Genomic DNA, 68,920 nt, shown 5'->3' with positions numbered 1-68,920 from the left:
CCCAGAGTCTACACCAATCAGTCCCTAGGAAGCCTCAGCAGGGATGCTGGGAGGACAGGCCATCTGTGTCCAGCTGATTCGAGCTCCCAGGCTTTCTGGACACGTGGCCCTGGGGATCAGGAGTGAGCTCGAGACTGCAGACAGCTGTGCCCTCAGAGCCGTGCAGGCCTGTCACACCCTGCCTGGACTGGGCCAGGAGGGCCACACAGGCATCTGCCTGAATCGCTCCCCACCCCACACCTACCCTGTAGGGCACATCCTTTGCCAGCTTGCCCAGTCCACCACCCCCCCTCCAGTGAGGCCAGGAGCTGCCTCACCTCCCACTCCACCCCCAACCTGGGGCTCGGCCTCCACCACCAGCATGCTGGTCATGAGGGCCCTGCCCTACTGTGTGACCTCGGCCCAGCCCCTTGGCCTCTCTGAGCTTGGCACAGCATGTGGACGAGGCAGACGCTAATGCCTCTGGGCCTGGTCAGCTGATCACCCTCCCTCCTTTGTTCATCCCTCCTGTCCCCTGAGAGGATCATGCAGGGTTTTCACTCAAAACTCCAGGCCTGCCCATAGAAGCCAGCTTGAGGTGAGGGGACCTTTCGCGGTGGCCTGTCTTGGGCTGACAGGGACACGGTTCACCCTCCTTGGAAGGTCACTGCTTCCCAGGGCTTCGGGAGGCTCATCTCCCGCCTGGAGAGACAGGCGTGCCACGGCTTTGCTTGGCATGCCTGTGTGGCACTCATGGACATCCAGGCCCTCGATGCCTCCTGGGGAGGGATGGGGCAGCAAGGAAACTGAGTCTTTGCTCCACACATTCTGGGCCACTCCAGGCCAAAGCAAGGAGAGACCGGGAAGGAAGCTCGAAGGTCATGCGGAAAGCGCATGCCTGCTGCCCAAGTGTGTCAGTGTGACCGACCCTTCCCTGCACTCTGAGTGGGCGGCTGGGGATGTGGTCCCGGTGCCAGGGAGCTGGGGGGCGCCAGCCTGCCATCTGCTCTCACCACGGAGGGCGGCTGCATGCCCAAGGCCTGAGAGGACTCTGTGCCAGGCCTGCTGAGTGAGTCATCCCATTCAGTCCTGCAGTGTAGACACTACTACCACCACCCATTTTCCAGACGGGAGAAGGAGGTCTGGGGAGCTCAGGTGGACCCACATCTTGGCAGCCCCTCTCTGCCCTCTCTTTGTCCACAGACTCTGCCTCCTCCAGAAGCCTTTCACCATCCCCCATCCCTGGGGCTGCAGAGGGTGTCCTGGCCTTCCCCCATCAGCTCTGCACCCTGAGGACTCCCGTCCCTAGGAGTCCCTCTGCCCAACTTTTGTGCCTATTAAGCCATAATTAATCTGCTTCCTCATCTCTTATTCATCAAAGCCACATGCAGCAGCAAAGGGGGCTGGTACAAGGAAGGGACCGACAGCCAAACCCCGGCAGGGGCCCCAAGAGTCCCACTGGGCCTGCCCATCTCCGAATGCCTCTGACTTCTGTACTAGCAAGGGCCTCCTCCCACAGAATGGCATCCTGGATTGTGGTCAGGCCCCCCGACGGGCCATGCGCACCTCTCACCACCCGGAGGCTGCTGGTGACCGTCAATGGGACGTGTGCATTGCACAGTGATGGCCCTTACTTCTGCCTCCCCCAGCTCTGGACTGGATCCGTTGTGGCCCATCTCCAGGATGGGAGCCTGAAAGGAGATGAAAGGACACTTGGTCAAGTGGGACACTTGTCCAGGGCTGGCACCTGGACCCCTGGTCTGCCACTCTTCCTGGTGCCCAGAGGAAGGGGTGAGTGAGTCCCCAGGGCTCCTGGACCTTGAGATGAGCTCAGGTCACTTGTGTTCACCAGCAGATGGGCTCAGGGTCTTCTCTCAGTGGGCACAACCGAGTTGGTGGCCTCTCTCTGGGGAGGCCGGCTGGGTGGGGCTGGGGAGTAGGAAGCTTCTGGTCCCTGAAGGCCCAAATCTGGTGCAGGGGCAGAGCTCTGGAAGGTGGGGGTCCCTGGGCTGTGCCCAAGGCATCCGCTGTGGCTTCACGCCCCTCCCCCGCCCCTGCAGGGAGTGCAGATCCTTCTAGAGCCACCCACCTGGCAGTGACAGCTAAATTGGGAGCCACTGTTCACATCAGGAGCCCAGCAGGCAGTCAAAACCGGGTCGGGGGGAGGGGTACCTGTTGAAAACACCCACAAACTCCCACGAACAGAGAGAGGAGGCGGCACCCACTGGGGCTCCAGCAACCATCCCGGCTACCCCCGCCCTGGCCCGCCAGGAGAGGAGGGAAGCCTTGAAGTGCCAGGCCTTTGAATCGCCCATCTCCATGGCAACGCGTGGGCACAAAGGGCCGGGCCGGCGAGCAGGCGGCGGCTGCTGCGAAAGCTGGAAGGAGGAATCTTTTATTTATGGGGAGGGAGAGTCGGGGAGCCAGGCTGCGCCCACGCTCAGGGCCAGGCCGCAGTCTTGAGGCTGGGCCCCCTGCCCCATAGCCAGGGCTTCTGAGCAGCACCCACCCACACACCCCTGACCCTCCAGGCCTGGCTGGGTGGACGGAGCATGGGCAAATGGAGGGCAGAATGGAGTGAGTGTCCAGCATGCACCCAACCTGGAGAGTGGCCCCAGAGGGTCCCTGGGAGCCTGCCATCCTCCATACCCCAGTCTCTGTGACGCAGGCACCCAGGCAGATACCATGCTGAGAGCCAGCTGGGCCTGCAGTGAGGAAATGTGGCCCAAAGTAGACTCCGCAGAGCTGGAACTCAGGTGGCGCTGCTTCTACAGGCTCTGAAGGCCTCACGGGACAGGAGGCCGGGAGGGGCCCCCAGTGCCAAGGCCCTGAGGCAAGCTGGAGCTGGGAGCATCTGAGGATGGGCATTAGCACAGGGCTCCAGGGTACAGCTGGTCCACTATAGGTAGCCTGGCCTCCCCAGAGACCCAGCTCCTCACCTTGGACCGGGGTCCTGGGCCTTGGGCATCAAGGGACCCGCCTGCCGTGGTGGAGGCTGCCACACCAGGATGCCGGCCCACAGCCTCCAGCTGCCCACCCCCACCTTCCCAAGCCCCTCCCCTCATGGCTCACACCCTGTTCCCTGAGCCCCCAAACACGGGAAATGGCACCTATTGTGCCCCAGCGGGGGAATTCTGACCCCAGACCCTGGGGGCAGTGCAGAAACCACCACTGAATCCGATTTTATTTCATCTAAAAAATATCTGAGCCAGACTGAAAGGAGCGGGAAAAGGGTCCCAAGGCTGCTTCCCCCAGCCCCACCTCCCACAGGCCCTGGTCCCTCCCAGCCCCCATTTCCTTTCCTTGAGAGTGTCTAACGTGGGGCAATATTTTGTGAAATTGGAGGCACCGCGTTGGAAATTCCAAACCCGCGTCTACGATGAGCTGCACACGCGTTTCAAACCTGCCCTGGTTTTGAGCTGAGGGAAGCGGAGGTTGCAGGAGTTGCCCACTCCAGAGGCCCTGGGTGTGTGTGAGGAGCCCTGAGGCTGGGCAGAGCCGCTTGTGGGAAGCACTGTGCCCCCTCCACCCGAGATCAGGGCCTGGGTGCCCAGGACACTACAGACCTTTTGGGGAGCCTGGGGGTTGGGAAGCCTAGAGCTGGGACCTACAGGCCAGAGTCTGAGCTTTCATCTCCCCACCAAAGACGCTCCCCCAGCCACTGCCTGCGCATCGGGGGAGACAAACTCCCTCCACGCCCACCTTGCCTCCAGCAGGGCTGTTCCTCCCCTCATCTGCTGGAATCAGTTTTTTCTTTAATTCAGCCCCACAGTGGGGAAGGGAGAGCTCCAGGGGACCATGCAGCAGAGAGGGGAGGGGAGAAGCCACCAAACATGCCGGGGGGTTGGGGGCCATGCACTCAGCACAGAGCCGCACACAGCAGGAGGGGCCTGGGCAGCCGGCTTAGAGCCCATTCTCTCGGCCCCTCCGTTCCAAAGACGGGACCCTCCAGCCCAGGGACCCCAGATAATGGCCCCCAAACCACCTCTTCCCAGACCTCGTCAATGGCAATGAATGGTGCATCCTGGCTGCGGCCGCCGCCCCTCACTGCGGGACTTCAGCCCAGATGAGCGCCCAGCCCCTTCTGGGGTCTCAGATACTCAGAATGAAAGGCTTACAGCTGCCATGCACTTCCACGGGACTCTGTGGGTCCTGTTCCACCCCTGGTGAGGCTTTCATCCCTCCCCAACTCCATTCCAGAGGCCAGAAAGCCACGACGTCTGGGGTCAAAGAGCTGGGAGAGGCAGTTGGAACTCAGGCCAGGCCCATCTGACCGGACGGTGCTGAGACTGGGACCCTGCTCCCCTACACGTGCTGTCAGGGCACCCTCGATGCTCCCCAGAGCCTGCTGTGCCCCAATAGCCCCTGCATGCCCAGTGTCCCTGGCACAGGATACCCTGGGGTGCCATATCTGCAAGAGCTCACACCCTTCTCTCCCCAGCCGCTGCTAACTGCTGCCAGGGGTAGGTGTGTGGAGGGCTCGGGTCCTCTTCTCCACCCTCCCTGCACCAACTCAGCTCCAGAACATTCCCAGCAGTGAGGAGAGGGTGGCCACTGTGCTGCAGCCTTGAGGGATGGGCAAGGCCATGCCAGCTGGAGTCATCCATGTCCCCTCGGTGGCCTCATTCAGAGGGCGCCATGGAGGAGGGTGCAGTGAGGGCGGCTACCAGGGACAGTGGAGATGAGGCGGTCAGGAAGCCCAGTGATGGGCCTGGAGGGGAAACACGGCCAGCCTGGGACAGGGCACGAGGCCTTTGTTCTGTGTGCTGTGGCATAGTGTGCTGGCTCTGGCCCATCTTTTGTTAGTGGTAGGTAGGTTCAGCTCTGTTCCTTGGGGCTCCCTCAGCCCAGGGGCCCACCTCCCCTCTGGGCAGCCCCGATCAGCGCGTTCTGCTTCAGCCACCTGCAGCTCCTCCCTCATTGCCCCACCCTGGAGCATCACGGCCCCGGGGCAGGCTGCGGAGACCTGGCTAGCCCGTGGTCTGCTCATTCCTCACCCGCTGTTGTGGCAGAAACAAGTCTGCGCCGCTGAGCCGAGCCGACCCGGCTGCAGCCCTCACCTCGGGAGAGGGTCCGGCCCAGCCAGGCCTGGTGAGCGGGTGCGGGGACGGGTGCTCACGTGCGGGAGGGTTCTCAGGAGTGGTGGAAGGAGGCCGGACAATGAGGGCCCAGCGGATAGGGCGGGGAGGCAGGAAGCGGGGACAGAGAAGGGACCAGTGAAGGAGAGTGGAGGGTGCCGCCCCCGTGGGGCAGGACGGGTGGGGCTGGTGTTAGCTGGGTGTGTGGGTCTGGCAGGGAGCTGGGCCTGGGAGTGGGTCCCGAGGAGTGCTAGGTTGGAGCCAGGACCACGGGCCTCACCATAGAGGCCTCACCCCGGGACAGAGGGGGCTGACCGACTGGGCTGACGGGAAGGGGGCTTCCTGTCACCAGAGGACACAAAGGGACCACTAGTGGCCCGGGCCATGAGGCTCTGTGGCCCTCAAGGTGCTGGGCTCGAGGTGGGCCCAGCCTATGGCTGCGTTTGTGGGGACCCCCCAGGGAGAGGCCGGCCCCTGAGGATGCTCAGGCCTGGTTCATCGTGGCCAGGGCCTGGCCCAGCCCAAGGTCAGCTACCCCGGGGGCTGAGTCTCTGTCTCGCCCTGTGACATGGTGCCCACACTATGGGCCAGTGTCAACCCTTTGCCCACACCCCGGGAGGCTTGTGTGTCCATACTCGTGGTTGAAGGCCTGCGGTGGGGGTCTCTGCGTTGGGGGAGGTGGGTCCAGGGTGCGTGGCCCTGGGATTGTTCATCGTGAGTGCCACCTGGAAGGTGCTGGAGCCTCACCCTGTCCTCCAGGGCCCAGAATGTTTTGGGGAGATCTGGTGCTGGCATCTTGGCTGGGCCAGGATGGTGTCTAGGAGGGACCCATGGGAGGGAAGCAGGGGCATCAGGGGCCCGGTGCTGGGGTGGATGGCAGGAGAGGCCTGGAGGGCGGTGGCTCAGGCCAGTGGCTGGACAGGTGTCAGGAGAGAGGGGGGTGAGGCCTGGCCTCCCTGCCGCAGCCGAGCCAGGGCCTGGGGTGTCCTGGGGTGTCCTGGGGGTGGGACAAGGCCCAGGGCAGAGGCAGAGCCAGAGCTGCTCGCATGCAGGGTGGCCACATCCCCGCCTGATGAGTGCCGGCCGCTCAGTTCTGTGGCGCTCTGCTGCCCTCTGCCGGCCGCCTCTGTCCCTGCAGGCCCAGCCATCTACCTGCAGGTCTGGACAGACCCTCAGAGGCCAGGCTGGGAGGTCTCAGGAGCCAAGACAAGGTGGAATCCCATTTGAGGGCATCTGAAGGAGTGAGAGCCTATGTCAACCCCCTGCCCAGCCTTGCCTTGGCCAGCGGCTCCCAGGGGACTCTGGTGGGCCGTGGCTAAAGACGACAGAAGGGCTCAGAGAGCTGCTGTGTGAGGTCGCACAGTGAGCAGGGGCGGAGTGGCCTTGGGAGAGGCAGCAGCAGGAGGGTCCTCGGCATGGCCACAGCCCGGGGACAGGAAACCCCTGCTGGGTCCCCCACCAAGTAGCTTCCGTTCCCAGCCCTTAGGGCATCTCAGGAGAGGCTCCAGGGAGGGTCCCACCTGCCTCCTGCCTTCTCCTCCAACCCCATCCTAAATGGGTCCCTGCTCCCCAGTCGCTCCCACCAAGAGCTCACCCGCCAGGGCTCAGGGAGAGGTCCCTCAGGACGGCTGTTTGTCCACGTGCTGCCGTCCTCTGGACACTGAAAACCAATCCCATCCGTCTCAGTGGCATTTAATATGCACAGTGAAAGTCGGCAGCCACAGCCATGGGAGTGTGCTCAGAGCAAGGTTTACACGCGGATGATACCAGGCTTAGCCCACGAGTGGCCTCCTGGGTCCCAGGAGATATGTGGGGTGGGGATGCAGCTGGGTGAGCCGTGGTAGCAGAGACCTGGGGAGGGGATATGGGAGGTAGGAACTGGGCTAGGCAGGGATTCAGGGGAGGCTGAGGCCTGGAACAGGGAGACTGAGACCTCAAGGAGGCTGGGACTTTGGGAGTCAAGACTTGGAGAAGCTGGGACATGGGCAGGCCGAGACTCAGGGGTTTAAGAATGAGGGACTGGTGCAGACCTGAATTGGAGCCCAGCCGCTGCTGGCCCCACGTGGCTGGAGAGTGTGCTGACCCCATATGACTGGAGAATGTGCTGTTGATATGGAAGGGAAGTGCTGGGAAGGGAAAAGTGTGGTCCATTTAAATGACACAGAAGGAGGGGAAGGGAAGTGCTAGGTAGAGGAGGGAGTGGTCCCTGACTAGGGCTCCAACTCCATGGACATAGGTGAGAACAGGCATTTCCTGCCCAAATGTCGCATTTCTCACGACCACCCTGACCTGCCACGCCCCCCATCCTGTGCTTATAAAACCCCCCCGAGACCTTAGCAGGCAGACACAGGCAGCTGGACGTGGAGAGGAGCACGTCACAGAGGCACACACGGGCGGCTGGACGTCGAGATGAACACACTGATAGGCACCGGCATGCTGGCAGGCCACCGACTGGCAGAACCACGCGGAGTTTGGCTGGGCAGCCGGAGGACAGCCTGGGCGCTCAGTGGCCCCACTCCAGGGAAAACCTTCCCACTCCACCCCCTTCTGGCTTCCACTCAATACAACCTTGCACTCATTCTGCAAGTCCACATGTGACCCGAGTCTTCCGGTGCACCAAGGCAAGAAACCCAGGATACAGAAAGCCCTGTGACTAACACAAGTCGCCCTGTAGACGGCAAACTAAAAGAGCCCCCGTAACACACGCCCACTGGGGCTTCAGCTGTAAACATTGACCCCTAGAGACTGCTGTGGGGTCGGAGCCCCAGCCTGCGCATCTGTCAGCTCCCCTAGAGGTTTGGGCAGCGGAGCACTGAAGAAGCGAGCCACGCCCCTTGTCGCACACCCTGCAAGGGCAACAGGGGAACTTTTTCCATTTCACTGGCCCACGGTGGCTGGACAGTGTGCTGGCCCCACGGTAGCTGGAGAGTGCTCCGTGCTCCCTGGCTTTCCTCCTGATGTATCAAATGGGTCAGCGGGTCCTGGGGGCTGTTCCCACAGCGACGTGGTGGAGGCTGACCCTGACAGCCACCCCTGCTGAGCACTCGGTGAATGGTGGTCACTGTCAGGAAGCGCCATTGCTGTCCTCCATCAGTGTCTGTGGGGCTGGGTGACTCTTGGAGGATGCCTCCAGCAACATGGCACTGCCAGGACAGGGGCCGTCCACCTGACTGGGCTTCCTGGTGTGAACAGATGGATGGACAGGTGGGCCTGCTGCATGCAGGGAGCTAAGGCTGGATCTTCACCTATGGGCAGGAGGCTATGCAGGGCTCAGGGAGGGACAGCACTGTGGCTGGGACAGAGCCTGTGTGATGAGAAGCCCTTGGTGCCCTGGGCCTCCCTCCTTGCTCCTGTCCCTCCAGAACATCACCCAGAGCCCCCCACCCTGCTCTTTTGGGGAGATGTCTGGGTGTCTGCAGTTGCCGCCACTCTTGATCCCACCCACCTCTGCAGGTTGCTGGTGGGACAAGTGCAGGAGGCATCTCATGGCTTTCCCTGGGGTCTCTGAATCCGCCGAGAGCCGGGAGCCACACACAGCCTGCCAGTGTCCTGGGAACTCACCCTGTTGCTGCCACTTGTCCTGGGCAATCCTGGGGCTCACTCCTTGCCATTCAGACCCCTGTGAGGAGAGCACTGGCTGTGAGTTGCTCTGTGGCTAGTGATGGCGAGGCAGGGCCTGGAGTAGATCCATCACGAATAATTCTTTTCTTTTTTTGAGATGGAGTCTCGCTCTGTCACCAGGCTGGAGTGCGTGATCTCTGCTCACTGCAACCTCTGACTCCCTGGTTCAAGCAATTATCCTGCCTTAGCCTCCTGAGTAGCTGTGATTACAGGCACAGGCCCCCACGCCTGGCTAATTTTTGTATTTTTAGTAGAGACGGGGTTTCACCATGTTGGCCAGGATGGTCTCGATTTCCTGACCTCATGATCCACCGGCCTTGGCCTCCCAAAGTGCTGGAATTACAGGTGTGAGCCACTGCGCCTGGCCGAGAATTCTTAATGAAATGGGAACGTGTCTCCCAGGAAATGCACAGGGGCCTGGAGTGATAGAGTGGCCTCAGATGTGTGCACAGGTGTGAACATGCCTTCCACAAAGGGCAGTGGATGTGCACATGCCTCACACACACTGCGGGGCAGAGCAAATGTCCCACACGTGTTCGTGCCTGTGCACACATGGGTGGGCTGCATCTGCACGTGTCCACATGATGTGTGTGTGCACACCTGTGTCACGCTTGCAGAGAAGACAAAGGAGAGAAATACACCCAAATCTCCCCTCTGGGTCCCTGCCCTGGGTGCTGGGATGTCAGAACAGGTTGATGTCCTTTTTATCCTTCCCCATATCCACCACACTGTCTACCAAAGCACGCCTTAGTTTTATTTATTTATTTGTTTATTTATTTATTGAGATGGAGTCTCGCTCTGTCACCCAGGCTGGAGTGCAGTGGCGTGATCTCAGCTCACTGCAAGCTCCGCCTCCCGGGTTCATGCCATTCTCCTGCCTCAGCCTCCCTAGTAGCTGGGACTACAGGCGCCCGCCGCCACACCCAGCTAATTTTTTTGTATTTTTAGTAGAGATTGGGTTTCACTGTGTTAGCCAGGATGATCTCAATCTCCTGACCTCATGATCCACCCACCTTGGCCTCCCAAAGTGCTGAGATTACAGGTGTGAGCCACCGTGCCCAGCCCAGCACACCTCAGTTTTATAATCAGAAATGAAATGCATGGTTTCAAGAAAGCCATGGGCCAGCTCCTCTGTGCCCTGGTTTGGCGGGGCCAGAGGGGCGGGATGTGTAGGGGGAGATTAGCTTCATGCGGCCATGGGGCCAGGGAGGCCAAGGTCAGCTTGCTCAGCACCTGGAGGTACAGCGAGTACCAACAACACAGCCTAACTTGACCGCAGAAGGAAAATCAATGCTGGGCACAAGGACCGACCACCGACGTCAGTGGTCACTGGGAACACTGTCCACTGACGTCAGAGCTGCTCACAGGGCACCCGGGAGCTTGCCAGGGAGCCCAGCTGTCTATGTTTGGAACAACCTGATAGGCAAGCACAGGCCCCTCACCTGACTCCACTCGGAGCCCTTTCCAGAGGGGAGACAAAGGCCTTGAACAGCTCTGGAGGTGCTCCCTGACAGTGCACCCCAGCCTTGGCTAAAGAAATCTCAAATTCCCCAAAGCGCCAGTGGCCCCTGCTGCGGGTCAGCCTCAGGGCGATGCTCGTCTCCAGTTGGTCCTGACTTATCCACATTACAAGATAAACTGTGGCGTTATCTCACGGCGTTATTACTTTGCGAGAAATGATGGTGAGTCTTTATACAAGAGTGGTCGATACAAAGACATTACCACATAAGATGGGAGTCCTCTGAGTTCTGTCTTCCTCCGTTCCGTGTCCTAGCCCCCCATCCACGTGTGGCCTGCGTGGACAGACAGCTTCGTACACTCAGACTCTTCCCTCCCCGTGCATCAGGGATGTGTGTCCCTGTTACTGACATGCAGGGAGGGCTCATCATCTTGGGCACACCCCATGGTGCTCTGTGCCCGTCATCACCTATGGTGGACATTGAAGGAATCCCCAGGTTTTCCTTCTCAGGAGCCATGGCTCGGGCCAGTGCCTAGGAGGTCAGAGGTTGGGGGCTTAGGGAGGGGTCACTGCCCAACGGTGCCACCTTGGACTCAGAGTGCCAGCCCAGGGAACCAGGTAGGCCCGGCTCTGACCGTGCTGCTGGGCAACCACTGGCTGAGACCTGGGGATAAAATGCCTCCCACACCAGCCAAGGAGACAGGCTCTGCATGAGGCCTGAAGCCCATGAAGGGCTCTGAAACAGGAGGAGAGGCGGAGCCTTCAGCTGTGATGTGTACAGCACTGTCTGTCCCTGTCCTCCACCCAAGGGAACTCACCTTGGCAACTCTGCTGGAAGGCACAGGTTGCTGACAGTCTGACACCTGGGAGGGGGCCGGTGGGAGCCCCCGATATCCCCCCATGCCCGGGCCTCCAGCAGAGCCTGCAGTCTGAGACCTGTGGTTCAGGAGCTGGGACCGATGGGGCCCTTGGGGATTCCCGTGCTGCTGGAGGAAGACGGGGGCATGGGGGTGTCCATGGCAAAGAAGCGAGAAGTGGAGGCTGCCAGCCCCCGGCCCCGACCCTGCCCTGGCTAGAGTGGGGCAGGCTTGGGGGTGAGTCCGGGGTGCTGATTTCACCCTCCTGGGCCAACGTCTCCCTGTGACTTTATGGACTGTCCTTCTGTCCCCCTGAGACCCTGGTTCTCCCTCACCAGCCTGGGTCCTCCTCATCTCAGCTCAGTTGTCACCACCTCTGGGAAGTCCCCAAGCCCTCGAGTGGGTGCCCAGGAGGCATGGTCAGTGCTGAGGCTACAAGCCCTGCTGGCACCTGGCAGGGCACACAAGGCCAGGTCAGTCTCTGGGGACAGTAGACAAGCTTATCCCTGCACACTGGGGACTGCCCACCTGGGGAAGAGAGCTAGGTTGGGCTGGAGGGACCTCAGGGGATGGCCAGGCACCCCTCCCTGAGGAGAGCTCCACCTGAACGAGGGTGTCACCGGGTCCACTCCAGACGCATGTCCTGCCTTGGACGGGCTGGAGAGAGGATGTGGCCAGGCCATGGGGTGAACCATCCTGGGTGGTTGGTTGGCCTGGCATCACCAGACATGTGGCTCCATTAAGCATCTTGATTCCACAGGAGCCCATGTGGCATGTCCTCTGACCTCCCGTCCACCTCTGAAAGGGGCAGCCCTCTGAGATTCTGTCTGGAACCTGTCAGCCCTCCTGACGAGGTCCCTGGTGCCGGCTATCACAGGCACCTAGCCACCCTACAGAAAGGCTCTGGGAGGCTCAGCCTTGTCTGGGGCGCCAAGACTGATGCCAGCTGGGGCATCTCACAGGGAGCACCCCTACCTGTAAACCGCCCAGCTCAAGCTCCACCTCGACCTCTCCAAGTCAGCAGCCGACCTTCCCCAGGGTCCCTCCCAGCCTGCAGGGAGTCTGAGGCTCTGAGGCTTTTCTGCAGCCTCTCAGTCCCCCACCCCACTACCTGCTCAGGCAGAGAGATCATGGCTCTGCGTTATCGTGTGCTTAGTGGGGGCTGGAGCTTGTGCTAAACAACTCGGGAGCCCCCTGAATCTTGACAGTAACCTGAGGGGGCATTATTACCATTCTCACTTCCGCAAGGAAGAAGTCCCAAACCCCATCTGGCACAAAGCCAGCGCCTGGAGTCTCCCTCTGCAGTCCACGTGCTCCCACGTGGGTCACGCCTGGGACGTCACAACATCTGGGGTCAGTGCTGCTGCTGCTGTCACCGTGGCATTCAGCTTTCCCAAGGCTCACACCTGCTCCATNCCCCTACCTGTAAACCGCCCAGCTCAAGCTCCACCTCAACCTCTCCAAGTCAGCAGCCGACCTTCCCCAGGGTCCCTCCCAGCCTGCAGGGAGTCTGAGGCTCTGAGGCTTTTCTGCAGCCTCTCAGTCCCCCACCCCACTACCTGCTCAGGCAGAGAGATCACGGCTCTGCGTTATCGTGTGCTTAGTGGGGGCTGGAGCTTGTGCTAAACAACTCGGGAGCCCCCTGAATCTTGACAGTAACCTGAGGGGGCATTATTACCATTCTCACTTCCGCAAGGAAGAAGTCCCAAACCCCATCTGGCACAAAGCCAGCGCCTGGAGTCTCCCTCTGCAGTCCCACGTGGGGCACGCCTGGGACATCACAACATCTGGGGTCAGTGCTGCTGCTGCTGTCACCGTGGCATTCAGCTTTCCCAAGGCTCACACCTGCTCCATCCAGCAAAGGGGTCGTGCACCCCAAGCCTGCCTCATCCTTCACACACACAATCCCACTTCATCAACCACAAAGATGCACGTGTTTACCCGGCCTCAACCCCATCGGCACCTCCCCTTCCAGTTGCTGGAGGGCTCAGGTCCCTTCAGCTGGGCTCCCACTTTTGTGGTCCCTGGCCCGCAGGCCCTCAGGACAATGCCAGCCCGGGCTCACCTGGTGCCAGTCACCTGCATCTCCCCGGGGTGGGGGTGGGGGGCAGCAGGCTCCATGGACCTAGCACATCTGACTCTTGGAAAAAGGAAATGTCTCTGAGGACAGAGACCTCAGCTTCAAATATTGCTGTGGGCTCTTGGGCAAGTCCCTCCTCCTCCTGAGCTTCAGTCTCCCCTGCATAGAATGGAGCAGTGATCGTAGCTCCTGCATGGGAAGGTTGTGAACACCATGCTCGTCAGCAGAATATACCCTAAATTTGCAAGGAAACTGTTGGAAACAGGCCCCCCAAAATCTGGCCATAAAGTGGCCCCCAAACTGGCCATAAACAAAATATCTGCAGCACTGTGACATGTTCCTGATGGCCATGACGCCCACGCTGGAAGGTTGTGGGTTTATGGAACGAGGGCAAGGAACACCTGGCCCACCCAGGGCGGAAAACCTCTTAAAGGCGTTCTTAAGCCACAAACGATAGCATGAGCGATCTGTGCCTTAAGGACATGCTCCTGCTGCAGATAACTAGCCCAACTCATCCCTTTATTTTGACCCTCCCTTCTTTTCCCATAAGGAATACTTTTAGTTAATCTATAATCTATAGAAACAATGCTTATCACTGGCTTGCTGTCAATAAATGCGTGGGTAAATCTCTGTTCGAGGCTTTCAGCTCTGAAGGCTGTGAGACCCCTGATTTCTCACTTCACACCTCTATATTTCTGTGTGTGTGTCTTTAATTCCTCTAGTGCCACTGGGTTAGGGTCTCCCCCACTGAGCTGGTCTCGGCAAGCGGTGCCCATACATGGGGGCTCGAATCCAGGTTGAAGAGTTGCTGGAGCAACGGTTGGAGAAAGTGGAACTAAGCTGGAGGACACCCAAGTACTCTTAAAGCAATCCCCATGGTGAGTAAGAAAGGGAGCTCGGAAGCATCAGGGTAACAATGAGACAAGCGTGGGCTCTGGTTCCTTCCACCTTGGAACCTTTTCACACTAGTGATGAGGAGGAAGGAGAGTATAACGAAGTAACAGAAGAGGTTACAGAGCAGGTTTGTTTGCCAGCTAAAGCTAAAGTGGCAAAGGAGGGAGAAGTTCATCCCTACCCTTCGGCATCCCCTCATTATTATTTTGAAGAAAAAGAGTGGCCTGCCCCTCCAGATCTTTCTTTTCCGGAGGACACTGGGTGAAAAGTACTTGCCCCAGTGACTGTTCGAGCAGCGCCTCAAGCAACCACTCTCAGTTCTATTCAGGCAGGAATTCAGCAAGCTAGACGAGAGGGTGATATAGAGGCTTGGCAGTTCCCTGTTAGAATACACCCCCAAGATCAACAGGGAAATAGTATAGCTACATTTGAGTCTTTTCCTTTTAAATTTGGGAAAGCATATTTAGTTGATTATATCAAGGCCTATGATGGTATCGGAGGTAATTTGCATAAAGCTACTTTGTTGGCACAGGCAATGGCAGGACTAAGAGTGGATAAAGGAAATACTGTTTCCTGGAGCTTGTTTTAACTGTGGGAAGCATGGTCATACTAAAAAAGAATGTAGAAAAAATCAGCAAGTCAGGCCGCCAGATAGGGGAAAAAAGAAAACTGCTGAGTCTGAAATATGTCCAAAATGTAGAAAAGGAAAACATTGGGCTAATCAGTGTCAATCTAAGTTTGATAAAGATGGGAACCTGATTTCGGGAAATGCCATGAGGGGCCCATTCCAAACCGCGGCATTTCTGGCTCAGGCCATTCCCTCGCCCCCGTGCAGTGTCTGTCCCCCGCCACTGCCAGTAGTGCCGCAGTAGATTTACGCTGCACAAAAGCTGTGAGCCTTCTGCTTGCAGAACCCCTGCAAAACGTCCCAACAGGAGTCTGTGGACCCTTGCCAGCGGGGACGATAGGATTACTTCTAGGAAAGTCTAGTTTAAATTTAAAAGGGGTACAAATACAGCTGGGCATGGTGGCTCACGCCTGTAATCCCAGCACTTTGGGAGGCTGAGGCGGGCGGATCACAAGGTCAGCAGATTGAGACCATCCTGGCTAACAAGGTGAAACCCCGTCTCTACTAAAAATACAAAAAAAATTAGCCGGGTATGGTGGCAGGCGCCTATAGTCCCAGCTACTCAGGAGGCTGAGGCAGGAGAATGGCATGAACCCAGGAGGCAGAGCTTGCAGTGAGCCGAGATCACACCACTGCACTCCAGCCTGGGTGACAGAGAAAGACTCCGTCTCAAAAAAATAATAAATAAATAAATAAATAAATAAATAAATAAATAAAAGGGGTACAAATACATACAGGAGTCACTGATTCGGATTACAATGGGGAAATTGAAATTGTTATATCTACTTCTGTTTCCTGGAAAGCAGAGCCAGGAGAGTGCATAGCACAGCTCCTGATCGTGATGTATGTGGGAGTTGGGAAAAGTGAAATTAAACCAATAGAAGGAGGATTTGGAAGCACAAATAAACAAGGCAAAGCAGCTTATTAGGTGAATCAAATTACTGATAAACATCCTACCTGTGAAATAACTATTCAGGGAAACAAATGTAAAGGTTTGGTAGATACAGGAGCAGACATTTCAATCATTTCTCTACAGCACTGGCCATCCGTGTGGCCAATTCAACTCACTCAATTTAACATAGTTGGAGTTGGTAAAGCCCCTGAAGTGTATCAAAGTAGTCATATTTTGCATTGTGAGGGGCCCAATGGATAACCTGGGACTATTTAACCAATTATAACTTCTGTACCTATAAATTTATGGCGGAGAGATTTATTACAACAATGGGGAGCAAAGTTCTAATTCCAGAACAATTATATAGCTCTCAAAGTCAACATATGATGCATGAAATGGGGTATGTCCCTGATATGGGACTAGAAAAAAATTTGCAAGATTTGAAAGAACTGCTTCGGCCAGGCGCAGTGGCTCACGCTTGTAATCCCAGCACTTTGGGAGGCCGAGGGGGGGCAGATCACGAGGTCAAGAGATCGAGACCATCCTGGCTAACACGGTGAAACCCCATCTCTACTAAAAATACAAAAAATTAGCTGGGCGTGGTGGCGGGCACGTGTAGTCCCAGCTACTCGGGAGGCTGAGGCAGGAAAATGGCATGAACCTGGGAGGTGGAGCTGGCAGTGAGCCCAGATTGTGCCACCACACTCTAACCTGGGCGACAGAGTGAGACTCTGTCTCAAAAAAAAAAAAGAAAAGAAAAGAAAAGAAAGAAAAAACCGCTTCAAGTGGAGAGTTAAAGGTCCTGCGAAAGATTAGGATATCATTTTTGATGGTGGCCGTTGTTAAGCCTCCAGAACCTGTGCCTTTAAAATGGTTAACAGATAAGCCAATTTGGATAGAACAATGGCCACTAAGTAAAGAGAAACTGGAGGCTTTAGAGGAATTAGTTACTGAACAATTAGAAAATGGGCACATAGCTCCAACATTTTCCCCTTGGAATTCTCCAGTTTTCATAATTAAGAAAAAGTCAGGTAAATGGAGAGTGTTAACTGACTTAAGAGCCATCAATTCACTTATACAACCTATGGGAGCATTACAGCCAGGGTTGCCTTTTCCTGCTATAATTCCAAAAAATTGGCCTTTAATAGTCATAGACTTAAAAGACTGTTTCTTTACTATTCCCTTAGCTGAGCAAGACTGTGAACGGTTTGCATTTACAATTCCTGCGGTAAACAACCTGCAGCCTACTAAGCGTTTTCATTGTTTCACAGATGGGTCTAGTAATGGTAAAGCTTCTTATTCTGGCTCAAAAAGTAAAGTTTTCCAGATGCCCTATACTTCAGCTCAAAAAGCGGAGCTCTAACTGAGGTGTTGACTGCTTTTAATATGCCTATTAATGTGATTCTGATTCTTCATACGTGGTTCATTCCACACAGTTAATTAAAAATGCTCAGTTAGGCCGGGCGCGGTGGCTCAAGCCTGTAATCCCAGCACTTTGGGAGGCCGAGACGGGCGGATCACGAGGTCAGGAGATCGAGACCATCCTGGCGAACACGGTGAAACCCCGTCTCTACTAAAAAATACAAAAAACTAGCCGGGCGAGGTGGCGGGCGCCTGTAGTCCCAGCTACTCAGGAGGCTGAGGCAGGAGAATAGCATAAACCCAGGAGGCGGAGCTTGCAGTGAGCTGAGATCCAGCCACTGTACTCCAGCCTGGGCGACAGAGCGAGACTCCGTCTCAAAAAAATAAAATAAAATAAAATAAAATAAAAATGCTCAGTTACTATTTTGTACAGATAAACAACTGATGACAAAAACAAAAAATGGGGAGAAATAGGGATTACAGGACAGCCCATACACAATTGAATCTAGCATCATTAACTGTAAATTTTTTGAGCCTGCCCAAAGGCCAGATGTTATCAGCAGCTCAACAGCATCTACAGAAACCACCTGCAGAGAGAGAAGCAGAACAACTGGTTTGGTGGAGAGATCTGATAACAGAAAGTTGGGAAATAGGTTTGAGGTAGAGGTTATGCTTGTGTTTCTCCAGGACCAAATCAACACCTGATTTGGATACCATCAAGACACCTGAAACCTTATCATGAGCCAGATCCTGAGGAAGAGATTCCGGGAAGATCCTGAGGACCCCCCCAGTTGCAGCCATGTGGAGACTGACGCTGAGGAGGACCCCAACTGTCACGAACAACACCCGTTGAACACAGGCACCCACCTGGGGACAGATCAAGCAGCTGTCACAGATGGCAGAAGAAAACCTGAGGAAAGCAGGACGACCAGTCACAATGAGTAATTTAATGGTAGCTATGATAGCGGTGACCACCACTGCCGTGAGTATTCCTTCAACAAGGGCTGACACAGAGAACAATTACACTTATTGGGCATATTTATCAATCTTGGCCGGCAATAATGCCTGATGTAATCACTCTATGACACAGTTACACATACTTTCTCATCTCAGTGTTTACCATAATGAATCTGCTCCTATAATTGAGGCATATCGCCCTTAAAAACCTCTTTGTAAACAAAACAGAACCTGGCCACAAGTAATGAATGTACTTGTCTGGGAAGATTGCATTGCAGAACAGGCAGCGGTGCTTCGCAACGATTCCTATGGAATCATTATTGATTGGTCCCCTAAGGGGACGTTTAGCTTAAATTGCACCTCTCAGTCTGTGTGCCACGGCCACACTATGTTCAGCTGGTCTGAACAAAATGGTCAGATGGCAGAAATGGCAAGAAGTGTGGCAAGAGTTCCCGTTATCTGGAACCATGGTGGTACAGTGGCACCTCAACCTCCAATGATATGGCCCACTCTACGAGCTTAACGTAAGGATTTGTGAAAACTATGAATAGCTCTTAATAAGATCAAAAGTTGGGAAAGAATTTTTAAAAAGCATCTAGAAGGATGTTCTACAAACTTGTCTTTGGATATTGCAAAATTAAAAGAACAAATGTTTAAAGCATCCCAGGCACACCTGACCTTAATGCCAGGAACTGGAGTGCTTGAAGGAGCTGCAGACAGATGAGCGGCTAGCAACCCATTAAAATGGATAAAAACACTTGGAAGCTCTGTGATTTCAATGATGATTGTGCTTTTCATCTGTGTTGTTTGTTTAGTCTGCAGATGGGGATCCTGACTCCTGCAAGAAGTAGCTCACCATGACAAGGCTGCCTTTGCTTTTATTGCTTTGCAAATCAAAGAAGGGGGACATATTGGGAACAGGTCCCCCAAAATCTGGCCATAAACTGGCCTCAAAACTGGCCACAAACAAAATCTCTGCAACACTGTGGGGTATTCGTGATGGCCATGACACCCACGCTGGAAGGTTGTGGGTTTACCGGAATGAGGGCAAGGAACACCTGGCCCACCCAGGGCAGAAAACCTCTTAAAGATGTTCTTAAACCACAAACAATAGCACGAGCAATCTGTACCTTAACAACATGCCCCTGCTGCAGATAACTAGCCAAACCCATCCCTTTATTTCGGCCCATCCCTTTGTTTTCCATAAGGAATACTTTTAGTTAATCTATAATCTATAGAAACAATGCTTATCTGGCCAGGCGCAGTGGCTCATGCCTGTAATCCCAGCACTCTGGGAGACCGAGGTGGGTGGATCACGAGGTCAGACCATCCCGGCTAACACAGTGAAACCCCGTCTCTACTAAAGATACAAAAACTTAGCCGGGCGTGGTGGTGGGCGCCTATAGTCCCAGCCACTCGGGAGGCTGAGGCAAGAGAATGATGTGAACCCGGGAGGCAGAGCTGCAGTGAGCGGAGATCACACCACTGCACTCCAGCCTGGGTGACAGAGCAAAACTGTCTCAAAAAAGAAAAAAAGAAAAAGAAAAAGAAACAATGCTTATCACTGGCTTGCTGTCAATAAATATGTGGGTAAATCTCTGTTAGAAGCTCTCAGCTCTGAAGAGTGTGAGACCCCTGATTTCCCATTCCACACCTCTATATTTGTGTGTGTCTTTTTTTTTTTCTTTTTTTTTTTTTAAGACAGAGTCTCGCTCTGTTGCCCAGGCTGTAGTGCAGTGGCGCGATCTTGGCTCACTGCAAGCTCTGCCTCCAGGGTTCACGCCATTCTCCTGTCTCAGCCTCCCAAGTGTCTGGGACTACAGGCCACCGCCACCACGCCCGGCTAATTTTTTTTGTATTTTTAGTAGAGACGGGGTTTCACTGTGTTAACCAGGATAGTCTCGATCTCCTGGCCTCGTGATCCACCTGCCTCGGCCTCCCAAAGTGCTGGGATTACAGGCATGAGCCACTGTGCCCAGCTGTGTGTGTGTCTTTAATTTCTCTAGCACCACTGGGTTAGAGTCTCCCCAACTGAGCTGGTCTCAGCAGGAAACAATCTGGTAGGGATGGAGGGGGGAGCGGTCTAAATACCTTTCCTCACACGTGCATTGAAAATGATTATATAAAGTGATGAAGTGTGATTGCTTTCACATAAATAGTGGCGTGTTCTGGGATCTAGCAGACAATCTTAACTTCAGGAACTGCAATCGCATTTTACTAGCTTTGAGAAAAATGAATAAACTGACATAGCTAAATAGAACTCAAGTAGGATCTGTGAACGGCAGTGTGGAGTGGTTAAGGGGAGAAAGTATCGATGAGGGAATTTATATACCCAGCGGCCCAGGTTTGGTGCAGCAGATAACGGAAGGACAAGCCCCAAATTAAACAAATGGGAATGAATTCCTTTGCCTGCAGACAGAGCAAATATATCAGTAAAAGTGGCTACAGGGCAAGCAGCAAAAATGCAAGAAATCAGAATGAATGCAGGGAGCCCCGTTTCCGGCAGAGAAACAAATATTTCAGGAGTCCAGGTAAGACGCACATGGCAGGGAAAAAAAAAAAAAAAAGACTTTGCCAGAGCTCCTATGTCATGCTCACGGCTGAGGAGAAACAATGATCTCGCTGGGAATGAGTGCAAGTGGCAAGTGGGGGAACAGAAGGAGTCCTGAGCGGGGCTGACTGCAGTGTCCCCAGGGGGCTGAATGGGCAGCACAGCAGCCTCTCTACCCTCAAAAGTCTGTTTCTTGTCTGCTTTCTCATTGGGAGTGGCAGGCCCTGGTGACCGGCCCAACCTCGGGGGCGCCCAGCAGCTGGGTCCCCACCACATGCCCAAGACTGGCCCCTCAGATCTGCCCATCTCCTGAGCTGGAGAACAGAGCCCACCCCTCTGTCCCCGGCGCTCACCTCCCACCCAGCCCATCTCCCTGAGGACCCCCCGCCACCGACTCCCACCTGGATCCTCTGGCCCTGGCGGGGCATCATTCTTTCAAAATAATCCACGACTGGGCGCAGTGGCTCACGCCCGAATCCCAGGACTTTGAGACGCCAAGGTGGGAGGACTACTTGAGCCCAAGAGTTTAGATCAGTCTGGATAACACAGCCACACCCTGTCTCCACAAAAAAAATATTTTAAAAAAATTAGTTAGGTGCAGTCCAGCTCGTAGTCCCAGCAATTTGGGAGGCTGAGGCAGGGGGATCACTTAAGCCCAGGAGTTCAAGACTACAGTGAGCTGTGATCACACCATTGCACTCCAGCTTGGGCAACAGACAGAAAGACCCTGTCTCTTAAAAAAAAAAAAAAAAAAAAAAGCCATCAGCTGGCTCAGGGTAGCCACCTGCCAGGAGTCCCCAGCTGAGCATAAGACTTGCTTCCTAGTTGTCTCACATGTCTCCATATGATGAGACCACCAAACAGGCTTTGTGTGAGCAACATGGCTGTTTATTTCACCTGAGTGCAGGCTGGTTGAGTCTGAAAAGAGAGTCAGCAAAGGGTGGTGGGATTGTCATTAGTTCTTATAGGTTTTGGGATAGGCAGTGGAGATAGGAGCAATGTTTTGTGGGCAGGGGGTGGATCTCACAAAGTACATTCTCAAGGGTGGGGAGAATTACAAAGTACCTTCTTAAGGGTGGGGGAGATTATAAATAATCTTCTTAGGGATGGGGGAGATTACAAAGTACATTGATCAGTTACGGTGGGGCAGAAACAAATCACCATGGTGGAATGTCATCAGTTAAGGCTATTTTCACTTCTTTTGTGGATCTTCAGTTGCTTCAGGCCATCTGGATGTATATGTGCAGGTCACTGGGGATATGATGGCTTAGCTTGGGCTCAGAGGCCTGACACTAGTGTTTACAGAGCTCCTGTGAATCTCAGTTGTTTCACTGATTGTCATACGCAACCAGTGACTTTCAGGCCAGCCTTGTTCCCACAGGCGCCCTCACAGGTGGGCTCTCCCATGGGCCTGGGCACCCGGCGCTAGGCCTGCCCTGCTATGGTCTGGACATGAGTGGCAAGCTCTGTGATCCCTGCACCCCTCACCTCTCCCGCTGCCCTCTCTGCAGCCCGGCCCCTGGCAGCCCCTGGCAGCCCCTGCCCACCTTTGCCTCTGTGCAGGGCCACAGGCTTCCTTGAAGCAAATGCTACAACTTTGCTTTGTAAAAAAATATAACAGCTTTATTGAGATATAATTCATTGTACGATTCATGTATTACCTTTTGCACTATACCATGGAATTTTTCCCATTTCAATGGCACAATTGAATGGTTTTTCAGTGAATACACAAGGATGAGCAAACATCACCACTCTCTAGTCCCAGAGTATTTCCAGACCCCAAAGAAACTCCTGCAGGCCTTGACAGCCCCTCCTACTCCTCCAGTCCCCCACCTCCAGGCACTCACCAGGCTACACTATGGGCTTGTCTTCGTATGACTTCTGTCTGTATGGGTTTGTCTACTCTGAACTCTTCATATAAACCGAACCATACAACTTGTGGCCATTTGTGTCTGGAATCTCTCTGTCTTTAAAAAAAACAAAATTCGCTGGGCGCGGTGGCTCACGCTTGTAATCCCAGCACTTTGGGAGGCTGAGGCGGGCGGATCATGAGGTCAGGAGTTCGAGACCATCCTGGCTAACACAGTGAAACCCTGTCTCTACTAAAAGCGTAAAAAATTAGCCAGGCATGGTGGCGGGCGCCTGTAGTCCCAGCTACTGGGGAGGCTGAGACAGGAGAATGGCGTGAATCCGGGAGGCGGAGGTTGCAGTGAGCCGAGATCTCGCCACTGCAGTCTAGCCTGGGCGACAGAGCAAGACTCTGTCTCAAAACAAAACAAAACAAAACAAAAATCATTTTTATTTTTGAGACAGGGTCTCCTTCCATTGCCCAGGCTGGAGTGTGGTGGCATGATCATAGCTCACTGTAGCTTCGACCTCCTGGGCTCAAGCAATCCCCTCACTTCAGCCTCCTGAGTAGCTGGGATTACAGATACACACCACCATGCCTGATTAATTTTGTATTTTTTTGTAGAGATGAGGTCTTATTATGTTGCCCAGACTGGTCTGGCCCTCCTGGGCTCAAGTGATCCTCCTGCCTTGGCCTCCCAAAGTGCTGGGATTACAGGCGTGAGCCACCACACTCGGATATTTTTATTTTTTAGTTGACACATAATAATTGTACATATTTGTGGGGTATGTAGTGGTGTTTCTATACATGCAATGTGCAGTGATCAGATGAGGGTAATTAGCATAGCTGTCATCTTAAACATTTATCATTTCTTTGCATTACGAACACTCAATAATCTTCTAGCTATATGAAAATACATGATTTTTCTTTTGTTTTGTTTTGAGACAGGGTCTCACTCTGTTGTTGTCTTCATGGAGAGCAGGAGCAGAGGCTTTGGGAAGTCAGTGGGCTTTAAGCCCTGCCGGCAGAGGGTCCCCACCATGTAAATGAAGTGCCAGCGTGCTTGTCAAGTCTAAGCCTTTGGCATTTGTGGGGAATATCGGGAGAGGCCTCCGGGACCAGGCGGGGCGGGGCGGGGCGGGGCGGGGCGGGGCGGGACCAACAGCGCATACTTAAGCGGCCCGGGCCGGTACCAGCGTCCCGCCATGGCTCTGAGGCGCGTCCTGCCGGTGCTGCGCCCCTACATTCCCCGCTTCGCCCCATTGTCCACGGCGCCGGCCGTCCGCGAGCAGCCCGCCGCGGGCCCAGGAGCCCTGCCGGGACGTGGGTCGGCCAAGGCAGTGCGGGCACCGGTGCCCGCCGTGGACTTCAGCAACACGCAGGAGGCGTACCGCAGCCGGCGAACCTGGGAGCTGGCGCGCAGCCTGCTGGTGCTGCGCTTGTGCGCCTGGCCCGCGCTGCTGGCGCGCCATGAGCAGGTGCGCGGGGTGCAGGCGGGGGCGCGGGGCTTCTGCCGGTCCCGGGAGCCTTTACGGAGCTTCCTGGCGTGAAAGGGGTGCCTCCCAAGCATCTCCTGGAGCGAGGGAAGCCAGGAAGGGAGGCGTTTCCTGCAGTGCCTTTCGAACCTCGCAAATTTTCCTACTTGTCGATGTCTACCAACTAAAAACAATTATCGTTTTAATATTTACGATATATACCACTTGTGGAAATACAAAGTTATCACTTGGAATTTAAAATGGAGTATTCTTCATGTTGCCACAAGAGAAGCCTGGTGTAGGACTCCAGAGTTAAATCCACGGGACCCAGCCGCTTCCCAGACAGGGCCACTCTGAGCACACTGTTGGGGAAAAAAGGGAAGCCCCTCAAACGCCCAGCTTTGAACTCACCCATGGTAACTTTAAAAAGTGTGAGGACTTTTGGTGGGGGTGGGGGCGGGGGCAACAAGCAGAACGCTGTTGTAGCCGCATCGGCCTAGGGGTATTAGAGATGAGGATTATCTCCAGGTGACCCTGGGAAGAGTTTGCAAGTTTCGTTCCCTTTGTTGGCGCTGGGGTTCTGGTGGTGTTGATTTCTCAGATGAGACTCGGAGGTCGGGGGCTGCACCCCTGGCCTCACCAGGAGGCGGGGGAAGGCGGGGAGTGGTGTGAGATGAGAAGCACTGAGCCACACTTGAGCTTAGGTGAGGCCTCGGCGGGTGCGAGGTGAGGGCAGAGGTCCACGAAATCAGAGTCAGATGCTGTTGGCCCGAATCCCATGGGGAGCGCCACGGTCAGCCGAGGACCAGTGGTGGCAGGGGTGCGGAGGATGGTGGAGGAAGAAGGAGCTGAACTGGACAGACAGTGGCCTCTGAGAGGCCGTTTCTGTGCTTGTGTGCATAAAGATGCCTTAAGGTCAAGCCGTGGCCGTGGAGAGCAGGAAGGTGAGAAGGGACATCCCAGGTAGAGGAACTGGCAGGGGGAGGGACGGTGATGTGGAGGCTTTGGGGAGTGCCCACATCTAAGGGGCATCCAGAAAGAGCAGCCAGTGCTGGTGGTGCTGCAGTAGGAGGAGGAGGCAGCAGGGCAGGAATGCCAGGGGAGGGAGTGGCCAGTTACAGGTCCCTGCCCAGGGCAAGGATGGGCATCCTAGGTGGCAGCTGGGGCCAGCTGTACAGAAGCCGTGCCCACCTTGTGGCCGAGATGGAGAGAGGGCTAGGAAGGCACCAGGTCAGGTTTCTCTAGGCACAGCCCTAAGCTGTTTTGTCTAGACCAGTTGTTGCACAGAGAAGCCAGAAGAGCTGGGTGTGGGGTTTGGTGCCCAGTCCGCTGAGGGGAATGCCAGGTGCTGTTCCGTGACCGTGGGAGGAACGTGTCGGCTCCGCCGTCCCTTGGGTGCCTTCTTAAGGCAAGTGCCAGGGCTCAGGGATGGTGCTGTGGGTACCTGGAAGAGGCAGGGCATCCAGAGGCGACCTCTCCCAGGCTCCCCTAGGGTCCTGCCTGTGCTCTGGGAAGCCCCTCGGTGGGGTCTGTGCTGTTGTCTTGTTAGTGGTCCCGTGGGTATTGGCAGCCTCAGCACTGGAAGAAGGCAGAGGCCAGGTCCTGGGCTTGTGAGCTGCTCACTAGAACCTGGTCCTGTGGGTAGGCCAGAGCAGGGGGGCCTGCCCTCACCCTCTGGGCTGTGGCTGTGGGGAGATTCCTTCTGCTGAGCCAGCACAGGTCTGTGAGGCGCCGGGGCAGTGGGGCCATCACACCTGCCACAGGAGTGTCAGGTTGCAGGAATTGATCTTTGAGCTGCTGCCTTGGATGCAGACAGCGTTGGGGCCCGCCCTTGCCTGAAAGCAGGGCTTTTTGAGGAGGGTTTAGGAAAGTCCCGGGATTTCCATGACAACAGCACTGAGGTTAGGTGTGCGGCCTCACAGAAGGGACAGGACCCATGGTGACGGTGGTTCCCTGAGGAGGGGGAGGGGAGAGAACCGGCTCTGCCAGTGTTGCTCTGCACACATCTGATCGAGTCTTTCACAGGGGGTACAAGTGTATGTGTTACTGGTGCAGGTTTCTAAATCCTCGAAGGCCCTCCTCACCTGAAGGGGCTGCCCTGGTCTCAGGTAGTGCCATGCGGGGGCATCAGTGACACCAGGATGGTGTTACAGTGGTTGCTTTGCTCTGCTCATACCAGCCCTAGGCTGGGCATGGTGGCTCATGCCTATAATTCCAGCACTTCAGGAGGTCAAGGCAGGAGGACCACTTAAGGCCAGGAGTTCAAGACCAGCCTGAGCAACATTGTGAAACCCTGTCTCTACAAAATATTTTTAAAAGTTAGCAGGGGCCAGGCGCGGTGGCTCACACCTGTAATTCCAGCACTTTGGGAGGCCGAGACGGGTGGATCACCTGAAGTTAGGAGTTCAAGACCAGCCTGGTCAACATGGAGAAACCCCAATCTCTACTAAAAATATAAAAATTAGCCGGGCGTGGTGGTGGGCACCTGTAATCTCTGCTACTTGGGAGGCTGAGGCGGGAGAATCACTTGAACCTGGGAGGTGGAGGTTTCAGTGAGCCGAGACTGTGCTACTGCACTCCAGCCTGGGCAACAGAGCAAAACTCTGCCTCAAAAAAAAAAAAAAAAAAGTTAGTTGAGCTGGTGGTGCATGCCTTTAGTCCCAACTACTCTGGAGGCTGAGACAGGAGGGTCACTTAAGCCCAGGAGTGAGACCCTGCCTCTAAAAATAAATAAATAAATAAATAAACTTGCCGGCCCTGCCTGTGCTTCTGTAGCCCTGTGCAGGGAGCTTTCAGCCTCAGCCCGGACCCAGTCCCTCAGCCCCCCGATCTTTTGAAGAAGCATCCCTGGAACCAGTGCAGCATGGAACCAGCTCCCGCCTCTTCATTTAGTGCTGGCTGTGCAGAGGCGAGCGGTTAGGTAGAGGGAGACCGCGTGGCCCTGTGAGGCAATCGTGCCAGCCCCTGCAGCAGACAGTTGCCCACCCTCCCTCCTGTTGGGTTTCTGATGGTTCTCTCAGAGCGGATGTGGATGAGCTCAGTGATGGTTTTCAGGTCCCCAGTTCTGCCCCGCCTGCCACTTGGGTGTTCTTTGATATGTTTCAAACCCATCCTGTTCTCCCAGCTATCCCTGGGTGCTGCCGGCAGGAATGAGGCCTGGCTCCCAGCTCAGGCTCAGGCTCAGTGGGAGACGGAGAACATGTCAGCATGTTCATTTTCCAGTTTCTAATCCTCTTTATGAAAGAACAAAATGCAGTAAAGTCAGATTCTGTGTGGAGGCTGCAGGAAGGCAGGGGTGAGTGCCTGGGAAACCCTGGTCCTTGGGGCTGCCCCATGGCGTGCCCAGGGGTGATGGTCAGGAGGCATCTCCATGGGGCACCAATGTTCAGGGTAAGGCTGTGGGGCCATGTCTGCCTGTGGGCAGGTGTGTGGGTGCTCAGGGCTGGCTTGGGTATAAGTGTTTGACTCGCTAATGCTTTTGTTTAGACTAGAAGTTGTTCCTGAAACTATGGTTTCAAGAGATGCTCCCCACAAAAAAGGAGTTCTAGTTTCCATCGGGTTTGAGAAATCTCAGGCTCTTCCTGTGTCGGTGCTGAGACGGCAGGGGTGGCAGACACGGGGCAGAGGTGTGCTTCTGAGTATCACACTCGGCCCTCCTCTCCCAGTAGCCTCTTGTTGTCCCTGTCTTTTCTGCCCTGGCTGTCCCCCGTGCTGGAGCTCCCCCAGTTCTCCATGCCATCTCCTTGCCTTGGCAAGCCCCACTCCTGGGTCTAGGTTAGTAAACACCTCTGCCCCACCGTGCAGGCACTGCCCCATCCCCTGTCCTGAGTGACAGGCAGAGTCCCTCCTTCCCCTTTGGGGTTCGTTTACCACCAGGATGTGAGATCCTTGTCAGTTTCCTTTGGTTGTTTCCAGTCTATAAAAGGTGCTTGGTGCATGGGAGCTTGGGACATGTGAATGAGCGATGTGGTGAAATATGATTGGAGGAGACAGCCGAGCAGTTCCCGGGCAGCGTCCGTCAGAGTGACTGGTCAGCCCCAGATGACCCTGCAGAGCCTATGGGTCATGGGGAGGGAGTCATCTCACAGGCCTCTGTGGACTGTCACCTAGCTCATTGTCCTTGTCGCCAGGGCATGCTTCCCTCCAGCTGGACACAGACTCAGCCTGAGTTTCACACGTTTGTTATTTAGCATCCGTTCAGGGGCCGGCCTCGTGCCAGTCACACTGTTTTAGGGACTTGGGATAAGAGGGAACAAAACAGTGAAAAATCTGGGCAGTCAAGTACTAGAAAGTCAAGTTAGATCCTCCTCTTCCCCCGCAGAACTGCCAAGATGTGGGTACAGAGGATGGTCTCACAATGCCCATTGCCGTCCCCACAGAGGCCGGCCATTCTCCTTTTTCTCCACCAAGCAGTGGTCAGGCACCCACCGTGTGCCACTGGAGTGACTCATGGGTGGGGCCCTGAAGGGGCAGAGTCCAGGTGGGAACAGTGTGCCCAGGCCAAGCAGGCGGCACCTCCTGTGGTCTCTTTGTTCTGGATGGGAACTGGAGTGATGGACAGAGTGGAGAAGCAAGCGGCTTCGGCTGGTCTTCACCATGAAATCGACACTGGAAGCCCAGTCACCAAGAGACCATATCAGGGACCCACGGCTGGGGTTAAGTGTTGTGGTCGGGGATGAGCAGCGGGGCCCTGCTTGGGGAAAGGGAGTTCGGGCAGCCCAGGACAGCGGCTTCCCTTTGCCTTTCAGCTGCTGTATGTTGCCAGGAAACTTCTAGGGCAGAGGCTATTCAACAAGCTCATGAAGATGACCTTCTATGGGCATTTTGTAGCCGGCGAGGACCAGGAGTCCATCCAGCCCCTGCTTCGGCACAACAGGGCCTTCGGTGTCGGCGCCATTCTGGACTACGGAGTGGAGGAGGACCTGAGCCCCGAGGAGGCAGAGCACAAGGAGATGGAGTAAGGCCTGCCCGGTGTCTGCGGGCATTCTGATCATGACCCGGGAGCAGGTGGGACGTGTCCAGCTGCTGGGCTTCAGCCTCAGCTGGGCGGAGGCCAAGCCTAGGAGAGCTTGGTCAGCCCAACTACCGACGACCCTCCTGGGTTCTGCCTGGAGTTCTTGCATTTTTGCTTCATGTAGATGACAGCTCTCAGCTTTCGTGGGAGGCCTGGTGTGTGTGAGGCCTGAGGAAGCCGAGCACAGAGTGGCCCTTGGCCCTATCTAGGCCACTGCCTGGAGGGGCACAGGCACCAGCATATGGACCAAGCACTCTGCAAAGAGTGGTTGGTCTTGCCTGGATCTCCCATGAGCCAGGGACTGCTCCAGGAAGTGGAGAGAAACATGGTCTTGTTCGGTCCTGATGCCCAGGAGGGCGGGTCAGGGTGGTACCAACTGCCCTCTACACTCACTGCCCAGGGAAGGGGCTCTGTGTCGGGTTAGTGACCTCCAGGAGCCGACTCCAGGCCGGCCTGCCACTCTGCTCCTGGCTTCAATTCCCTTCTCCACTGACACTGGGGCAGGGGCCAGGCCTGGGAGGTTCCACACCTGCAGGGCAGGCTGAGGCCAGGCAAGGGTCAGGCAGTGGGACCCGCCTGTGGGTCAGGAATCCCTGCAGAAGAGAGGCTGTAGCAGAGCCTCCCCCATCAGGTCAGCAAATGTTTGTGTAAACAGCCAGGTGGCACAGACTCTCAGTCTTGGGCCAGACCCTCCCTGCTACAGCGGCTTCACTCTGCCTCAGTAGAGCCATGGTAATTAGAATTTCACATAATTTTCTTGTGTCACAAAATATTATTCTTGTTTTGATTTCTTTCAACCATTTTTTTAAAAGTAGGGTCTTGCTGTGTTGCCCAGGCTGCAGTGCAGTGGTGCCATGGTTCACTACAGCCTCAACCTTCTGGGCTCAAGTGATCCTCCCATCTGAGCCCCTAAGTAGCTGGGACCATAGGCATGCACCATCATATCTGGCTAATTTTTAAATTTTTTTTTTTGTAAAGATGGGATCTCCCTGTGTCTCCTTATGTATTTGGGTCCCCTGCACCCAGACAGCAGCTGAGCCTGGCCCACATGAGGCTTGGGACAATCCCTCTGTGGACCTTGTCAGGTCTTGTTTGCTATGCCCCTCCCTGGTGGCTGGCCTGGGAAGGGGAGGGAGAGGCAGTCACATGAGGCCTCCAGCCCTGGGAACGGAATGTCTGTGCCTTGCCTTAGCATGCCGGCTGCCAGTTGCCCGGAGAGAGAAGCCCAGCCCCTGCCTTGTGATTGGCTGTTTTGAAGGTGGGGTGCTCCAGCCCCAGCACCCCACTGTGTTCCTAGCAGGCCCTGTGGGCCTCACAGCTGCCTGAGCCCTTGGCTGCAACCTTTGCTGAGCTGCCTGCTGAATAACCAATGGCCTGTGTGTTCTCAGAAGGAGTCTGGGTGGGGACTTGGTTTCACAATGGGGTTTTCTTCTCAGGCACCTCTGGTATGAAAAGACTCCTTTCCCTGGGTGGTCCTGCCTCGCTTCCTCCCTGCCCTGCAGGCTGTGTGTCTGGAGGTGGGCTGGCCTGCACTCTGCCAGGGAGCTGGGCACCCGTCCCCTTAGGAGCCTGAGTCCCTTGCCCTGCAAGGGCTGTGCCTCTCTTGCTGCTGGTGGCTGCTGTCTGCAGGGGCCCTGCTCCAGCTCTGGGAAGTGAACAGGGTTCCCTCCTGTCCTCACGGGGGTGCATGGTGAGGACACCTACCCAGCTCAGCTGCTCTGTGCCTTCAGAGGGGCCTGAGCCGTGGGGATAGGGCTGGGTCTGCAAGCACTGATCTGATGTCCACATGGCAGCATGGCCTGCCTGGCCGGGAATGACCAGTTATGCAGACCCTAGTGCAGGGAACTGCTGAAAGATCTGTATTCCTAACCTACCTTCCTGTCACAAGGGCCATGAGCTCTACTCTGGGGAGAGACGCTGGGGCCACTGCCCCACATGAAGGCCATGGCAGGTGGTGCTGGCCTAACTGTGAGAGGCCCAGGGAGGATGGAGGCGTCTGAGTGCATGGCGAAGCGAGTCCCAGCAGTGCTCTGGAGCACGAAGGAGGAGGTGGGAGGCTGGAGGTGCAGGACAGCAGCGCCCACACAGAGGAGGGGTGGGACCATGCTTCCCAGAGGCCAGGGCCCCACCTGATCCCAGGAGAGAAGTCCCAGGGATCCCCTAAGCAGGCTGAGGTCTTAGGGATGGGGAAGGGGCCAAGCATCTTCCTGACGATTGGGCTGTGAGGGGACACCTAGCGGATGGATGGGGGCATCAGTCGGGCTGTGCAGGCCCAGGGCTGGCTGGAGGCGGGGTCCGGGCCTTGGTGTCCAGGCTGGGGCAGCTCACCTGGGATATGTGTGCAGTGTGTGTCCTGAGCGAGGGGCTGGGGAGGCAGGGGCTGGGGGAGCTGGGGAAGGGGGTACAGGTAGGAAGGGGCTTGCCAGGCTTCCCTCCAGGGGAGAGTTGGGCAAGGGCAGGGCGTGGACCCCTATGCTCTGCTTGTTTCAAACAGGCATCACGTCCCCAGGAACAGCTACCCAGAGCTGAGCTCGGTAGAGGCTGAAGGGGTGGTCAGGGTCTTCCTGCTGTCTCGGAAGACCCCCTGGGGACTCGTGCTTGTCCTCCTCTGCCCCATGTCCCCTTGTTGCTCTTCCCTTCTCTGTGTCCCGGGCCGTGCCCATGTGTGTGATCATGTGCCCTTCCATAGACTATGCCCTGGGCATGATGAGGGGTGGGGCTGGGGGAGCACAAGGCGGGTCCCGGCTTTAAGCAGTCATTGGGATGTGGTCCCCACCCTGATCAGGGCCTCACATCCACCAGTTCACCCTTCCTCCTCTAACACCCCACAGTTGCCAGTGCCACGTGCCCCCCTTTTCCCTGTGGTGCCTTGAGCCATGATGTGGCAGCGTCCCAAGTGGGGAAAGCCAGATTTCCCATGTGGCACCGGCAGTTCTGAATCAGCTGCTCTGAGGGTGCGTTCTTCCTCCCCTCCAGTGGAAACAGGACCCTGACCTGCCTGGGAACCACCATGTGTGTCTCCTTGTGACTAACCCATGATGCCTGTTGGAGAGTGTGGCCCTCTCCTTGCCACGTAGCTGTCCACTCTGAGACCTGGTTGCCCCTCTGGCCACTGCACATGCTATGCGGTCATCTTGGCCACTGTGCTTGGCTGTGTCAGCCTGGTCTGTGCTCTGGAGGTTCACGGAGGGAAACAGGGGCGTTCTGTCTATGGTGTTCTGCCTCTGAGCGTGTCAGAGCAGGAGAGGGAGCGGCCCTGGCTTCCCCAGCCTCTCCTGCCAGGCCCACCTCGGAGGATGAACACAACAGCTGTGGGAATGCTTAGCCAGAACTCGTCTGCCCGGGGACCTGTCAGATAACGATCCTGTTTCATGAAGGCAGGCTGCCTCACAGGCAGACACCTGTCTGGTTAAGTCTCGTGTTATCCAAACTGTGGGCTGTGTGGTTTCAAGATGGGATCTTCTCATCAGGGTCATGGAGGCCCCTGAGGCCCCATCCCCACTGTCTGCTGTTCCTTGCCATGAGGGTTTCTACCCTGGGCGGGGCTCTGGCTGCCGCCCCAGCCTTGGCAGAGTGAGTCCCCCTTGGAGATGGCTTTTGCCTGGTTGTACCTGAACCTCGGCGTGAAAGTCCTGGGATTGACCTCACAACTGGTCTTGAGGTTCCCAAGCCAGGGACCCAGGAGCTCCCTGTCGAAGGCAGGGGGTCATGTGCTGCCTGCCTGTTCCCTAGTCACAAGATGACATTCCACCTTCTTCTGTCACATCTCTGTCAGCACAAGGCGGCCAGTGCATATCTGCCTGCCAGCTCCCATCCCTGGGCTGCAGCCTTAGAGGACCTGGAGGCACATGAGGAGTCCCTGGCCCATGTGGGGCAGCCCAGGAGTGGGTGGGAGGGAAGGCCTCCTGGTGGGGGCTCCTGGCCCAGGGCTTGCTCCTTGAGCAGGTGGAAGGTAGAAAGCAGTCAGCTGAGGCTCCTTGATGTGGAGGCCTGTGGGATGTGGCTCACTGACCACTGCTCTGCCTTTACCCTTCCCGGCACCTGAGAGGGACCCTGTCCTTTCCTGTGAGTGTGGACAGAGCTGCCCCCCGAGGGTCCGAGCGCCACCTCTGGGGAGCTTCAGGAAGGCTCTGGATGCTGTTGGTTATGCAGCCAACCTCTCCCCATGGTCACTGACTTAATCAGGCTTTGAATATAAAGTCAGATGACCACAGAGCTGCTCCCGGGGCCAGGGAGAGACCATGGTCACTTTGTCACAGTAGACTTCACAGCCACAGCAACTCTTGCTAGCCCTAATGACACAGCACCGAAACCACGTGCCAGGAAGCAGACTGTGGCGTGAGGAGGAGGAAGAGGAGGGTGTTCACAGGGGCTCTGGCAGGGGTGCAGGGCTGGTGGGGGAGGGGAGCCAGGTACCCTAGAGGACGGAGGGGCCAGTGGGAATGGGGGTGCAGGCCAGACGGGGATGGAGAGGCACCTGCAGGAAGGACAGGGGCTTGGCTGGGCAGAGTGTGGCCAGCCTAGCGGGGGACAGCCAGCATCCTGGCCTCACTAGTCTTGAGGTTCCCATGCCAGAGGCCCAGGATTTTGGGTATTACTGGGAAATGATGGGAACCTGGAGCGGGGTGGCATTAAACAAGATGAGATGGTAAGATCTGCTTTCACTTTAAAGGAACATTTTTGGTTGTTGCTTGGAAAAGAAGTGTCAGGGGCGAGAATGCTGCAGGAGGGCCGGCCTGGAGGACAGGGTGGGACTGCGGGCTGGCTGCGTGGGGGCAGGAGCCTGCACTTGCATCAGGTGCCTGGGAGACCCTGGCTCTGGGACAGAGGCCTGAGTAAGGGGGCCTCGTTGGGGATTTAGGGATCTCTGTGTGCTTGTGCCTTCCCACCTCCGTTCTTCTCAGCCCTGACTTGGAACCAGGTAACTACCTTTATTCAAGAACTTGCTGCAAGGTCTGGGCTGTTCTGAGAACTCAGGCATATCGTTCTGATTTCTCCACCCACAAGGAGCCCCGGGCTTCCTGAGCCCTTGGGACACAATGGCCCCATAAAGTGCTGCCCCTCCCAGGCCCAGGTGTTCTCCCCAGGCTGGGGCAGGGCTGGGGCTGCACCTTGGAATCTACCCTCCACTGGGGTTGTGGTGGGGCCCTCTGTGCAGCCTCAGTGGGAACTTGCCTGTCACCTGAGGCTCAGGTGGTGTGACAATGACCTTTGCCTTCCCCCTCCTTCCCACAGGTCCTGCACCTCAGCTGCAGAGAGGGATGGCAGTGGTGAGTGAGAGGCCACCGCACGTGAACAGACGCCCTCCCCACTCCACGCACCCCCTGGTTTCTAGGAGAGTCTAGGCTGGAGCACAAGTGGGCCTTGGGGTGATGTCGGAGTCCGGGATCCTCCCTATGTCCAGGGCCCTTGCTGTGTCCAGGGCACCTGCTCTGTCGCTCTGGGCTCTGACATACTCGCAAGCGTCTGGGGAAAGCGATTCCTTGCTTCTTTTTCATGGCCTCCTGGTGGACCCAGGCTTTTGTTGAGGAGGCTCTGCCGTCCTGGCCTCATGAGGAGGTTTCGCCAGGGGGATGCAGCACTGCAGGTGGAAGAGCTGCAGTGCAGACAGGAGGGTGGGTTTGGGGATGGGAACCATGGGGCAGCACAGTGCCCAGGCCAGGCTGGCATGGCCACTACGCTTGGAGCCCTCCTGAGGGCAGGGGCCCTGGGGCCTTGGCGTGTGGGTGCTGGGAGTGGGTGTTTGGAGCTGTGCTCAGGCCATGCATTCACCATTCCAGGGACAAATAAGCGAGATAAGCAATACCAGGCCCACCGGGCCTTTGGGGACCGCAGGAGTGGCGTCATCAGTGCCCGCACCTACTTCTATGCCAACGAGGCCAAGTGCGACAGCCACATGGAGACATTCTTGCGCTGCATCGAAGCCTCAGGTGGGGCCCCCTCTTTGCTAGCTATACCCCCGCCATGTCCCAGTGGACCCCTGGGCTCATGGAGGTGCTGGTGGGTGAACCCCAAGCTGGGGCAGGAGCCAGAGGGCTGGGTTCTGGTCACACTTGGGTGCCTCACTGTTCGGGCCCTTCCTGAGGGGTCCCACTGCCTCCCAGAAGGCATCTCCTGCCCCCGCCCCAGCCCCCTGTTCCCTGATCCCACCTCATGCTCCCCACCCTATGCTCCCCACCCTTCTCCCTGGCTTGGGGCCAGGACCAGGAGCTGCAGGAAGTTGGTCCATGTCAGCTGCCGAGCCACCCTTAGCCCAGGGTGGAGGTTCCGTTCAGGGAGCTGGTGTCGCATCTTCTGCCTGGGAATCCCTCCCTGACACAGCCTCTGGGGGCCAGAGGTGGGGGGAGCAGGTGCTTCCAGGGCTAGAGAAGCCGGAGGTCACCAAGGCCCAGTGTCCTTCAGTGTTAGAAACACCCGAAGCTGCACAGCCCCATGCTAGCCCCAGCAGCCCTCCGTCAGGGGCAGCAGGTCCCAGGCCTGTTCATATTTTTGTTTGTTTGTTTCAAATGAGACTGGATCTTACTCTGTTGCCCACGCTGGAGTGCAGTGGTGTGATCATAGCTCACTGCAGCCTAGACCTCCTGGGCTCAAGCCATCCTCCCACCTCAGCCTCTTGAGTAGCTGGGTCTACAGGTGCACGCCGCCACACCTGGCCAAGTTTTTGTTTTTGTTATTATTTTTGTAAAGAGGAGGTCTTACACCCAGGCACAGTGGCCCACGCCTGTAATCCCAGCACTTTGGGAGGTCGAGGCAGGTGGATTGCCTGAGGTCAGGAGTTAAAGACCAGCCTGGGCAACATGGTGAAACCCTGTCTCTACTAAAATATAAAACATTAGCCAGGAATGGCAGCAGATGCCTGTAATCCCAGCTACTTGGGAGGCTGAGACAGGAGAATCACTTGAATCCAGGAGGCAGAGGTTGCAGTGAGCCGAGATTGTGCCACTGCACTCCAGCCTGGGCGACAGAGTGACTCCATCTCAAAAAAAAAAAAAAAAAAAAGAGAGATCTCACTATGTTGCCCTGGCTAGCCTGGAACTCCTCCTGGGCTCAAGTGATCCCCCCACCTTGGCCTCCCAAAGTGCTGGGATTACAGTTGCACACTACCACACCCAGCTACTTTTCGTATTTTTTTGTAGAGATGGTGTTTCACCATGTTGCCCAGGGTGGTCTCAAACTCCTGGGCTCAAGCGAACCTTCCACTTTGGCCTCCCAAAGGGCCAGGACCACTGCACCTGGCCCTTCCAAGCAGTGCTTGGAAGCCGCCTCCTGACTAGGGCTGGGGGTCAGAGTGGCCAGCTGAATGCTGGGCCATCAGGGTGAGGGGCGTCTTCTCGCCCATTGCCTGTTCTCCCAGGGCAGATGGAAGGGGAAGGCCCTGCATTGGGGTGACATTAAACAAGATGAGATGGTAAGATCTGCTTTCACTTTAAAGGAACATTTCTGGTTGCTGCTTGGAAAGAAGTGTCAGGGGGAAGAATGCTGCAGGAGGGTCGGCCTGGAGGACCGGGTGGGACTGCGGGCTGGCTGTGTGGGGGCAGGAACATCAGAGGTGCCTGGGAGACCCTGGCTCCGGGGCAGAGGCCTGAGCAAGGGGGCCTCGCTAGGGTGTCTCTGCCTTAGCCATGCTCGGTGTTTCTGGATTCTGTGACCCACGGGTGAGCAGCCTATGGTGCTGGTGGCACAGGGGAGGAAACTGAGGCAGGGAGCCTGTGGGGGCTGCTTGGCAGGGGACAGGCAGCTCCTGTGCCCACTGCTGTCCCGCACCTGCATGGCAAACACAGACCCCGCCACGGAGCCCCCTTCCATCTCTACAGGACCTCCAGAGCGCCATGTGCGGGGACTTCATGGGTGGGGTGGGGTGGGGTCAGGAGCCTGCTGTAGGCTGGTGAGGTCCCAGCCCTCCCTGTCCCACCCTGCACTGCCTCCATGCACCTCTCAGGGCCGTCATGGCTTTTCCTGTGGCTTCTGACAGGTAGAGTCAGCGATGACGGCTTCATAGCCATTAAGCTCACGGCACTGGGGAGACCCCAGTTTCTGGTAAGTGCTAGAACCTTCCACCTGCAGAGTCTGGTGCTGTGCGAGTCCTCAGGACAGCTGTGGGCATCCACTGAAAGCACAGGTGCCTGTGCCTTAGAGGCCTGAGCTGGCCACAGGGGCTGCGTGGGGGACTGGGGGCGGGCAGGGGCGTGTGCAGATGGCATTCAGGCCTGTGTTTGCAGCTGCAGTTCTCAGAGGTGCTGACCAAGTGGAGACGCTTCTTTCACCAAATGGCTGCGGAGCAAGGGCAGGCGGGCCTGGCTGCCATGGACACCAAGCTGGAGGTGGCCGCGCTGCAGGTGGGGCAGCCCTCCCCTTCCCCACTCCTGGGTCTTGTGCGGGGGTGGGCACCGTGGGGGCGCACAGGGGGCATGGTGGGCAGTGGTCTGAGGTGGTTTGGGGAACTCATCCAGGGCACGTGGCTCACTCTGCAGCTGCTGGGGTTGGCCTTGTGGGGAGGAGGAGGTCAGAGGGACGCTGAACAGAGGAGGGAGATGCTGGTGGGAGGGCTGGGGACCAGCCCTGCAGGGCATGGGTGAGCATCAGCAGCAGGGTGGGAATAGACCTGTCTATGCAGTAGAAACAAACCAGAAATGGATCCCGTTCTCGCTAATGATGTAATAAAGCCAGAAACAGCACCAGAGGCCAATGGGTGGGGGAAGGATAAAATGTGAACGAATGGGGCTGATCCAGGCCTTCTCACTTCTCAAGGAAAGTGTTGCAAAGATGGGCATCGCATCCAGGGCTGAGATTGAGGACTGGTTCACGGCGGAGACCCTGGGAGTGTCTGGGTGAGAACAGCCCCCAGGCTGAGAGGACACGAGCATCAGCCATGGTTCCAGCCAAGCCCCAGCGGCGTCTCCCAGTCCTGGCTGCCCTGCCTGAGAGGGTGGGCCTTGGGATGACAGTGCTGAAGGACCTGCTTTTCACACAGCAGGACTTGATGGCTTCAGGAGTCCCTGGGGCCCCATAGAGGGCTCTTTATAGAATTATCTGGGTCCAGAGCACAGGTGGCACTCTCAGCCCCCCTGGAGCCCACGCTGGCAGGTGAAGGATCAGAGCCCCACGCCCCATCCTTGGGGTCAGGGGCTGGGACCGAGGTCACCAGGAGCCCCCAGTTGAAGTGGGGAGGTGACTGGGGTGGTGCAGTAGTCAGCCGTCCCCTCACATACTGTCAGCCTTGCCCACTGTGTCCTCCCTGGCCCCCGGAGCTGTGTCCACCTCCCGCCTGGCTGCCTATGCTCGGCCCCTCCACAAGCCCAAAACAGCCCTAGGGTACTCAGTGTTTTCAGAGCCGCCTAGATACAGGACTGTTTGTGTTTTGGTTTTAAATTATTTTAATTAATTTATGTTTATAGAGACCAGGTCTCACCATGTTGCCCAGGCTGGTTTCAAACTCCTGGGCTCAAGTGACCTGCCCACCGTAGCCTCCCAAAGTGCTGGGATTACAAGTTTGAGCCACTGCACGCCACTGGTTTTAAATTTTTAAACAGAGAACAGTATTTACATTTTCTCTGTCTTTTTTTTTTTTTTTTCCCCCGAGACGGAGTCTCGCTCTGTCGCCCAGGCTGGAGTGCAGTGGCACGATCTCTGCTCACTGCAAGCTCTGCCTCCTGGGTTCACTCCATTCTCCTGCCTCAGCCTTCTCTGTCTTTTAAAACTGCACACCGAGGTGGGTTTTGTGGTGGTTGGTGGACGGACAGGTTTGGGCCTGGATCCCCCATCCGACCCCAGCACCCACAGGTGGGGTCGCCCCCTCTGCTGATGCGCCTCCTCCCTCAGCACCGTGGACCTGCTGGACTGGGGCAGCCTCATCGACAGCAGGACCAAGCTCTCCAAGCACCTGGTGGTCCCCAACGCTCAGGTAACACCTCCGCTCCTCGGTGAGGCCCTGCTCAGCAGGGCGCTGGGCTGAGAAGGGAGTTCAGCCTGCCACGCGTGTCTCTTGTTGCCCACACTGGGAAGTTAACATGACCAAGATCACTGCACACTATGGCCCCACAGACCCCCTATGGTCCAGGGGGAAGGAGACAAACCCACTAGTGCCCACAGAGTGCTTGGTGGGACAGAGACCCACGCAGAGCCTTAAGACACCACAAGGAGAGGGGGTCTGGGCCTTCCCCGTCATCTGTCTTGTGCATCAGGTCACCCCAAACTTCAGAGGCCTGAAACGCAGCAGTCACTCTGCTTCTCCCTCATGGTTCTGGGGTTGACAGGGCTCAGCCGGGCAGTCCTCCCTTGGGGTCTCCTGGGTAGCTGTACTCACAGAGTGGTGGGCTGGGACCTGGTGGAGGCGCCCACTCCCATGTCTGGAAGTTGGTGCTGGCTGTGGCTTGGGCTTTTTCCCAACACGGCAGCTGGGCTCTAAGGGCCAGTGTCCCCTGAGACGTGAGAGCCAGGCAGTAGCTGGGTGACCTTTTCCTGCCAGTGTCCCCTGAGACATGAGAGCCAGGCAGAAGCTGGGTGACCTTTTCCTGCCTCGCCTCAAAAGTCACACGGTGTCTTTTCTGCCGAGTTCTGTGTGTTAGAAACATGTCACCAGGCCAGCCTGTGTACAGCGGGGAGAGGAATGAGAGTCATCTGCCTGTGGGAGGGGTGCCCAGGACCTGGCAGAATGCTTGAAACCACAGCCTAAGCTGGGATTCGAAGAAAGAACAGAAGCACCTTCAGAAAATATCCTGCAGAGGCAGCTTTCCATGACACATCCAGCCCCAGTCCACTGAGGGCCCAGCCTCAAACTTAGAGAGCTCGACCCAGAGCCTCGGGGCGCCGTGTGTGCAGAGCGGCTGTGCACCAAGGCCACCAGCTGCTGGAGACTTTAGCATGGTGTAGCAAGGGCTAGAGCGGTACTGTGTGTGCTCAGTGAGGCGAGGCTGCTGGGGCAGCAAAGGGGTGAGTGGGAGGCCCTGCAGGATGGGTCCCCATGGCCTCTGAGCACCAGCTCCTTGAAGGCCTCATCCTGGAGGTTGCCCTGGTCCCCAACCATGTGTCAGCATGTGCTGCACGACCACCCTGTCAGCCTGTAGCCAGGGGTTCCTCCTCCTGGGTCCTCTCCCTGCTCTGGGCGGAGCCCTTCTGTTTGACGATTGGGTGGTCAGTGTTCACTTCCTCAGTGTCACATGGGAGCTGCAGGGGGCCCTCCCACAACAGTGAGGCCTCTGTGGGAACTGGGGAGGCTGCTAGAGTACACACTTTGGGGTGCAGGCCTAGACTGAGCCTGGGGCCCACGGACATGGCCAATGAGCTCCCTCATGGTGCCACCAGGCCCACGTAGGGCAGTGCACTGGCTGCGTTGGAGGTTCCCGGGCGCTGTGTTGCTGTGTCCAGGTGGCCCTCCCGGCCCTGCGTGGGCGGGTCAGAGGGTTCCCGTGGGCTGGGAACGTGGAGAAAGGTTTAGCCTGGGCCTCAGGGTGGCACTTTCCAGCCCTCACTTGTGGCCTGACCGTGTGCTGCACCCCCAGACAGGACAGCTGGAGCCCCTGCTGTCCCGGTTCACTGAGGAGGAGGAGCTACAGATGACGAGGATGCTACAGCGGATGGATGTCCTGGCCAAGGTGAGCTGCCCTGCTCGGGCAGAGGGCTGGGGCCTTGGGGACCTGGGACTCGTGCAGAAGAGGGCACCTGCCTCACCTGAGCAACAGTCGCTCCCACTGCTCCACCCTCTGCACCTCTCAGAAAGCCACAGAGGTGGGCGTGCGGCTGATGGTGGACGCCGAGCAGACCTACTTCCAGCCGGCCATCAGCCGCCTGACACTGGAGATGCAGCGCAAGTTCAATGTGGAGAAGCCGCTCATCTTCAACACGTACCAGTGCTACCTCAAGGCAAGCTCCCCGCTCAGCCCCTCCCTGCCTGCCTTGGGGCTTGGAGACCCCACAGGCGGGGCTCCTCTCTTCTGAGCTCCCTGGCATTTGCCTGGCTCTACACTCAGCACCTGCCAGGGAGCTCACGGGATGGAGGAGGGAGTGGGCCGTGCCCCCAAGGGATTGCTGGGGTCTTCTGCAGCACAGCTCACCCAGGGCGGGCCCCAGGGCCCAGGAAAGAGCCCCTTAGGTGGTGGCCACAGCCAGGCCTGCAGAGGAGGCCGAGGCCGGGGTGACTGGCTCAGAGTAGGAAGAAGGGCCCGCTGCCCGCAGCCTCTCCTGTGGTTCTCGGAACCCGCCGAGTGTCTAAGGAGCAGGAGGAAGACAGCGATCTCTATGAGGGTCCACTAGATGTGCCTGACGCCCCAAACGTGGAAGGCGCCACATGACCATTTCCTCCAGCGTGTTTTCAGTTCAACGCCCCTAAGAACTGGATGAAAGCTTTGGGTCCTCTTCAGAAAGACTCACCCAGGATGTCACATGTATTCAGGGAGCCCACCCTAGCCTGTGGGCCCCAAACTGCTCAGGGATGTTAACAGGTTCAGAGCTCTCAGGGGTGAGCTGGGTGCCCAGAGGACACAGGGCGGCATGGGGAGGGGTCCAGGCAGGAGCCTGCAGTACACACCCGTCCCCCCGTCAGCCTGGGAGTCTAGAGCACATGATGGCTGCTGGTGCCTGAGCTGCTCCCACAGGGCTGTCCACGGGCCACACAGGAAGCTGCAGACATCCCCATTGCCATTGCTCCTTGGGGACAGATCCTCACCCACACCTGCTCCAGGTGCCCTGAGCTGTACCTCCCCAGGCAGCTGCTGCCCAGCCCTGGTGACTGCACCTGGGCCCAGGAAGGCCCCATCCTGCTGTCACTTGGGCTTGCCCAGGCTCCCTGCGACTTTTGGCCCTGGCCCCACAGGATGCCTATGACAATGTGACCCTGGGCGTGGAGCTGGCTCGCCGTGAGTGCTGGTGTTTTGGGGCCAAGCTGGTGCGGGGCGCATACCTGGCCCAGGAGCGAGCCCGTGCGGCAGAGATCGGCTATGAGGACCCCATCAACCCCACGTACGAGGCCACCAACGCCATGTACCACAGGTGCGCAGCTCTCCCGCGCCTCCATCTTCCCAGGGCAGGGTGCCAAGAAACCGGGCCTGAGGGAGAGGCTTGGAGACTGACCCTGTCCCACCCTGCTGGGGCTAGAAGACCCCAGCAGGAGCGGCAGCCTCATGTGTCCCCAGGTCAGAACTGGTATTTCCTCTGCTTTTGTGTCACGTGTTGCTTTTTCAAAAACATTAAGGTTATTCTTTTACAAATATAGAAAAGCCCATTGAACAAAGCAAAATAGGCCACAGTTCCCTGAGCCGGCTCCTGCAGACACTTAGATCCAGAGATGTGCTCGAGCACCCGGCCCTCCCCGCCCCGCAGGCTCAGCCTGTTTGCTTTTCAGTTCACACAGTGGGATCGCCCATCAGCTGTTCTGCACCTGCTTTTACTGCTCTAGTTTCCTGGTGATCTTTTCACATAGCACAGGCTGGCCAACCATGAGCTTTTCCTCTTAGAGGTGTGTGTGCTGCAAATTCAGAGACCCCAGGTGTCTCCTGGTTGGCTGCAGCTCCCCTCCTGCCACCACCGTGCCCATCGTGCCGCAGCGCACACATCTCCGCCATTGTTGTTTGCGTTGTAGTGTGTTCTCTGCCCAATGTGCTTTTCATTTCGCGTTCCATCTGGGTCCCCTTGTGTGGGCTTGCAGAGTGGCGCTGTTACCAGCCGGCATGGGGTGCCCGGGACTGTGTGTCCAGCATCTTTGATCTTACTGGTTTCAGTCTGGTTATTGTAACAGGGACTCGCTGGACACACCGTCACCCTCTATGGTACACACGGGCCATCAGGGGTTTTGTGTCTGAGGATGCAGCTGTCCTAGGTTCCTGGAACTGGAATTGCTGGGTCAGAGAGAATGTGCGCGTGGTCAAGCCTGCTGTGTCCTCGCTGCAGGAGGGTGGTACCGCTCGGGCTTCCTGGTGCACCGGGATGCCCACCCCCACTGTGCCCTACAGGGACCTGCTTCCCTTTTTTTTTTTTTTTTTTTTTTTTTTTGAGACGGAGTCTCGCTCTGTCACCCGGGCTGGAGTGCAGTGGCCGGATTTCAGCTCACTGCAAGCTCCGCCTCCCGGGTTTACGCCATTCTCCTGCCTCAGCCTCCCGAGTGGCTGGGACTACAGGCGCCCGCCACCTCGCCCGGCTAGTTTTTTGTATTTTTAGTAGAGACGGGGTTTCACGGTATTAGCCAGGATGGTCTCGATCTCCTGACCTCGTGATCCGCCCGTCTTGGCCTCCCAAAGTGCTGGGATTACAGGCTTGAGCCACCGCGCCCGGCCCCTGCTTCCCTTTTATTTCCTTGCAGGGCCGGGGGGCACTGTAGGATCCCTCCCCAGAAGCAAAGCTGTGTCTGTCATGAGGCTCATGGCCATGTTTGGGCTGGTCCCCAGCGTCACGGCACGTTCGATGCAGGGACGCTGCACCCCAGCTGGTTCTGCGTGAATTGTCTGGTCCCAGACATCGCTCACTTCTTCTTGGTTGCTGGTCTTTCTTTTTCATGAGATGCTGGGAGGGGCAGATGCTGCTCCTGTTCCTCCTGATCCTGTGGGATCCTGTGGACACCCTTGGAAAGAGCCAGCTCACTGGATGGCCCTGGGCCTGCCCTCGGCCGCCTCTCTGTGCAGCTGGTAATGAGAGGCGCAGGCGACCACAGGCTGGAACTGGGCTCACGTGGCACTCTCCACAGGTGCCTGGACTACGTGCTGGAGGAGCTGAAGCACAACGCCAAGGCCAAGGTGATGGTGGCCTCCCACAACGAGGACACAGTGCGCTTCACGCTGCGCAGGTAGGTGCGCCCCACCCTGCACCGACACCCCACCCGAGCCGTTGGCTCCTCTGGTTGGGGAGAGGTGGCAGCAGCGCAGAGCTCAGGGTGGGCAGAGCAACCTGCTGGGTGCAGGCGGGCGGCTGTGGGGAAAGGTTGGTGAAATGAGCTGGAGGGCAGCTTCAGTGCCCTGCAGGCCCAGGTCTGCCGGCCTTCTGGACATCGGACTGTGAGAGCACAAAGGCTCTTTGCAGTTACGTTGGTTTTTAAAATTAACATCTTTTTTTTAGATAGAATCTCGCTCTGTCACCTCGGCTGGAGTGCAGTGGCATGGTCTCGGCTCACTGCAACCTCCACCTCCCAAGTTCAAGCAATTCCTCATGCCTCAGTCTCCCAAGTGGCTGGGATTACAGGTGTGCACCACCATGCCTGGCTAATTTTTTGTATTTTTAGCAGAGACAGGGTTTCACCATGTTGGTCTCAAACTCTTGGCCTCAAGTGATCCTCCCTTCTTGGCCTCCCAAAGTGCTGGGATTACAAGCATCAGCCACTGTACCCAGACTTTTAAAAATTAACATCTGACTTATTAAACTTCCAAATTAAAAACCTAAGTTTCATTAGGGGATTCGGAAGGCTCCTGAAAGGAGTGCTGGAGCCCAGTCCCTCAGGAGGCCTCCACAGCGCCGCCTCATTTATAAGCAGTTCCCTTAACATTTTAACTACATCTGGAATGTAACCGTCTGTTTTCCCTTTAAACATGTGTCCCATGGAGCACAACTTTGGTAGAATTCTAACAAGTCAAATGCAGAAGTTAGGTGAAGTCAGTTCTTGGATATTCCAGTACTGTCACCCCGGTTTTATCTCATGCCTTAGCCCAAGCTATGCACACAATGGGGTCCTAGGTCCCCCTCCCCTCCCAGATTCCGCCTTCCCAGGGATGGGACCCCTAGAACCCTCGGGGGCCTGGGCAGTGGCCTCGCTGGCTCTCACCTTCCTAGGAGCTGAGCAGAGGTTCCACTCCACAGCAGGGCAGGGTGTTCCAGATCCAGGGCTTGTAGCACGAGGGGGCTCCCCAAGTAGCTGTGAAGCCACAGGGCCAGGCTTGGGGCCAGGGCTGCAGCCAACAGGACACATCCTGGTGCTGCTCGGGGAGCTGACTCATGGCTCTGAAATCATTCAGTTATGTCCACATTCGGCCTTTGTTCACGATGCTGCTGCTTTTTCATGGCCTGAAATCGCAGCAAACCCGCTTTTGTGCCCTGACCCTCTGCTAATTGTCATAGATGGGACAGACTCACTGTCTCCACACGCACAGGCCTGGCGGCCAGCAGCAGCCAGCACTCGGGAGCTGGTGGGTCCTCTCAGCTTGTAATCAGGACTCCCGGCCTCTGGGTGGACTCTCAATGCTGGTGGGCTCACAGCCTGACTAGACACATCACCATCCAACTCCAAAAGGACAGCCTGCCCTCAGCAGGGCTTCCTCTCTCCAGCTTCCCGCCGGCACCTGTCTGTCCCCACTGTCTTGCTGTGGCAGTGGCTTCCCCACTGGACACAGCTTCCCCCTCCCCTGAGTGGCAGCTGGGCTCGCTCCTCATGGCCCCAAGGGCTGTGTGCCAGGTTCCCCCAATACCATGCTCACAACCCTGCCTGAGGCTGGACCCCTGCAGGCTTCAGCTCTGTGCCCCTGCAGTGGGTGGCTGGGGAGCTCTGGGGAATTGGGGCCCCCTCCCCTGAGTAAGTGCTTCTAGACTATGGCAGCTGCTCTGTCCTATGCCGGGCCCAGACTGCCACACCACCTACCCTCAAACAACCCGAGTTGGCTTTGGCCGAGGAGCCAACCAGCCCCAAACTTAGAGGCTGAAACAGTGGCATGTTCTGCAGGCCTGGGCGGGCTGGCTCAGCTGATGCTTGTGCTGCTGGTCGTGCCTGTGTCCCTCCTGCATCTGTGATCTGGGGCCGGTGGGGCCTAATGAGCTCATTCATGGCTGGGGCAGTAAAGGAGGCTGTACCCAGGTCCAGTGTCCCACAGGCCAGCCCAGGCTTGGGCATGTGGTGGGCTCAGGCTTCCAGAAGGCCTGGAGAGGGCAGGCCTCTGCTTGTGTCACCTTTGGTACCTCCCTGTTGGCCAAAATGCCTCATGAGGCCAAGCCCAGATGCCAGGCGGAGTGAGCTGCTGCCCGGCGCTGGGGGGAGCTGCAGTCACATGGCAGAGGCCGTGCACACCACAGGGGAGGGGGCAGCCAGCAATGGCAGCCCGGCTCTCGGGTTCTTGTCCTGGGGTTGAGGGAGACACACGATGGAGACCAGGGCGATGTGGCAGAGACGGGTGCCTGCTTTAGACTGGGTGGTCCCGACACTGGAGCCCAGCCCAGGGATGGAGGGAAAGGGCCTCTGGCTGATGGGTACTCTGGGAGCCAGGGCTGGGGCGGGGGGAGAACAGGGGAGGGGAGGCCCTCGGGGAGGGAGTGGGAAGCACAGCACAGGCCCCACCAGTCACCCAGGTGATGTGTGAGGAGCGGGCAGAACTCAGCCCAGGGTGGGGGCCCCAGTGCTGTGCAGACCGGCTAAGTCAGGATACCTGGATATAGGAAGCTGGAGATGAAACGTGAGAACTGTCACTGCATGGATATTTCAAACCCTGAGAATCTTTGTAAGACCCTGTCAGGGGTGGTGTGAAGACAGGACAGAGTTGAGGGCCCCACCCCAATATCTGAGCAGTGCTAACAGATATATAATGCAAGCCACATCTGTAAAATTCTTTAGTAGCCACATTAAAAAAGAAAATGAATTTCAAGAATATATTTTAATTAACCCAAAATATACAAAGTATTACTTCAAATCGTATTCCAGCTGCTTTTAGAAAAGCAGCACAGCATTGAGTGTTATGTTTCTACAAAGTCTCCTAAATCCCGTGTGTATGTGACATGCGCAGCACATCTCGGTTCAGGGCAGCCGCCTTCCGAGGACTCAGGGGCTGGTGGCAGCTGTGTGGGACAGAGCAGCTGTGGGGATGGGGCAGAGGAGCAGCCCACAGAGGGCCAGGGCAGGGCCAGAGACCAGTCATACCGCAGAACCCTGGAGGGGCTTGAGGAAGGGATGGCAGGAGAGCTGAGGAGCTTCCCTGCCCTGTGGGGCAGGCTGCTGGGTGGGTCAGGGCCCCAGGAAGGGCTGCACCTCCAGGAAGGGAGGTAGAGGAGAGGTGGCAGAGGGGAGGGTGGGGAAAGCAGGAGGAGGATCTTGTTGGCTAAGGGCTGACGCCTCCCCAGGGAGAAGAGTAGGGAAGCCCAGCAGAGTCCTGCTGAGAAGAGACCTCACTGGGGCAGGGCCGGGCAGAGCCCATACCCCAGCCCCACCTTGCAGGGATGAAGTCTGGAGAGTGTAGATGGGGAACCTGGGGTAGTAGGACGGGCTCAGAGCTGGGACAGGAGCCCTGTACCCCTGCACCGGGGACAGTGTCCTGGAGCTGGCCCTCAGCTCCTGGCTCCACTTGCATAGGATGGAGGAGCTGTGCCTGCATCCTGCTGACCATCAGGTGTACTTTGGACAGCTGCTAGGCATGTGTGACCAGATCAGCTTCCCGCTGGGTGAGTGGGGCCCTCCCTGGTGTGATGGGGTGCGGTGCTGGGCCTGGACCTCATGGCATATCTGCCCCCTTGCAGGCCAGGCCGGCTACCCCGTGTACAAGTACGTGCCCTACGGCCCCGTGATGGAGGTGCTGCCCTACTTGTCCCGCCGCGCCCTGGAGAACAGCAGCCTCATGAAGGGCGCCCGTCGGGAGCGGCAGCTGCTGTGGCTGGAGCTCTTGCGGCGGCTCCGAACTGGCAACCTCTTCCGTCGCCCTGCCTAGCACCCGCCAGCCCACCCTCGGCCTCCAGGCCCCCCCGCGCCCACCCCAGGCCGTCACCACAGTTGTAACCAACCCCATCCTCACATAGACTCACCTTTTTTTACTCCACACTTGCAGAGCTGCTGGAGGTGGGGTCAGGTGCCTCCCAGCCCTGCCCAGGGTCTGGGCACTCAGGTGTAGGCCGAACCTGCTACCTGCCTGGGATAGCCGCTGGGAACGGTTGGGAACTCTCCCCGGATGTGTGGGCCCAAGGCCCCTACCTCTGTGACCCCCATGTCCTTGGGCCTAGAGGATTGTCCACCTTCTGCCAGGGCCAGCCCACACAGCCCGAGCCCCTCGGGGAGCAGAGGCCGGGCTGGGGAGGCCCTGCCTGGTCAATAAACCACTGTTCCTGCAGCTGAGAGCCCTTGCCCTCACACAGGGTCAGCTCTGGGCAGCAAAGAGGGAGTGGCTCAGACAGGGTCAGGGAAGTCTCACCCCAGACTCTGGCTTCCAGCATCATCTGTTCCTGGAGGCCAGGCCCTGCGCAGACCTGGACACCCCCAACCCTGACTCCACAAGGACCCAGCAGGGCCCATGGGCCCAGGCCAGCATGGAGGGGACTCATGCAGATGCAGAGGCCAAGTTCTCTACATGGGCCTGGCATGCCTTCCCCTGGGGCTCCTGCCACCCGGAGTCCTCTACCCGTGACCTGCATCAGGTGCCTCCTAGTGGTTCCCACAGGACACTGACCAGGCTGCGGCAGGCGCACAGTTGCACCCCGGGCCTTCTCCCACGCTCTCCAGCCCCCAGCCCCACAAAGCAGGCTGGATGTGGTCCTCATGCCCTGGGGCTTGGATGGGGGCCCCGTGCAGATGGCAGTGACAGCATCCTGGGACCAGGGCTGGGGCAGGAAAGGCTGGAGGGTCCCAGTCTCTGTACAGGGGGAGGGGTGGTGGGCTGGGCACACAGCCCAGGAAGGGGCCCCCAGGCAGAGGCCTCTGCTGCAGCAGAGGCGGGGGCCCTACTGGGGCCCTGGTTATGGCAGAACCTGCAGCTGTCACACAAGCCATACGTGGGCCACACTGAGGCATCTTTATTTCTCTGGGTCACACAGAGCTTGGGCCTCGGAGCCTCTTCTGCATGGGGGCTGCAGCTGCCAAGGGAGCGGCTGAGACCAGAACAAGCACTCGGGTGGCCCGCAGTGCAGGCTGGGATGTGCCCCGTGGAGTGAGAAGGTGTGAGAATCCCCGGCCTCACTCTCTGCCGGGCCCTGAAGCAGACAGCGGCAGGCTGGGCCAGCCTTCCTTTTATGAGACCAACCTAGTGTTTGGCAGCAAGTCCCAGACGCAGGGGGACAGGCAGCCGGGTTCCACCCGGCCTCTCCTCAGCAGGGGACCCCTGTGGGCAGCTGGGAAGGCAGTGGCCAAAGGTCAAGAAGATGAACTCTGCCCAGACTTCTGCTGCCTGTGGCTATGGTGGGACAGGGCTGCCTTTCTGGTCACACTGGGCAGCAGGTGGCTGCCAGGGACCTCCCAGTCCCAGGGCTGCCTTCCCGGCCCGGCAGCCCCTCTGCTGCAGCTTCCGGATGAGTTCCAGCAGGTTCATCTGCAGCATCAGCTCCTGGGATACAGAGGGGCACCGTGAAGGCCAGAGTGACCCCCGGGCCCCTTTCACCCCAGCCCAAGGGTGCCAGGCAGTGAGCCCACAGGGCGGCCATGGCTGTGAAGCCTGGTCATGGCCTGCCAGGATAGGGTAGAATCTGAGCCTCTGCCCCCAGCAGGGCCACTCGGAATGGCATGTGGGAGGGGAGCAGAAGAGGGCCCTGTGGGGCACAGCAGGCCTGGGGAGGGTGGGCAGTGCCCCGTGGCTGGCTGGCTCACCCTCCTGTGGGGAATGGGCCTGGCCTCCGTGCTGGGAATGGCAGAGAAATCCTTTCCAGAGTCTCAATCCTTCCACTTCACCCCCTATACCCTGAGCCTGGCTCCCCAGGGACCAGCGGTGAAACCCCAGATGGAATGGGGTCTGTGGGGCCCAGGGGCACTCGGGCTAGGGCGGAGCAGGCCCAGGCGCTGACCTGTGGGTTGGTGGTCACATAGAAGCCAGCCACCCCCGCCTTCTCCAGTGTGCTCTGCTGGTCAGCCACCTTCCGGTCCAGCTCCAGGACGATCTTCCGGTCCATTGCCCGCTGCTCCTCACGGATCCGGTGTTCCACCGCCTGCCGTGGGGGGTGGGGCGGGAGGGGGAGGGCAGCTCAAACACATGCTCCTGCTGCCGTCCCCAGCAGCACCAGCTCTGACACCACCGATGCATCCTCACCACACCCAGGCCTCTCCTCAGCCATGCAAACTCCTGAAGGGGGCCCTAAGGGGCTTCCACGAATGCCCTAACTTGGGACTGCCTTGGGACCACACAAACGTCTCCGCAGGCACACCTTGCCCCATGGCTTGTTGGTTACATGCCAGTCTCTGGTTGTCCCTGTGCTCCCTGGGAGAAGGATGGGCCCCTTCCTGGCTGGCCCCATCATCCCACCATTGCCCTTGTACCCCCTCAAGGCCACCTGCTCTGCGGAGGCCCCAACCCACGAGGAGCTGCTATCCAGGGGAGCAACGGTGGGCCCTCACCCTCCACCCAGCCCCAGCACACCTGGCACCCTCAGGGAGGAGCCACCTGGTGGGACTCACTAGGCCTCCAGTGGCCCACTCAGGCCCAGGGTAGCCACCCACGCCTGAGGCCCCCACACCCCTTCAGCTCAGCCCAGTCAGCAGAGCCAGGTGGTGCCCACAAGAGACCTGGGCCGGCCACCCTGCCTGTGCCCCCCATACCTGTAGTTCTTGCTGCTGAGCCGCCTGAAGCACAGGCAGGTTGTGGGGCCGGCAGGCCTGCTGGGCTTCCTGGTGCTTCTGCCGCAGCGCCTGCCTGAGCACTGGGAGGGATGAGAGCCAGTCAGCAGGCGGTGGGACCTGCCTTGCCAGCCCAGCGGAGCAGCCAGGCCAAAGGGGTATCTGCACTGGGGACGCTGGCCTCCTCCATTCTCCCACCCCACTGTCACCCAGGGCCGGGCCCTCCAATGGCAAGTCTCCAGGGGACTCCAGAAGGTACGGGTGGACTGAAAGAGGGTGGGGTGGGGAAGACTGGCGGGGTGGGGCCAAAGCTGCAGCCCCAGACCCAGGGCAGCTGGAGGAGGCGGGTGGGAGGGAGGCTGCAGTCTGAGGGCTTCAGGGCCCCCATGGCCACAGGCCACTGGACATCTACTCAAGTGTCGGAGGCCACCTCAGACAAAAGCACAGGAAAGGAGCAGGAGGAGCGGGGTCGCTGAGCCTGAGTGTGGGGCCTCTGCCTACCAGGGGTATGCTCGGCCCCTCCACCCTTCAGGGTGGGCAGCCGCCTCCCCCATCTGCAGCTCCCAGCCCCTGCACAGCGCCAGATGGAGAAGGGTGAGCTGACCTGGCAGGCCCAAATTTGGGATGAACCTGGGGTGCCATAAGCCTGTGCGGCTCTGGGTCAGGGAGTCTGTGTGGCTTTGAGGGGCTCACCCTCAGCCACCAATCAAAGCTCCACGGTCCCTGCTGAACTGTGCACAAACACAGATGTGTGCAAACTGTCTAGTCTGAGGGGAATGTACAGAGGAAGTGATCATGGGACATAAACCATCATGGCAAAAATGGAACATGCAGCACCCCGCAGCTGGCGCCAGTGACCGGTAAGTGCCAAATGGCTACAGCTCCCCAGGAAGGAGGGGTCCCTGGCCACAAGAAACGTGAAACCCAACACTCTGTTCCTGGGAAGAGCCCTGATGTTGCAGCTCTTCTCTGGTGGCAAGTTTCCAGGGAACTTCAGGGTCCCTGAGGCTCCCCTGCAGGTAGCCTGGCTTCCACTGTGCCTGCAGCCTTCCCCGATCTCCTGTTTCTTGGCATTCTGTACACACTCAGTGATGGCATTTATCACATGAAATATGTTTCAAACCAAGAGCTCCCTCGAGACATCTCCATAACACAGGGAAGCAGGGAAATGTCACCTCCTTCACCCAGATTCCACTAGGTAGGCAACCAAAAGGCAAGAAGAGAGCCACGCCGGCTGCCTGTGTAGAAAGGGCCTGGCCTTAGACATGCCCAGGGAACACAAAGGAGGCAGGAGCAGCCAGTCACCCCTGCCAAATCAGAAAGGAGAAGGAGAAAGTCAACGCAGGCATGCCTGCTGCTGGTGGAACCAGGGCCTGGCCCAAACCTGAAGCACAAACAGCACTGGGCCCAGGCAGTTACTGAAACTCCCCATCCTGCTAGAAGGAACCACAGCTCTATGGAAAAATGGCGGATTCCAGGACTGAGACAGGGAGAAAACAAGAAAAGATGAGCGTGAACATGTACCTGAACCAGAAAGCAAGGAAGTACTCACAGAATGATGGGGAGGCATCTAAAGGAGCCTGGAGCGCCCCCACTGGCCACACATGGCACAGTCTGAGCAATAAGGAATAATGAGCCATGCCCTTGGGATTAAACTGTATGCCTCTTACAGCCCAATAAAAAATTTTAAAAAGACAAACGCCCAAACATTTAGGGGAAGAAGTAATGCCAATTACACACAAACTCTTCTGGAAAACTGAAGAGGAGAGAACACTTCCAAACTCATCCTATAAGGCTGGCAAAAACCCTGATACCCAAACCAGATATTACATGAAAACTATAGACCACATTTTGTCATGAACATAGACAAAAAAATTCTTTTTTTTTTTTTTTTTTGAGACGGAGTCTCGCTCTGTCGCCCAGGCTGGATTGCAGTGGCCCGATCTCGGCTCACTGCAAGCTCCGCCTCCCGGGTTCACGCCATTCTCCTGCCTCAGCCTCCCGAGTAGCTGGGACTACAGGTGCCCGCCACCACGCCCGGCTAGTTTTTTGTATCTTTTAGTAGAGACGGGGTTTCATCGTGTTAGCCAGGATGGTCTCGATCGCCTGACCTCGTGATCCGCCCGTCTCGGCCTCCCAAAGTGCTGGGATTACAGGCTTGAGCCACCGCGCCCGGCCCAAAAAAATTCTTAAGATTTTAGCAAATCAAATCCAGCGTACATAAAGAGGATACTACAGCACAACCAAGTAGGATGGAATTCAAGTAACTGTAATTCACTGTAGTCATAGAAAATGATTCACCACGTGATCATCTCAAGAGCTGCCAAACAGGGGTCTACCAAAATCCGACATCCATTCTTGATAGAAACACGAATCCTGGAGCAGATGGACAGCGCCTGCCTTCTGGGGAAGGGCGCCTTGCTCCGCTAGGAGGAATTTTTGCCACATTAAACCTGCTTCTAATCAGGCTTCTACCAGCAGTCCAGTGTACAGGAAACCCAGAGAGTGGAGAAGCAGGTTAAATGCACGAGGAAGCAACCTGATAGATCCAGAGCAGGGCATTTGCCCTGGACTCTACACAAAGTCAATGCCATGATAAATGCTGGGGACTGTTCCAGAAGCAAAGAGACCAAAGTAGCCAATTGTAGTATATGAACTTGGACTGGATCCTTACTTATACATCAACAATTTGCCACAAGTTAGGTAGCATGATGTGGCCGTGCACTGAAAGTCAGGAGTCACCCGGAACAGTTAATTTCTCAGGGGGCTACCCTCGGCAGCTGTGTAGGAGACCACTCTTGTTCTAGAGAACTTGCTCCCAATCCGAGGCCAAGGTTGACCCCACCCCTCGGTTGTCTGGAGGCATTCTTGGTTTTCCGGACTAGGGAGGGTACCCCTGCCATCCTGCAATGCGCAAGACAGCATCTCACCATAGACTTACCCAGCCACAAATGTCAACATTGCTGGGTTGAAAATCCTGGTCTCCAGGAACGCTGAAGACTCTAGGTGAACCGCTATGCGGTCACATGCACGCATTTTGGGATATCAAGCACTAGAGCAGAACGTTCACTACTGAACTTTCAGCGGCGAGCACAAGCGCACGCAGTAGACTCTCTTTTCAGCTTTTCTAAATGTTTCAACTTTTAAAAGAAGTTTGGGAAAAATAAAATAGCGAAGGTTGAAATCTGATGGTGCAGGGGGACCTGGCCTATATAATTTGCAGGAAAGGACTCCCAAGCGCACCAAGCATGCGGCTCAAGTGGGAAGCTCTTCGGGTTTGCGAGGGCGCCACAGGAGACAGTGCTTAGGAATTTGATGTGCAACTGGAATGAGGCCCTGCGAGGCCTGAGAGAGAACTGACTCTGAAGGGCGCTGCACAGCTGTCAACAGACCTCCAATTACGAAGGGCAACCAGTCAGAGCCACCACCAGAGTCTGCCTGTAGGCCAACCAGGCACCGAGGCCTAGGGCCGTCCCGCCTGGAAGGGGCTGGGGCACAGGGAAGCCCGAGCAAGGAGTTTCTGCTAAGAAGTGGGGGCTGCAGCAACTGAAAACAAAACTAGTTGGACCCACTGGTCACTAAAAAGGCACTGTCTCAGTCTCCGCGCCCATGGGTTTTGTCAATCTCGGGGGCCTTTTCCGAACACTCCCAGGGAAGGAGCCGATCTGCACAGATACCAAGAGCTGCCGGGAGGCGCCGACCCCGAGGAGGAGGCACCTCGTCCCGCTGCCCCCGCGCACCTCGGTGCTCGTTCTGTAGGCGCAGGCGCTGGTTGTACAGGCTCTTTTCAGTGAGGTGCTGGATCTCCAGTAGCCCCTGCACGATTTCGAACACGGTGCCGTCGAGAAGCGCCAGGGCCAGGTCGCTGAGCGTGGTGTAGGACAGGCGCTGCTGGAAGGAGCTGCGGGGTAGGGGGGCGCGGTGAGCCCTGGAGGGACCCGACACCGCCTCGGCAGGCCGCCGCCCGCCCGCCCGCGTACCTGGGCAACTCCTTCACAAGGCTCTGCAGCGCGGACAGCAGCTGGTAGTGTCGCTCCTGCTGCCGGGCACCGTCCGCCACCTCCTCCAAGGCGCCCGCATAACGCTCCATGGCGCGAACGCCCGCTAGCCGCCGGCAACAGTGACAGCGCCCCCAGCTTCACGTCATCCCGAGCGCGGCGCGCCCGCCCCTTTTACGACAGTTCCGAACACAGCGTGCCCCGCCCCTCTTACGACAGGCCCGAGCGCGGCGCGCTCGGCCGCGTGCCCCGCCCCGCGCCCCACCCCCTGCGTCATTTGGGAGGAGAGGGGCCCCGCCCCTCCGCGGAGGCTCCTAGGAGGATTTCGCTCAGCCCAGCCTCGCACCTGCCTGCTGCCGCGCGACCCTAGAGGCGAGATTCCACCGCCTGGATATCGCAGGACCATGGAGAATCCCACCCCTCCCTGAGTCAGTGCGGGCTGAGGTCCCGGCTCCGCACCGGCGCGCCTGCGAGGTGGACTCCTCCCAGTCACCGGCCTTCCCCCAGAGTGGGGGGCTCCGGCCAGAGCCCACAGGACCTGGGTCTAAGGCACCATCCGCGGCCGAACAGTGGCGCTGGGGTCTGTCTGCGTCCTCCCCGCCCCCGGGGTGAGACAGACAGGACCACCCTAGAGCCTCTGGGCCAGGACGGTTGGAGCCGGAGTCCCCATCTGGGCCTGTATGGTCGCCCCAGGCTGCCCGGCCCCCAGCGCGAACTGTGAGCCCAGACTGCACTTTCCCTGTTCCCAGGCCAGCTGCTGGGCCGGGGCTGGGGGGCTTCTGGTGGCTGGGGCTGAACCGGCTAGGAACAGGCTTTAATAGGAGGGGCTCGGGTGGAGGAAAGGCTCCTGCAAAGGTTCTGCCAGTATCAGGTCAGGTGGAGGGAGGAGAGGACCGGTGTGGCCAAGCTGCGGAAGCCAGCGCAGGAAACAAGGGCGGGGGCTGCTCATTACAGAGGCTGCTGGAGGCTTGTCCGAAGAGCAGCAGGCGGCACGGAAAGGCTTGGGGACACAGACACGCTCAGACTTGGCGTTTCACCAGGCATTCTTTAGCTGCCTGCGGGGTGGCTGGGCTGTGTGGGATGACCTGCTTTCACCAGGTTAGGAATTATGACTGGTTTCCAGAGAGAACATTGGTTAGTGATTGGCTATGAGGGAGAGGGGGCGTTGAGCCAACTGGGGTCCCCCTGAAGCGCCAGCAAAGTCTCTGGTTTTCTCCAGCATCTGTTTCCTCAGTCCCTGGCAGGATTGGCTCCGCTGCATGCCATGTCTGTGTGATCCCTTCCAGCCAGAAACCAGGAGTGAATAAAGTGAATAATGACAACAAGCGCTCAGGCCACTGCCTTGGAGGGCGGACCACAACCCAGAGCTGCTCATGCGCCGGGCACCCTGGCCTCCAGGTCCCTCGGAATGGCAGGAGCTGGAGGTGGGAGTGGAGACAGTGGGAGCTGAGCCTGCAGTGAGTGGCCAGGAGCCAGCTGGGGCTGGGCCTGGTCGGTCACTGTTAACCTCCTCCGGAGGTCGTCAGTGGGATAAGCACCTGGGTGAAGACGCCTGCCTGTTTCACCAGTGTCCCTGCCCTCAGTCCCCCAGTCCATGAAGGGTATCTGTGTGAAGACTGGGGGATATAGGGCAGCGCCATGTGATAATGATACATGCTGTGGCCAGCTGGGCAACGCTGTTTTCAGCTCCACAGTCTGCCAGGTGGGGTGGGCGCTGTGAGCCACAGCAGGAGCGAGCCAGGCCTGGGTTTGGACACCTGCTGCTCTGCCTCGTCCGGGTGCTGATGCAGGAACGCCCCTTCTCCCACCCTTGGTGCAACATCTGACCTGAACCAGCTTCCCCAGCCCAGCAACACTGCTCCCCTAATGTGGATGTCAACCTAAAGAAAGAAACTGAACCACAGTTCATATAGAGAGTTTGTCTGGGCCAAGGCTGAGAGAGCTGCCCAGGACACACCAAGTTGCCCTGGGAGTGCTTCCTTCAGCCTTATCACAAGCAAGTTTTTAAAGACAAGGGGACAGGGAGTGGGCTGATACGAAGTCAGCAGGAATTCTGACTGCTTTCCAGAGAGAACCTTAGTGACTGGCTATACAGTGTTGGACTACAGGGTAAGAGTTATGGTGTCTAGTGCATGGCTTTTTATGTCTACTTGGCATCAGTCTAGAACCCACAGAGCAATTGGCTTCAAGAGGTCTTTAGCTCAAGTGGGAGTGGGATGTGACTGCTGTTTCATTCCAGTGCCTCTGTGAGCCAGATAATTAAAGGGGGCTCCCATTCCTGATAAAAAGTTCCTTTTCTTTTTCATGGACATGAGCAGTGGGTCACTCAGGCATGAGGACTCCTGGGCCACCTGTGGGTCTTTAGGGAGGGGTCTCATCCTCCAGAGCCCCAGGGATGGGTGATGCGTGTGTAGGAATGGGGGAGCTGGTGCACAGACGTGCGTGTCCCTGTGTGTGTGGACACGGTGGGCGCCATGGCTCTTCATGTCGGGTGCTATCCACCGAAGGCCTTTGCTCTGCGGCCACTGTCCACCTCCATTTGGCCTCCCAAGTCCTCCAGACTGGCTGGTGACACCTTGGGTTAGTGTGGGGTGACTGGTGTGTGTTGGGGAGCTGCAGGTCCCCTGTCTCTGACACAGGTGTGTCTGGGCAAACACCAAGGTTTGAAGGGATGGGCACCTGTGTGTATGTGTGTGCGCACGTGTGGCAAAATGCTTTGCTGCGTGGCTTTTGTGTGGGTCTGTCTTTGTCACATGTGCCTCTCTGTGTCTCTGTGAGTTTCCGTGTGTCAGGTTGTATGTCCGTTGTGTGGGCGGAGAGACAGCTCTGCCGTGGGGCCCTGGGCCATTGCAGGATCCCCACAGGCCACGCAGAGGTGCGCACAGCAGCTGACCTAAGCCTGCTCCTCCCAGAACATCAGGCTGCACCCAGGCCACCTCTCACTCCCTCTGTCTCCCGAGACTGCTCCTCACTGCCTGCCTCGCTGGCCCTGGTGAGGGGGAGGCTGCCTGCCCCCGGCCCCCACAACAGAGCCACAGATGAGGATGCCTCCCGGCGCAGTCTCCAGGGGCTGCTCCGCAGTGGGTGTCCCGCAGCGCGTGCTCTCTGACCCCTTTTGTTTCGGTGCTGTCCTTTTTAGTGTGTGGCACCAGGACGGCAGGGAGCTGCCACCTCAGGCTTCTCTTATTTTCACTCTGTGAGTAATCAGCTCCGAATGAGAGGGGCTTATTGTGTCTTTACTGTCCAATCAGTCAGGCCTTGGCCTTGGCGTGTCTTGCGTGTGCTTGACCAATGTACTGCCCGTGGGGTCTGGTGGAGGCACAGCACCCTTTTGGAAGACAGGGTCTGTGCAGACCAGTTATGGGTGGTATTTCCTGGGCCCAGCTTTTGCCTAAGTGGTGTGGGATGGGAGGAGGGCAGGGCCTCTCACTGTCCCACCAGCAAAATGGGCAGTGTGGCCAGCTCCTCAGGACCCCAGAGCATTTGCTCCAGGTAGATAAAATGTTGCGGTGTTGGGTGTAAGAGTAGGATTGAAACCAGCCACCCAGTTGGTGCTTTGTTACCATCAGAAGTGTTTGCTGAGTCAAAGCAAATGGCCACTCAAAACCGAGTGGGCTGAGTGTGGTGACTCACACCTGTAATCCCAGCACTATTGGGAGGCCAAGGTGGGCAGACGGCTTGAGGCCAGGAGTTCAAGACCAGCCTGGGCAACAGGGCAAGAGCCTGTCTCTACAAAACGTTTAAAAAATTAGCTGGCGTAGTGGCATGTGCCTGAAGTCCCAGCTACTTGCGAGGCTGAGGTGGGATCACTTGAGCCTGGGAGGTCCAGGCTGCAGTGAGCCGAGATTGCATCACTGTACTCCAGCCTGGGCGACAGAGCAAGAACCAAATAATAAATAAATAAGTAAGTAAATCCATCCATCCACCCCAGAGTGAGTCAGCTGGGGCTGAGAAGGCATGCCTGCTGCTGCGTTGCTTCTCCCTGAACGACAGGATTCCCTGGTTCCAGCCAGAAGACGATGGTCAACAGCCACTGCTATAGTGGTGCCCAGTTAAAACTCTTTAGTTCCTGTTTCTGTAAAAAAAAAAAAAAAAAAAAAAAGTGCCTAATTGCATCTGGGTACAAACCTTGCAGTGACGAGAGAAAAAAAGATGAAAGCGACCTGTGAGGGAGGCTCGGGTTGGCATGCGGCAGGTGCTCTGTGAGTGTGGTGGGTGTCGGTTTGCGCTGTAGATGCTCAGGAAGTGAGGAGCTGTGGAGTGCTGACTGTGTACATGACGCCTCCGCTGGCTGACCCAGGAGAGTTTCATGAAACAATGTTGGTGGACTCAGCCCTGAATCCCTCAGGCAGTCAGAGAGCAACCTCTCTTTTTTTTTTTTTTTTTTTGAGACAGAGGCTCGCTGTGTTGCCCAGGCTGGGATGCAATGGTGTGATCTCAGCTCACTGCAACCTCCACCTCCCGGGTTCAAGCAATTCTCCTGCCTTGGCCTCCTGAGTAGCTGGGATTACAGGCGCACACCACCGTGCCCGGCTAATTTTTTTGTATTTTTAATAGAGATGGGGTTTCACCATGTTGGTCAGGCTGGTCTTGAACTCCTGACCTTGTGATCTCAGCCTCCCATAGTGCTGAGATTACAGGCTTAAGCCACCACGCCTGGCCTTCTCTGTCTATTACAAAGAACTTTAGGCCCGGAGCGGTGGCTCACGCCTGTAATCCCAGTACTTTGGGAGGCTGAGACGGGTGGATCACGAGGTCAGGAGATCGAGACCATCCTGGCTAACATGATGAAACCCCATCTCTACTAAAAATACAAAAAATTTAGTCAGGCATGGTGGCAGCTGCCTGTAGTCCCAGCTACTCGGGAGGCTGAGGCAGGGGAATGGTGTGAACCTAGGAGGCAGAGCTTGCCGTGAGTCGAGATCATGCCACCGTACTCCAGCCTGGGGGACACAGCGAGACTCCGTCTCAAAAAAAAAAAAAAAGAACTTTAGGTTCCTCATGCCAAATCGGCAACTCCTGTAAAAGTAGGTGTGTTTGTTTGGCAGAAAAGAGGTCACGTGCCTCGGACAGATCCATGCTGTTGGATCTTTCATCTCCTCTCTTGGAGATTGATCCCATCATAGTGCTCTTTGGCAAAATGACAGGTGAGACCCTGCAGGCCAACCAGCTAGGTCGGAAGCAGAGCCCTGGTGGCAGCATGGGCCTGGTTGCTGAAGTGTTTGGTGATGAGGGGCCGAGGGGTCTTTGCTGTGCCAGAGACCTCCAATGAGTCACACTGATGGCTAGTTAGAGATAATGCAGAGAAGACCCAGAAAGCTCAGGAAAGCCGTCCACAGTTGCTGCTCATCGTCTGCGCCACTGGGAAAGTGAGATTGCTTCCTTCTGCCTGGTGGGTTGTGAACATGGATAGAATTCTCCTTAGACCCCATGGGCAGTCAGTAATACATGCACGTTCTGAGGTTTGCACTTAGAGCCAATGAGAAGAGGAATGTTGCCGACGGGCTTGGACAAAAGCCCAGTGAGACTCCAGGGGGCTGGTCCTCTGGCTGGCACATGCAGGATGAGAAGGAGTGAATGTCACTCAGATGCCCAATGGCCACCCCCATGTCCCAAGCTGGCCAGGCCATGACCACTATGCCAGTGATGTGAGCGTGAGGAAAAACTTGCAAAGACCCACCAGGACTTGTGCAAAGGGTCTTCACCTCCACAAGGGAACCCTGACCTGCCCAGATTTGTTTCCTCATCTGCTTAGTGCCATGGACAATACGAGGGGCAGCTGTATCTTCCCAGGCCACTATAACCCCAGCGGTTATAGTGGGTTCCATTCGGTTTAGAATGGAAAACATGCCTGCCCAGATGATGAGATGTCACTGTGTGTGTGTGCGTCTATGGCTACCATTACAAAGGACCACAGACAGAGGCCAACAACAGGAATGTGTTTTCTGACAGTGCTGATGGCCAGAGGGCTGAGATCAAGTTGTTGGTAGGGTTGGTTCTGTAAACCAAAAATAAAATTCTAAGACCCCTTCTCTTGGCCAAGGGCATTCCAGAGTTAGCCTGAAAAGCTAGTTCAGGCAGTGATGAGAAGCAGAGGTTGGACATGTCTCGTTTTACCCTCCTCCCTTTTGGAATTCAGGAAAAGCTGACCAGCATTAACATCAATATAGACCTTAAGTCTGATCAGAAACATATACAATCTACTTTCTCTGAAGCCTGCTACCTGGAGGCTTCATCTGCATAACTTTGCTCTCCATAATCCTTCATCATCGTAACCCAGACATTCCTTTCTATTGATTCCAGGTCTTTAGATAATAACTTAACTCTTTCAACTAATTGCCAATCAGAAAACCTTTAAATCTACTTACGACCCCAAAGCCCCCTGCTTTGAGTTGCTCCGCCCTTCCAGACCCAGCCGATTGTAAATCTTATCTGTACTGATTGATGTCTCATGTCTCCCTAAAAAGTATAAAAGCAAGCTGTACCCGACCACCTTGGGCATGTGTCATCAGGACCTCCTGAGGCTGTGTCATAGCTGTATCCTTAACCTTGGCAAAATGGACTTTCTAACTGGATTGAGACCTGTCTCAGATACTTCTGGGCTCACAGTTCCTTCTGAGGGCTGTAAGGGAAGGATCTGTTCTAGGACTCTCCTTGGTTTGTCGATGGCTGACGTCTCCCTGTGTCTTCACAATGTCTTCCCTCTGTGTGTCTTGTTAAGAGATAAATTTCAGCCAAATTACATTTAAAAGAGTTTGAGCAAAGAACAATTCATGAGTTGGCAGCCTCCCAAGCCAGAGTAGGCTCAGAGACTCCAGCGCAGGCACGTAGTGAAAGATTTATGGACAGAAAAAGGAGAGTGACCTACAGAAAACAGAAGTGAGGGACGGACACAGCCGGATTGGCTACGGCTCGGCATTTGCCTTATTTCTACACAGTTTGGACAGTTAGACATATTTAATTGGCCAAAACTTAGTGATTGGCACAAAAGTAGGCTAGAGTCTGCTTACAGTTCCATTTAGGTTATAGTTTACAACATGCAGAGAAATCTTTAGGCTGAACTTAAAATATGTAAGGAGGTAGTTTTAGACTAAACTTGATTTAACAGTCTGTTTCCAAGTTTATTCTGATAAAGACACCAGTTATAGAGTGGGATTAGGGTTCGCCCCAATGACCATGAGGTCATTTAACGTAATTACTTCTGTAAAGAGCCTATCTCCAAATGCAGCCACCTTCTGAGATAACTGGAGGTCAGGACTTCAACATATGGATTGGAAGGGGAGATGAAATTGAACCCATCACAGTCACGAGGGTGAGATTGACGAGTTTGTTCTATCAGTACCTCCAGGCTGTTGGGGAACATGAATCTTCTCTTGGCCCCATAGTCAGCCTTTGGGAAACTCTTCAGTTCCTGGCAACAAGCTCCTGGAGTGGAAGACTAGACCCAGGCCAAGGGAAATGCCCTTCTGTGTAAGGCAGAGAAAAGGACCACAATGGAAGATCCAGACTAGGCTGGAGGACCCTGTGGGCCTGGCTGTGATACCAGGGTATTCCCACAGAGATCGGTGATCTGCCCACAAGGGAGGTGCTCTCCCTCCCAGGCCACAGAAGGATCACACATTTAAAGATCCCCATCTCGGCCAGGCGCGGCAGCTCATGCCTGTAATCCCAGCACTTTGGGAGGCCAAGATGGGTGGATCCCCTGAGGTTAGGAGTTTGAGACCAGCCTGGCCAACATGGTGAAGCCCTGTCTCTACTAAAAGTACAAAAATTAGCCTGGTGTGGTGGCGGATGCCTGTAATCCCAGCTACTCGGGAGGCTTAGGCAGGAGAATTGCTTGAACCCAGGAGGCAGAGGTTGCAGTGAGCTGAGATCATGCCATTGCACTCCAGCCTGGATGACAAGAATTAAACTCCGTCAAAAAAAAAAAAAAAAAGTAAATAAAAATAAAGATCCCTGTCTCCCTTGGTGTTTTCTGGGCACTATCAGAGGCCTGGAGTCCTAGACCCCTCCTGAGGCCTGTGCTGCTCTGACTGGTGGCTGCCCATCCAACACCTTCACACCTCCCTCCCCAGGCCTGAGAACCAGGGGAGCAGATGTGGAAATGCCAGTCTGAGGGCAGGAGAAAATGAGATGAGATGTCCAGCCCCAGTAGTGAGGGAGGGAAAAGGGAAGTGAATTCTCCTTCCCCAGCCTTTGTTCCACTCAGGCCCTCAGTGGATTGGGTGATGCCCATCACACTGGGGAGGGCCGTCTGCTTTACCCACTGGCTCACATGCTAAGCGCACCTGGAAATGCCCTCACGGGCACACGTGGAACAGTGTGCAGTCCGGGCACGCCGTGGCCCAGCCAGGATGGTCAACATAAAATCAACCATCGCAGGACCATGGGGGCTGATGAACGATCTCTGAGCTCACTGGAGAGAAACCTCCAGTGAACAAAGAGGAGGCACCGATACTCGAATTCTGATTTGCTTGCTCAAGTATTGGCGGCAGCTCACGCCTCACCCGGAGACTTTGCTCAGCTCATTACATAAGATCTTCTAAAAGGCAGCCACTTTTGCGTGGCAATTCAGCCAATAAGCCTAGAAACCATCCAACAGGCCATGCGTGTGGCCTTTGTGCTCGGCCTGGGCCTGCTGTGCACTGGCTGTGCACCAAGCCTGGTGTGGGAGGGGGTTTCTCCTGTCAGCCCCACCACGTAAAGCCTTTGTTATTGCCTGTGGTCAGGACTAACAAATCACACACAGGAGCCGGGCTCAATTATGACACTATGTGACATGTTGCATTACAAATAGTCAAAACTAGGGACACAGACCTGAGACACATTACACTGCTATATAGCATACCTGTTGTGAAAGCAGATAAAATGTAAAAGCTGCTGGGACCCCCCGGACACTTTGAGCCTTGAGAGAGATGTGACTGATCTGAGCCACGTAAGCGGGTAGCTGCAACTTCAGCTTCTCAGATCATACATTCTCTCTTCCTCACTGTTCATGTTCTGTAAATGACCAGGAGAAACCAGAGACCAGGCCTCCCCTCCTAGTCACAGGTCTTTGTCATATTTTATTGTCCTTTATTGTCCTTTATTGTCCTGTACCTAACTCAGACGAGACGGTACAAAAGACCACATTTTACATCTTCATTGTGTTTTTTTTTTTTTTTTTTGAAATGGAGTCTTGCTCTGTCGCCCAGGCTGGAGTGCGGTGGCGTGATCTCGGCTCACTACATGTTCCGCCCCCTGGGTTCACACCATTCTCCTGCCTCAGCCTCCCAAGTAGCTGGGACTACAGGCGCCTGCCATCACACCCAGCTAATTTTTTGTATTTTTAGTAGAGACGGAGTTTCACCATGTTAGCCAGGATGGTCTCGATCTCCTGACCTTGTGATCCACCCGCCTCGGCCTCCCAGAGTGCTGGGATTACAGGCGTGAGCCACTGCGCCTGGCCGTGAAATGTTCAATATTCCTTTCCCATAAAGGAATACTGCCTTGACTCATCAGATTACTGTAGCTGCATGCTAGCCTTGAGGGAATATGTTGAAACCCTGCTAAGCTTCCCAACCCTCATTTATGTAAATGAGCCCCAAAACTTCTCCACTTTGGGGCACTTGAATTCCATTCTTTGGAATCTGTGTTCCTGGGTGGCTGTCGCCAAGGTTTGTGCTCAAATAAACTCTACATTTCACCATATTTCCTGAAACTTGCTATGTAAGGTTGACAATATCATATGGCAACCAAGAGATGGCCTGCAGATGTGAGTCACATTATATCACTGGATGACTTATTTTAATTTTCTTATTTTTGAGGCAGGGTCTAGCTTTGTTGCCCAGGCTGGAGTGTAGTAGCACAATCTCGGCTCACCGTAGCCTCTGCTTCCTTGGTTCAAGTCATCCTCCCACCTCAGCCTCCTGAGTAGCTGGGAATGCAGACACACACCACCACGCCTGGCTAATTTTTGTATTTTTAGTAGAAACAGGGTTTCACCATGTTGCCCAGGCGGGTCCTGAACTCCTGAGCTCAAGCGATCTACCCACCTCAGACTCCCAAAGTGTGGGGATTATAGGTGTGAGCCACCATGCCTGGGCCACTGGATGACTTATGATATCATATGTGACATTGTGACATCATGTGAGTCAGGGATGTATCCCGTTCTCAGCTGCTATATGCTGTTACACTGACAGAATGAGAGCGAGGAATGTGTCCCACTCGCTCAGCTGTTGTATCATACAAGGTGCAGGGACTAAGTGTGTCAGCTGTGTCCTCATCCTACATAGCATGTGAGAGCAGAAGATAGGATGCAGATCTGAGGAGCGTTACACGCCTAGGCAATAAAGGTGCCAGCATCAGCTGAGAGCGCAGACAGACCTCAGTCACATTTGTTGCTATGTAACTAAAAATACAAAATTAGCTGGGTGAGGTGGTGCACACCTGTGGTCCCCGCTACTCAGGAGGCTGAGGCAGGAGAATCGCTTGAACCCAGGAGGCGCAGGGTGCAGTGAGCTGAGATTGCACCACTGCACTCCAGCCTGGGGGACAGAGTGAGACTCCATCTCAAAAAAAAAGAAAAAAAAAAAATCTAGGACAACCAAGAGAGGGACTCAGACTCACCTTACTCTATGTCACATATGGCATTTAACACTTGAGGGGGACACGCACTTGTCACTTTGTATCACTGTGTCCTATATGATAGCCAATGATAACCCAAGAGGGGGAGGCAGCCCTGTTCACACCATGTCACCATGTCACTTATGATATTCTATGACATCAAGGAGCCCAGACCTCAGTTGCATTATGTCACTATGGCACATACAGTATCATACAACAACTGACAGAAGAGATGCAGGTCTGATTCACAGTGTATGTGAGTCACAAATGTCACTATGACATCATACAGCAGGTGAGGGGATAGTCATTACCTCGGGGCACACTGTCACACGTGATACCATATGACAGCAGAGGGCGGATGCAGAACTGAGTTGTATTATGTCACTATGTAACCTGTGACAGATGATAGCTGATGGGGGTGAAGACCAAAGTCACATTTTGTACCCACATTATATGAAATACACAACATGCACGAGGGAGATGCAGACACAAATCACACTGTGTGCTGTGTCCCATAGACATGTTTAATTCCTGTGTTGAAGAGAGCCAGGTTCATGAATGAACTTAGTCACTCACCTTGTATGAGATCACACAGCAGCTGAGAGTGGGACACATTCCTCCTTCCCATTCTGTCGGTGAACGACCACACACTGTGTTACTGTCTGAGCCACTGTGTTTAGCCGTGTATAGCGCACGTGGCACACTGTTCACTGATACATATTTGCTCCGTATTGAAGTGAGGCAGATGCGTGAGTGATTGCGAATAATGCTACCTTTGTGAAGCATTGCATTCAGAAGCATGAGGTTCATGTACTACCATCTTCTGTGATACATATTTAAATGTTAAGTTTAACAGGTCTACCATGAGTGAGTGAGCCTCACATTATCTTTGAGAATCAATGTGTTTAGCAGGGTGTGGTTCATCTAATATAGCCTTCTTTAATACATGTTCACCATCTGTGTTTATTAGAAATAGGTTTGTGAGTGACTTAGCATAGTGTTCTCCCTATGAAACCCTGGGTTTTTTTCTCTTTTTTTTTTTGAGACGGAGTTTTGCTCTTGTCGCTCAGGCTGGAGTGCAATGGTGTGGTCTCGGCTCACTGCAACCTCTGCCTCCCAGGTTCAAGCAATCCTCCTGCCTCAGCCTCCCGAGTAGCTGGGATTACAGGCATCTACCACCACGCCCACCTAATTTTTGTATTTTTAGTAGAGACGGGGTTTCACCATGTTGGCTGGGCTGGTGTCAAGCTCCTGACCTCAGGTAATCTGCCCGCCTCAGCCTCCCAAATCGCTGGAATTACAGGCATGAGCCAGCATACCCAGCTGAAACCCTGTTTTAAGAAGCGTGTGGTGGCCGGGTGTGGTGGCTCACGCCTGTAATCCCAGCACTTTGGGAGGCCGAGGCTGGCAGATCATGAGGTCAGGAGATCGAGACCACCCTGGCTAACCCGGTGAAACCCCATCTCTACTAAAAAAATACAAAAAATTAGCCGGGCGTGGTGGCAGACGCCTGTAGTCCCAGCTACTCGGGAGGCTGAGGCAGGAGAATGGTGTGAACCTGGGAGGCGGAGCTTTCAGTGAGCCGAGATCGTGCCACTGCACTCCAGCCTGGGTGATAGAGTGAGACTCTGTCTCAAAAAAAAAAAAAAAAAGAAGTGTATGGTGCAGGTACTACATTCTTTGTTGTTCCATGTTCAAACCCTGTGTTTAATAGAGATAGGTGCAAGATTGCCTAGGTGTAGTGTTGACTCTTGGAACTACTGTGGTTAGCATTGTGTGTTTTCTGTAGTATCGTTTTTCAGTGATGCCTGTTTAGTTTATCAGATCTAGGGACTATTGTTATCTTAGTGAAACACTGTTTAGCTGCATGTGATGCATGTAATACTTCTTCGTTCACTGATATTTGTTTAAATCAATCAGTGTTTACCAGAACTAGATACGTGAGTTACTGAGAATAGCCTAATCTCTGAAAATGTTTTCCAGCATATGGTGCATGGTAATATGCTCTTCTATGGCACCTCTTTCCAATTTTTTTTTTTTTTTTTTTTTTTTGAGATGGAGTCTAACACTGTCGCCCAGGCTGGGGTGCAGTGGTGCGATCTTGGCTCACTGCAAGCTCTGCCTCCTAGGTTCACGCCATTCTCCTGCCTCAGCCTCCTGAGTAGCTGGGACTACAGGCACCTGCCACAATGCCTGGCTAATTTTTTTGTATTTTTAGTAGAGACGGGGTTTCATTGTATTAGCCAGGATGGTCTCGATCTCCTGACCTTGTGATCCGCCCGCCTTGGCCTCCCAAAGTGCTGGGATTACAGGTGTGCGCCACCGTGCCCAGCCTCCAATTTTTTTATCGTGGCAAAATATACATAACAGATTATACCATTTTTAAGTGTAGAATTTAGTGGTAGTAAGTATAGAGAGAATCTTGAAAGCAGCAAGAGAAAAGTGACTTCTCATGTGCAAGGGAGCCTCTACAAGATTATTAGTGGATATTTCAGCAGAAACCTTGCAGGCAGGTAGGTGGTGGGATGATATATTGAAAGTACTGAAAGAGTGAAGCCTGCCAACTGAGAATACTATATTTGACAAAACTGTCCTTCAAAAGTGAAGGGTAAATTAAGACATTCCCAGATAAATAAAACCTAAAGGAGTTTATTACCACTAGACCTGACCAATAAGAAATAATAAAGGGACCGGGCACAGTGGCTCATGCCTGTAATCCCAGCACTTTGGGGGACCGAGACAGGTGGATCGGTCAGGTGTTCAAGACCAGCCTGACCAACATGGCAAAACCCTGTCTCTAATAAAAATACAAAAATTAGCTGGGTGTGGTGGCACACACCTTTAATCCCAGCTATTAAGGAGGCTGAGGCAGAAGAATCACTTGAACCCAGGAGGTGGAGGTCTCAGTGAGCCAAGATCACACCACTGCACTCCAGCCTGGGTGACAGAGTAAGACTATCCCAAAAAAAAAAAAAAAAAAGAAACAATAAAGGGAGTCCTTCAAGTTGATATGAAGGGATGCTAGACAGTTGCTCAGCCTGATGAAAATATAAAGGTAAATGCATAAAGATTAAAACCTGTATTATTGTAATTTTTATTCATAACTTAATTTTTAATATTTTAATGGAATTTAAACCACAAAAGCATAACAATAACTATAAATCTATGTTAATGGATACAAACAATACAAAGTTTAATTTGTGATATCAGTAACTTAATAGTGGGGCAAAGATGTAAAGAGTATAGTTTTTGTATGTGAATGAAGTTGTTATCTGTTTAAAATAATAAGATAACTTTACGATGTTCCGTGTAATTCCCATAGTAACCACAAAGAAAATACCTACAGCATATATGTAAAAGGAAATGAGAAGGAAATCAAAGCACAGCACTACAAAAAAATCAACTATAACACAATGGAAGACAATAAAGGAGAAAAGAAGGACAAAAAGGCTCTAAGACATACAGAAAACAATGATCAAAATAGTGATAGTAAGTCCTTCCTAATCAACAATTTCATTAAATGTATATAGGTTAAACTCCCAATAAAAAGACATAAATTGGCTGATTAGATTTAAAAAAACAGGACCCTATACATGCTGTCTACAAGAGACTCATTTGAAATCCAATACAAATGGATTGCAAAATGAGAGAATGGAGGATATGCCATGCAAACAGTAATCAAAACAGATCAGGAATGGCTGTACAAGTATAGACAAAATAGATTTTAAGTAAAAAACTATTACAAGAGAGGGTTCTGGGAAGAAAGTGGAGTAGGAGGCACAAGGAATTCATCTCCCCACCTAGGAAATAATCACACTGGCAGAATCTGTCTGATACAACTATTTTGGAACTGTAGGCTCTATCAAAGGAGGCTTGCAACCTCCAAAGGAAGGGTTAAACTATAATTTTTACTTAACTTTGGTCAATTTCAGCTCTTAGCTCAGCAGTGGCTACCCATTCCCCATGCCCCAGCTTCACGGCAAGAAGCTTTGCGTGTATTCCTGAGGCAGCTTGTACCAAGCTTGTGGGAACAATCGTGGGCAATAAGCACTCTGTCCTCCAAATGTTGGGATCTGTGTTCTGGCTGTTGATTGCTACTTTTGATTATGGAAGTGCAAACACAGAGGCAGGCAGCCATTATTGCTCACAACTCCCTACTCCATTGTTGCAAGCCCTTACCAGACTGAAGCAACTTCTAGGAGA

General features: G+C 55.8%; 2 protein-coding genes across 4 annotated transcripts; one reads left to right on the top strand and one right to left on the bottom strand.

Annotated features, from left to right (window-relative positions):
• The first annotated feature begins 23,407 nt into the window (after nucleotides 1–23,407).
• Nucleotides 23,408–47,695, top strand: PRODH (proline dehydrogenase 1). Of its 2 annotated transcripts, none has more exons than XM_025399519.1 (14): nucleotides 23,408–23,530; nucleotides 28,448–28,639; nucleotides 33,932–33,966; nucleotides 34,477–34,626; nucleotides 36,669–36,733; nucleotides 36,916–37,032; nucleotides 37,445–37,524; nucleotides 38,516–38,597; nucleotides 40,195–40,287; nucleotides 40,409–40,555; nucleotides 41,505–41,680; nucleotides 43,368–43,466; nucleotides 46,941–47,029; nucleotides 47,105–47,695. In XM_025399519.1, the coding sequence occupies exons 2-14, from the start codon at nucleotides 28,482–28,484 to the stop codon at nucleotides 47,290–47,292; spliced, it is 1,479 nt and encodes a 492-aa protein (XP_025255304.1). In that variant the 5' UTR covers nucleotides 23,408–23,530; nucleotides 28,448–28,481; the 3' UTR covers nucleotides 47,293–47,695. The 2 variants fall into 2 exon arrangements, with proteins under 2 accessions (XP_025255304.1, XP_025255303.1); XM_025399518.1 differs by having other exon boundaries at nucleotides 23,408–23,685; nucleotides 28,431–28,639.
• A 651-nt stretch (nucleotides 47,696–48,346) lies between these two features.
• DGCR6 (DiGeorge syndrome critical region gene 6) lies at nucleotides 48,347–54,348 on the bottom strand. 2 transcript variants are annotated; one of them, XM_025399520.1, is made up of 5 exons: nucleotides 54,095–54,348; nucleotides 53,855–54,015; nucleotides 50,097–50,197; nucleotides 49,349–49,489; nucleotides 48,347–48,894 (listed from the first exon to the last, which is right to left on the bottom strand). In XM_025399520.1, the coding sequence occupies exons 1-5, from the start codon at nucleotides 54,202–54,204 to the stop codon at nucleotides 48,745–48,747; spliced, it is 663 nt and encodes a 220-aa protein (XP_025255305.1). In that variant the 5' UTR covers nucleotides 54,205–54,348; the 3' UTR covers nucleotides 48,347–48,744. The 2 variants fall into 2 exon arrangements, with proteins under 2 accessions (XP_025255305.1, XP_025255306.1); XM_025399521.1 differs by lacking the exon at nucleotides 50,097–50,197 and having other exon boundaries at nucleotides 53,855–54,002; nucleotides 54,095–54,248.
• Nucleotides 54,349–68,920: the final 14,572 nt, after the last annotated feature.

The sequence above is a fragment of the Theropithecus gelada genome, chromosome 10, assembly GCF_003255815.1.
Source record: "Theropithecus gelada isolate Dixy chromosome 10, Tgel_1.0, whole genome shotgun sequence".
NCBI classification, from domain to species: Eukaryota; Metazoa; Chordata; class Mammalia; order Primates; family Cercopithecidae; genus Theropithecus; species Theropithecus gelada.
Note: the sequence above shows the minus strand (reverse complement) of the source record. Positions and strands in the feature narration are given on the sequence as shown.

Excerpts from the sequence above, each read along its gene's own strand:
- PRODH (XM_025399518.1), top strand. The coding sequence starts at position 23,413 with ATGGCTCTGAGGCGCGTCCTGCCGGTGCTGCGCCCCTACATTCCCCGC. Across the intron at positions 40,288-40,408 it reads GGATGGATGTCCTGGCCAAG|AAAGCCACAGAGGTGGGCGT; the intron begins GTGAGCTGCCCT and ends TGCACCTCTCAG. Across the intron at positions 41,681-43,367 it reads ACCAACGCCATGTACCACAG|GTGCCTGGACTACGTGCTGG; the intron begins GTGCGCAGCTCT and ends CACTCTCCACAG.
- DGCR6 (XM_025399520.1), bottom strand. The coding sequence starts at position 54,204 with ATGGAGCGTTATGCGGGCGCCTTGGAGGAGGTGGCGGACGGTGCCCGG. Across the intron at positions 54,016-54,094 it reads CTTGTGAAGGAGTTGCCCAG|CTCCTTCCAGCAGCGCCTGT; the intron begins GTACGCGGGCGG and ends CCTACCCCGCAG. Across the intron at positions 49,490-50,096 it reads CTCAGCAGCAAGAACTACAG|GCGGTGGAACACCGGATCCG; the intron begins GTATGGGGGGCA and ends CCCCCACGGCAG.